General features: G+C 38.3%; 2 protein-coding genes across 5 annotated transcripts; one reads left to right on the top strand and one right to left on the bottom strand.

Moving 5' to 3' along the window:
• Positions 1-26,938: 26,938 nt before the first annotated feature.
• ATP23 (ATP23 metallopeptidase and ATP synthase assembly factor homolog) lies at positions 26,939-34,398 on the bottom strand. 2 transcript variants are annotated; one of them, XM_018919665.3, is made up of 7 exons: positions 34,146-34,398; positions 32,860-32,905; positions 32,671-32,752; positions 32,254-32,391; positions 29,821-29,904; positions 28,674-28,873; positions 26,939-28,036 (listed from the first exon to the last, which is right to left on the bottom strand). In XM_018919665.3, the coding sequence occupies exons 1-7, from the start codon at positions 34,327-34,329 to the stop codon at positions 28,003-28,005; spliced, it is 768 nt and encodes a 255-aa protein (XP_018775210.2). In that variant the 5' UTR covers positions 34,330-34,398; the 3' UTR covers positions 26,939-28,002. The 2 variants fall into 2 exon arrangements, with proteins under 2 accessions (XP_018775210.2, XP_030094348.1); XM_030238488.2 differs by lacking the exon at positions 26,939-28,036 and having other exon boundaries at positions 28,321-28,873.
• Positions 34,399-34,430: 32 nt separating this feature from the next.
• RPAP3 (RNA polymerase II associated protein 3) lies at positions 34,431-52,968 on the top strand. 3 transcript variants are annotated; one of them, XM_030238148.2, is made up of 17 exons: positions 34,431-34,527; positions 36,343-36,501; positions 37,090-37,230; positions 37,647-37,769; positions 38,956-39,083; positions 39,652-39,773; positions 40,107-40,177; positions 41,148-41,279; positions 42,759-42,886; positions 44,516-44,637; positions 46,050-46,120; positions 46,282-46,398; positions 48,126-48,334; positions 49,485-49,680; positions 49,777-49,874; positions 51,277-51,377; positions 52,483-52,968. In XM_030238148.2, the coding sequence occupies exons 2-17, from the start codon at positions 36,346-36,348 to the stop codon at positions 52,572-52,574; spliced, it is 2,007 nt and encodes a 668-aa protein (XP_030094008.1). In that variant the 5' UTR covers positions 34,431-34,527; positions 36,343-36,345; the 3' UTR covers positions 52,575-52,968. The 3 variants fall into 3 exon arrangements, with proteins under 3 accessions (XP_030094008.1, XP_030094009.1, XP_050841016.1); XM_030238149.2 differs by lacking the exon at positions 34,431-34,527 and adding an exon at positions 36,177-36,248; XM_050985059.1 differs by lacking the exons at positions 34,431-34,527; positions 37,090-37,230 and adding an exon at positions 36,177-36,248.
• Positions 52,969-72,089: the final 19,121 nt, after the last annotated feature.

Here is a 72,089-nt window from a genome sequence, read left to right as displayed (position 1 = left end):
TCAGGGAACACAGCAGTTAGGGATTTGAGAACAGAAGTCTGACTGAATAGTGCTTTCTGGGGTGAAAAAAAAAGTAAATTATTTATTTATTGCAATGGACAGAAAAAGAAATTTCCTACAAGTCAGTTTTGATCGTGATCTCTGTTCATTATTTATTTCAAAAGCTTGGTTTCAGCTCCTTCTTTGAGGATTTAGATGATGACAGTGCTCTCTTCCCAACAAGACACATTTCTCATTGGATAAACTAACCCTTATTCTGTCTTTTATACAGCTTATGGCAGCTTAAAAATATTTTTCTCACTGCAGTCAAGGTAGATAGGCCCTGATATGAAAATACATGTCTTAGAATTTCCAACCCAAACTTAAAATACATTGCCACCAGAATCTTTGCTGAGGTCTAACATAGCTTCAGAAATAAATGTGAATCTAGGTTCTAGTTTCTGAGTGCATTGGAACAGCATTTAGAGGATTTCAATATTACATTATGCTTTCAATTACCAAGAGATTAAGGAAATTTTGTGTTCCTTCATCACCTTGACATTCAGCAACTGCTGAATGTTGAATCCCTGTATCTTCCAATATATCTTTTTGTCATTGTAAACCCCAAACTGTCCACCTCCTAAAATTTACATAACCTCGTGTGATCTCTAGTGCAAACTCCTGCTCAGAGTCACATTTCACCTCTGACCAAGTTGCTCAGGGCTTTTCCAGCTGGGTCTTGAAAACCTACAGGGAAAGAGGTTGCCCAGCCTCTGCTCTGGCTCTCCCTTCACAGTGATTCTCTCTGCCCCCTGCCCCACCATGTCAAGTCAGAATGTCCTTATTCCATTTATGAACCCTGTTTCTCATCCCTCTTCCATATGAAGAGATTGCTTCTGTTTTCTCAAGAAGTACTCTAAGTTTTTGGAAAACTCTTTACATTGCTCCCAGATTTTTCTTCTCTGGTTTTCATGTGTCCTCATGTTCAGTAACTCTCCTGTGAGATGTTTGACATCAACTTGCCAATAGAAAAGATGGGTTTTTTTTAAACTCCATCAGCATGAAATTGAAATATCTGCTTTTCATATATCTTAAAGCTATTATATTTTTCTGTAAAATATCAGAAATAAAAGAACTCAAACAAGTACATCTCAAAGCTGTTTTCAGGCCTATACTTGTAATATATGATATGCAAAAGCATGATGAAGTAATATCTGTGTGTTCATTGACATAATAATTGTTTTTTCTTAGTAGAAAGCTAGATCAATTTTAGCATGAAAATCTCTTTGTTTATTTTTCACTTGTACTTCTTCCTTCCATAAGAACAGAGTCTAAGGATGAAATCCTGGTCCTTTATGTGCTAGTTGGAGCTCTGCTATTGAGAAAAAGGAGCAGAGGAAAGATCACCTCTTTTGACAAAGGGAAATAACACAATTGACTCCACACTTTTTTTTTTCCTCTTTTCTCCTTTTATATATCAGAGTGATTTTTTTCCTATCCCATTTGAAATTTCTGCAGGAAAGTCTACAATTTTAAACATTTTTAATTTAAAAACATACTGCATAGATAAAGTTTAGTTTATAGGTATGGTGTATTTGGCCAGGTAACTTTTCATCATTTGCTTGAATTGCCCTATTTTTTCCCAGATGGGGAGCTACCAGGAACTAAGTTTTGTATGTTGGAAATAACTGCAAAGGTTGATGTGCAAACATTTGTTTTACTGGCAGGAATTTTGGGGAATGGTTCTGCTGAATAAAAGAGGCACTGTTTTCAAAACAGGACAGGTGTTTATGCATGTTTTTTTCATTATTTTACTTTTCAGACATATTAAAACATGTATCTGTGGGAAAAGAAAGCTTAGATGTGCATTTTAAGTGAAATAGGACTGATATGAAAGCATGATTCTTATCTAATAAAAGATACAGTGTGTTGACATATCAAGGAATTCTTTCCTGATAATCAAAATGCTACTTAAAAAAAAAATAAATCATTATTTCTTTCTCCCAGATCCTTTTTTGAATGCCTTATTTCCTTAGTTCTATTCTTTTATTTTTTCCTCCTTCTTGTTATATTTTTCTTTTTATCAGAGCTGAATATTTATGTAGAATAATTTATATTTCCTAGGTATCAGCCATAATACAAAGACAGCACTGAAACTTTTGTGACACTTGAAGTGCAGTCATTCCTCTTCTCGTTATTGCTTTCCTAGCCAATCTGGCTTGTTTATAGTCCATTCAAGTAATTTGTAAAGATAACAAATTGCAAAAGTCAGTTGGAAGCCTACAGACATGCCACACCACAGAACTTCAAATAGATGTGGTCTTTCTCCTGTCAATTAAACTGCTATATATTCCCTCTTTCTTTTGCAATTCTTGATTTTATTTAGCCACACACTTACTGATGAGTCAGTCTGGAGATCTTTGTCAATCAGCCTGTTACTCCATCATTGCTGATGTTCTGCTCTTCAAATAAGCACTTTCAGGGGTAAAAAATAAATTGAAAAAAAAGGAAAAAAAGTCTGTAAATGCATCAAATGACAAAAAGGAGACAGTAAATGGGTAAATTTTAAAATGTGATTAAGAAAAGCCCAGTCTGTGACAGAAATATATTTTCTATGTGAAGGATAGTTTCAGAGGATGACCCAAAACCAAATGCGACAGATTTAATACAATGAACAATTAACATAAATCATTCCAGATCAAGGCTTGTAAATGCCTCTGGGAACTGTGTGTGATATGCTTCTGCTTCTCATTAAGGCACCCCTCGATAAACTGCCTGCTATCAATATTGCCTGTAAATTGACAACCAGCAAAGATGGGCTAAGTCTGAGCAGACTCCTCAAAGATGAGTTTTAATGCCTTGCAAGCCCTTGGCAAGCTGCAGTGGCTGGTAAGCCACAGATGGCTTTGCTGTCTCAGGACAAGCTGATAACAGGCCAGAGCAAAGCAAAAGTGAGTAACCACTGCTCTGCTAATTAGAAGCTGGAATTTAATGCTTTATTCAGACTGTAAATAAGTAAAGAGACATGCATAAAAGCTACCAGTAGCTCTTGTGGTGACACTTGTACAGATGGTTTGGGCACCGAGGATGGCATATTTATGCATATTTATGTGCATATTATCCTGATGTGAAGAATAAAATATTTTTTGCCTGTGAGATATTATCCTGCCAGAGGCAAAGAAGGAAATCAGAGGACACTGCTAGAGGAACAGCTGAACAGTGACCTCTCTGTGGAGTCTCCCAGTAAATGATTCAACACAGCAACCGTGTTAGAAGAAGTTACTGGCTTAACACACAATGTAGAGAGGTTCTTTAACATGTTGGTTTGGAAAATGTGAAAAAGGAGCATAAAACGTCAGCTTAACTGTTCAAGAAAAACCTCTGGCAGACAGAGAAGGAAAGGCTGCAGCTGCACCTGTTATATTTCCTTTCTTGGTCCATGCATGGAACTAATCTGGACCTACTGGCTGTGGACAGCCATTGAGAAGGAAATATTTTACTATATTAATTACCTAGATGCCATGTTCCACCTAGCTAAGACCAGCAAACAGTTTGGGATATTTTTAATTACTCATTCCAATTAATCTGGCACCTATTGGGTTAACAGAAGGGAATGATTCTAGGACAAAGGCTCCAGCAGCAACTAGGGCAGGAAGTGAGATACCTTCCTCATCCCACCAACATAGCACCAGTGGAGCAGGGGCACTTAAAGAGCAAGCTTTGGCCTAATGAGTAAATGTTATACAAAACTGGGAAGGACTATGACCTGACAAGTCACGTTGAGGACACACATGGAAATCAAATTGCTTCTGAAATGCTAAGAAAGCTGTCCCACACAATGGCCACAGCCTCAAAAAACTACTTCTATACCCCATTCCACTAAATTTCTGCACTTCTGGTTGATATGTGACAGAAGCATTCATCTTCAGACTGATAGGTTACTTCCTGAGGACATGGATGATACCAATGGAATTTCAGTCAAGAAATCAACATATTTTGGTCTTTCTCCTTCTCAAGCTTCAACATCACACAGCAGATGTATATTGTATTGTGTTGTTAAATATTCAGGGACTGTGTTTTTACAGCAGGGGCTAGAACCAGGAATGATGCTGTGCTGCTTTCCTTCAGAAGGAATCTGGAAAACACAAAGATTTATATAGGCAGGAGAAACTTAAGGTGAGATCAGTAAAGTGCAGCTTATCCACAGGTGGAATATACCTTCCCACAGAAAATGTCTTTTTTCTCTGGGTTACCACAACATTTGTGTAGTACTCCTGTTCCTAAAGACCATTCTCCTTACTAATTTCCTCCCATCTAATTACAGACCAACACAGGACACTGCTCACCAAACTGTTTCATTTCCAGGCTACAGCAGAGTTCCTCCACCCTCATTTTCTCTATCCAAAGCAAACATTTAAAAATTTCTTAATAATAACTGGAGCAGAAGGACGGGAATTTCCAATCAGAACTTGTTATAGTCCTGGCTTTTTTACCAACTACTCTAATTAATAATAAGGAAAAATACAGAAGAATAGAAGATGGAATTTCTGAAGACAGTGTTGAAAGGGGTTAACAAGTGTTTCTTATCCAATTATCACAGAGTTATCTTTACTGCCCAGACAACTGGGCAGTGGAAGAAAGTCACAAAGAAGGTCAGACAAAATCCTATTTAAAACAAAAAAAAGAAATTATAATAAATTGTCATGTTAGTGATCTGTCTTTCTCAGTAGATTCTTCAGACTGGTAAGTCTGAGCCAGGGATTTTCCAAATGTTATATTTTTGTACAGAAGCATTTAGTCATAATATGCCATGCTACCTTTGTCTACATGTATGTGTGCAGCCAAGTCCTTTGGAAATTAAGGTTCAGGTTCACAAATCACAGGTCTTTTATCATTTGTAGAAAACTAGTCATATAAACTCCTGCCTGCTGAAAGACATGCAGGTTTAGGTAAGGTCTCATAATGGTCTCTTTAAGTGGTCAGGATGGACTGCTATACTCTGTTTTTAGAAGAGTGAGTGCTGAGAAACATGTAATGTTGACAAAAATCTCCCCAAGTATGTGCACAATTTGTGTTTGTTTATACAAAATAGATACTAAACCAGTAGATAAGGACTTTATGCTTCATGTTGTAGCTTTTTCTGTCACACCTTAATGGGTAGTCTGCAGTATTTGGACCTTATTTACATCAATTTCAAATTCTTGTTTCAAAATTATTGCTGGCAACCATCCCCAGCCAGCAAGCTTACTGGCTTATAAATCTAGTTTTGGAGTTCTTTTCACAGCAACCAGCCAAAACCTCAGTTTTCAATTTATAATTCATTGTTTAATGCAACTAATAGAATTTAAGCTCATTTTACAGCACATTTTGTTATGGTTTTCAAAATATACATTTGCTGGTCATTAGATGATAACAACTGTTTAAGGGCATAATTAATTAGGCTTTGATTTGCAAGACATATGACTTGAAGTCATATGATTTCCAGGATTCCAGTAATTATTTTTAATTCAGGCTATAAAATTCCATGCTATATTAACCAGCAAGGCTGGGAAAGAATCCAAAGACACGGCTTAACTTCTTACGACTTAAAAAAAAATCTTATTTTCCAAACTCTGCCCAACTCCTGTTTTAGTAGACAATTTGCTCTGCAGATATTTCAGTATTAAAACTGTAAAGTCTAGTCAGAACAAGATTAAAGTGAAATGGAAATTAGTGTCTAGACCAGTTCATTCAAAGACCAGATGCTCTATGGACACAGTATGAGTAGGTGTAAAAGGCTCCATCTTCAATGCAATAACATGAGGGATTCAGCAGAGCAAGGCAACTTTGAGTTGGCAGGATTCAGCAGATATCAACAAACCCAGAATTTGTTGCATTTCATTCAGGCCTTGAAGGGTATGTCAGAGAGAACCTTTCTCAGAGAACCTTTCTCAGCTAGAGCTCCATTAGATTTATTGCTCACACCTATTTTATCAATGTGTATTGCTTTTATTCTTCCTATAGCACCTTAGCTTTGGTTTCCCCCAATTCAATTTAAAAAAACCCAAAATCCAAAAACCCCAACATTTTAAAAAATATTATTACTTACATGAAGGACACTTATTTTTAGGGAAATATTAAAAACCAAGGACTGAACTTCTATTTATAGTTGGCAGCCTCTCAAGTGTTCCTTCACAATGTACAGATAAACTTTTTCCCCAACCCATTCAAAGACAACATTCAGAGAGACTATTTCTCCTGTACAAGAGAAACTTGTTGCATTGAGAGGAGGAGTTTTATGTCAGCCAATAGTATTCATTTCAAATAACCCAAAGGATCCAACTTTTCTAGATCTGGAGCAGAACAAGTCAACTTACTCTGTGACGTTTAAATTTAAATTCCTTGTATACGAAAAAAAGCATATTTAATAACATAAACATATTTTATAACAAGATTGCTGGCTTGAATCATTTTGGGTGCACATGTGGGGGAAGGAGCAGGTCAGACTTTGCCCTGGTGAGGTGATGCCCTGCCCTGCACACCCCACCCCCTGCCCCTCTGTCCCTGCAGTGGCCACCAGCCCCTGGCACACTGGAGACAAAGCTCCACACCCTCCTCTGGAGCCCCAGCCCAGCCCCTGAGTGGCCAAATGACCACAAGTCCCACCTGGGGGAAGGGCCCAGGAAGGACAAGGAGTATTTAATGCAAGATCAAAGCAAGCATATGACTTGATCCTCCTCTTGGAAGTTCTATCAGCTGGTTCCTGCTGGAACCAGGAATGGTGGTTATGTTTTTTCTTCTGTATGCCTTTTTTGTTTCTCTTCTTTTAATTCCCTTGGAATTTTTGAGTAACTTCAAGTTGACCAGGCTTATAGTTCTCTAAGTTGAATGGAGTAAGCTAATGCTTTGGGAAGTGTTTTATTGTTGAGTGAATGCTGTTCTAAACCTTTTGCCAGAGCACTTTGATTTTCTAAAGTTGCTAGTAAAGATTTTTTTGTTATTTTGACCTCTTGAGAACATCTTGTCGGTGTTTCTCCAGTACATCTGATTCAGAGTACATGAACAACTGTAAGCCCTTTTAAAAGTCTCATTGAGGAAGCTTTTTGGAGCCTTACAAATGATGATGATAAGGCACACAAATGTCCTTGTAATTTTGCAAGTTAAAGAACAGAACTGATACAAGTTCTTCCTGCTGATCAAAAGCTCCTCTTCAGTGTCAGCAACCTGTTTTCTGCATCACATAAGCTGGCAGTTCAAGACATAAAGCACTCCAAAATCTTCTTTCTCTCTGTAACATAAATTGGAAAAATCTCTTACATAGACTTTGAACACAGTATTTTTCATTGTGTGACTTTGTCTTGCTTCTTTCTGCTCCAGGCAGCCCTGCTGTGTTTAGTTTATCCTATCTTCTTTAATTTCTGCAAATATGGCAAAAGTCTCCATGTTTATTAAAAAAAATTAAAATTCTCTCATTTTTTTCACAGTTTTAGATAACTGTATATAACTTTATTTCAGTATTTGCTGAGAAGAATTGAACAGAAGTGCTAGAATTTATGCATTAAAATTGTCAAAATACATTTTGTGCTAAAATACTTTATGTTAATAAGAACTGTAAAATTATTACTGCACATCAGTTTCATTATGTAGCTTATTTTAAATGGGGCAGAATATTTTAATAGCCAAGCAAAGACATGTTTTATAACTTACAACTGGAGATATATCTGTAATTTATTCCATAAAATATGCCTGAATGATTTTCAGCTCCATTTAACTAATGTGTTTTGAAAAGTCTTTGCAACAGTAAATGCAACAAATCTCAGGCAAGACAAGCAGTAATGTTTAAGCATGGTTAAGAGTAACTTTTCATTTTGCAGTTCAAATTTTGGAGCAGACATTTCCTTACATATAAGTTTCAGTATTATTCTGGAACGTGACAGAGTGACAACTTGGTATAAAATTGCAAGCTGTGTCAGGAAATAAAGATGCCCAAACATTATAAACTACTCCCACTGCATTTGTTAAAGGAAAAATAAGGGTGTTCATCATTATATTGAATGGGAGACCCTCTGGGAATTATGAGGTACTCCACAGATTGATAGAAAAGACAGCCTGGTCCTGAGACAAGAGCTACTAAACACAGAGTGAAAGATAAGTGAGAAGAAGCAGGGATTACTTGGTCCTGCCCAGTGCCGGTGAGTGTGGATCTTAGACCACACTGCTACACCTGTACTGAATTTGTAGATGATTTACCTAGAAATATGCCCTCTTTCACATATTTCAAGGCCTGTGATTTTTTTTCTCTTGTGTCTATTCAGAAGCTTAGTTTCAAGAGGAAGAATGAATGGGGTTTTTTTGGTTTGGATTCAGTAGGTTTTGTTATTAGGACATAATTCTAGGGCTTAATGAAGCATCTAATCCTGGAAACCATTTGTAGGTGCTTGATGGTCCTCAGGGAAACTATGGATAAATATTCTGCATGAGCAGATAGTGAGATGGGCTGAAAACTGGCTGAATGGCCTGGTCCAGAGAGTGGTGATCAGCAGAACAAGATCTAGTTGGAGGGCAGTCAGTAGTCATACATTCCAGGGGTCTATACTGGGTCCACTTCTGTTTGACATGGTGGGGCAGAGTGTACCCTCAGCAAATTTGAAGACAATATCAAACTAGTAGGAGAAGCTGATATGGCAGATCATCCTGACATCCAGAGGGACCTCAGCAGGCTGGAGAAGTGGGCTGACTGGAACCTACTGAAGTTCAACACAGTGAAGGGCAAAGTCCTTCACCAGGGAAAGAACTACACCAAGCACTAGAATATGCTGTGGGCCACCCAGCTGGAAAGCTGCCTCACAAAATTTGTACATCTACAAATATTGTCAATATATATGGGTTTTTTCATTGTGTGAAAAGCTGCCTTGATGTATTCTGTTTTCAGATGTTGTAGCAAAAAATGAAAAAAAAGTATGAGCAGTATAACGTTATAGTTTACATGATTGTTAGTTTTGAAATGAAAATATAGTTATACACTCATCTTTACTTTAAAGACTTGAACATTGCTATTCATGGAAAGGTGGGATTGAAAATGCAGCAAACAGAAGCCTAGATAGTAGTAGAAATATAACCCATGCAATGGCAAATGCATTATTTATTACATGCTAAATTGCCCCATTAACACATCTTTTTTGACCTTGAAATATCACACTGAAGACAAAAGAATAGTTCTGCCTCAATGCTCTTTTTTTTTTTTCTTTTTGCATTTTATGTAGAAAATGACAAGATGTCTGGGATATCTGGCCATTATAAGTGTATCTGTTGCTGCTCCTTGTCAAGAACATACATCAAGCATAATATTCAGATAAGTAAAGTGTGAAATAAAGGTCAACTAAACAACATTTGAGCAAATATAGACTAGACATTGATCTAACGTTCAATTTCCTAGAATGAGAAAAATATTTGAGGATTAAAGGATTATAAATTAGGTGTGCAAGTTATGTGTCACCTCTGCATATAATGGGGGTTTTAAGATCAAAAAGCAAAAGAAAAGTCACCACTACCTGGAATATAAACTTCCTTTGCTTTCTTGTGTCGGGGGCAGATCAGACTATTATGTAGCATAAGGCCTGCTTTTTTCCAAAAAAACCTCAACACACACACACACACACACACAAAAAAAAAAAAAAAAAAAAAAAAAAAAAATCAAAACCCAACAAACAAAACAAAAAAGCAAAAAGGAAACCCCTCAAAAACCCCCTAACACAACTATTCAGCTATCTATTCCAGTGTAAATAAATCAGGTGTCTAAGAATTAAGTCAACAATCTTAACTAATCTGATAATAAAGGAATAAATGGAATAAAAATATGGAAATATTTTGCAAGTAACAATTCAATTTACTATCGTGGATGGTAGGTGTGGATGGTTACCAATTTCTTTTTTCTCTCCATGAAGAAGCAGGTCAAACCCAAAAGTAGTTGCAGAGTTTTGAGGAGTGTTTGGCTGATTTCCATGTATTACTCCCCTCTAAAAGCAAAATTAAAATTAAGAAGTTAGATATAGTATATGACAACTACTGGAATGGAGCCAAGACAAATGCTCTAGGCATATTTCCTGCTCACATTCAGATTTCAAGGAGGTGGTGTCAGTTTCACAGAGTGTTCAGTCAGATGCCTATTTAACAATTTACTCAGCCCAGAGTCCTATGTAGCAGACACAGAAATAGCATCCTTTTTTCTATGCTATCAAAATCATCATCAAAAGCTTCTGTTTCAATAAAAAATTCAAAAGCACTTGCTCAAAATTTTACATCATTGGTATTGCAAGTTATAATTTCAACCCAACTCCCAATTCAATGTTTTAAAGATCTTCTGTGGACATGTATATTTATCTATCTGTGGATGGTAGGACGTGCATGCCCATATGCCTGCATATAAAATAACAAGTGCATATGATATAGTACAGGACCATTTAAAAACTGGTGACATTGTGCTACTTATCTGACAGCCTGAAATAAAGTCTGGTGTGTAAATATCTGTTTGATAGCAGAGGAGTGCCAATATTTTATTCTGGACCAAAAATACACACAGGACAATATCGATAGCAAGATATTTAATTTTAATATTAATTATATTCCCTCTCTCCTCCAAGGAAGTTTGGTTTTGGAGTGTTTTTTGTTGGTTTTTTTTAGTTGTTTTTTTTTTTTTGTAACAAAGTAAAATATTTGAAGGTAGTAGTAGAAACACAATTTCCAAATGCTGTTTTGGAAGAGTTTTGCACAGTGAGGGTGAAAGACATTAAAGACATTTATTATCCTCAGAATAAGATACGGATTTATAGAGAATATAAAAATCAGTAAGCATGGCTGTTGGATATGTGTTTTAAATTACTTCTTTTTTTTGCCATCTTATGTATTAATCTAATATATGAGAGCTGTGATTATTTTCTGATGTGAAATTGGTATACTGTTATTATTATTTAAATTTAATAATTGGATTTTGCTAAAGTCCTTGAGAATTTTTATTTCTAACTTGAATAAGGTCATCTCTTCATCTTTTACTTTTCTAAGATACATCTGATCTACAGAGCTATTGTGAGTAGTTTCCTCATATTCTGTTTAAATAAACTGGGATCTACAGGTTCTTTACCTGAATATTAGGAATATTTTGCCTTATTACTACAATTATATAAAACCTTAGTTCATTAACTTTTTTCCCAAATAAAGTAACATTGCCAAAGCCACTCTCCAAGAAATCATTAACAAAGGTAAAAATCATGTTTACTAATTTCAATAATTAAACTTCAGGTTTGGGAAAGAAGGCCCACTTTTAGAGGTATGACTTTTACTAACAATGAACACTTCCACAGCCTTTTTCATCTACAGTTTCATCCACAACCCATCCACAAGGCAGGACCGTGCAAGCAGTACAGCTCAAGCTCACATCCTTACCCCTTCACCACTAAAGCATTCTGCCTCCCAAGAACCAACATTTAGAGGATGAAATATATACTGGCATATAAGAAGATAGCTTTTATTGATTTTTTTTTACTACATAATTTTGCTTTAAAGAAAAAAAAAAAAGAAAAGAAGAAGAAACAGTTATAATGAGGGAATGACTGGGCACTCTAAGGTAAGGAAGAACTCAGAAACAGTTCTGAATTTATCCAGTAAACTCAATGAATACTTATAATGCACTTTTATTGAGAGTATAAAAATGGATGTAAATATTGTGTCAGAAATGGGCTAAGCACAGACTAAAAACAATACAAACTGTGTTTTTATGTGTGTTAAGCTATGGGGTTTGGGATCAAGTAACACAGCTCAAACGAAATTATTTATACTCCGCCTTTATGTGTCTAAACCCCTGTACAAGGCAGATAATAGTACATTATTAAAATGATTCATCATTTATGCTAGTTATCTCAATAGTAAATTACAGGCAAATCTTTCAGATAATCTTTAAAAGATATTCTTGAAAGAAGACATTTTAATATGTTTGAACAAATACACGTTTGGCCCTAAGAGTATTTTTTATTTATAACTTTCTTGATGCCGTGAAGAAATAAAAATTGGTGTAAGTATATAACCATTGGGGACAGGAAATTTACTCATCCAGTTACTAAATCTACAAAATATGCTCAGAAGATACTACTAACAGGGACTAAGTCCTTGTCAGTTTATTAAGCTTTTATATAATTAAAACTCTGTATGCATAAACAACAGAGCTTAAAGGTCTGTAAAGAAGGTGATTAATGTAAAGCAGACAGTGGATGAAAACTTGATTCCTAAGATTTTGTCATGTTGTTTAGAATATACAAAAATATATCTCTCCACATTTTCTGTGAATGTCTCCTCTCCCTTCATCACAATACTCAGCTTCTTCTTCTTCTTCTTCTTCCATCAGCACCACTACAGCACCCTCAGTGCAATACCTGTCACCCATCCAAACTTAGGCACTTCTGGTATTCTCAGTTCTATCCTCTTGCACATTTGGGGAGCATGGGAAATGGATAGGATGGATCCATGGACAGTCACACTGGCAGCATGGATCCGTAAGCCATATTCTAGAGTAAACCAGCTTAGATGGTGCTTCCCACTCAATATTTTACAGGTATCCCCTACCACAGAACAGATGTTAACAGCTGTAGCTCAGAGTTCTCTCAGATCCTGTTCCTCCACCAGCATCCTTAACATCCCCAGGCTCCCAGATTAGCCACTCCTGAAAACTCAGGACTCAAAGTTTGTTGTGTGCATCTTGCAAACCTGATGGTGCAACCCTTTTCTTGTCTATATAGACTCACAAATATCTTTCAAATAAACATGTCACAGGGTATGGCAGTTAACAGGGAGTTAACTGCCATACCCTCTTATTCAACATACTGACAAGGGAAAAGACTGGAGTAGAAAAAGGGATGAAATTGCATGATATCATTATGGCATTAATTTTTCCACTTTCTCACCAATTTGTTACACAACTTAAAGCTTGAATAAGCAGGGACATTCTGAGAGCTGTGTGGGTGCTCTGTGCAGCTATTCAGGGTATGTCTAAAAAATCTAGCTAAGGCCAGTTTTAGCAGATCCACAATGTGTGAGCAGACGGGCTCTGCAACACCTACACAGTGGTCAACATGTTCAGAAAGCAAATGCCTACCCAAGAGCAGTCAGTTGGACTAATCAAGCATGCAAAATATAGGTGACCTGGGCAGAGACAGCTGTCATTTGTCCTGTTTCTGTTTGAGGGAGCTCAGAAATCCCCAAGAAAAGGGCTAATGCTGATAGGAGACTAGGAGGTGAGACATAAAAGCAGTCAGCTGCTGCCAAAATCAGCAACATTAGCAGATGTGTATTCTCTCATCTGCTTCTGAGGCAACCTGGGTAGGATCATTGTAAAGTTACAGGCAGGACACTATAAAATTGCATTGCAGTAATTACTGTACAGGACAAAGTTCTGTGTCCAGTCATTGTCTCAAGCTACCAGGGCTCTTGCTGTAGAGGAAAAGTAGATACTAGAATCATTGCTATCAATTCTGTTCTGTGGCAAAATTACTGCATAGCATCCAGCTAAGATCTTCATGCCTGTCTAAGAGAGGAAATTATTACGTTTTCCTCAAGTATTTGTCTTACAATCTTCATCCTTATTATCCCTCCTTCTCAGATTGATTTTATCATTTGATTTAGTGTTCACTCCTAGACAGGCCTTAGTAGCAACCACCTGGCACAGTATGGCCATAAAATATTTCTCAGCATTTGCTCTTTTCAAGTTAGGCATTAAGATGATTATGATTATATTTTTTTTTCAGGAGCAAAAATGGTATAGCAAACTCCAGAACAATGGTATACATGGCATAGGTATTTATGTGCATGTTTGTATGTCCTCCAAACAAGTGACACATATTGAAATGTATTAGAGCTCACATAAAATAACATACTAAAATTATAATATCTATTTTTAAAAGCATGCAAATTGCATGCTTGTCTCAATAGTTTAGAAACAGATGGAGCGTTGTGTTTAGCACATTTCTTTAGAGTTTCTAAATCTGCCTGATGGGAATTCCATTACCTGCACCAGCTGCACAGGTGACCTCTTTGACTTCCACTTGCTAGGCTCTGAATATATAAGACAGTGCTGGCATGTTTTTAACATAAAGTATATGCAAATATGGACATATTTGACATGTTGCTGTAGTCCCTATTTAAAATGTATGCCATCTGGTTTAACCCTTGAACCCATAATCAAAATGTTTCAAATTCTTTGTGCAATAAAATGTTTTTATGTCTTTCTCTTGATTAATCTCCTTTACTTTTTTGCATAATCAGAATCAGTTAAGATTCCTTTTCACCTATGAGTCTTTTTTGTTTCTTTTCACTGGGAAATGATAGTACTGTACTCCTAAAGGTGAATTTTTCAGGCACTGAATATCTAATTCTCCCTCTAGTTGCAAAGGCTCAGGAAGATCTTGAAAGCCTACCACATTAGGAATCTTATTACACAAGAAATAAGATACATTTCTTGTTTTCATATAAATACAGCACACAAAACATTCCTTCTTCTGTTTCTGTCTCATTTATTTGAAAATGTTAAAGTGAATGTGTCCCCTTTACAGTAATATCCTAAGGCTCATATTGAAAAATTTCCTGCAGTTGTGTTAGTCTGTAGTCATTTTCTAGCTGAGAGCGACCACACACTTGAGATATTTACTCTGTTACACAAAAGACAAATGCTTCTTTCCTAGGAGTATGAATAACCTGAGATCATATAATAGGACTGATTTTAAGAAACATAAAGTCAGGCAATTTCCTTTGATTTCAGGTGTTGACATGAGTATGGTTTTGAAGGAAGATATATGGCCCCAGTGAAGTTATGGTTACTTGATAGAGTATAGGTTCATAACAAGGTAGTGTTCCACAGCAAATCATAGAATCATGGAATGGCTTGGGTTGGAAAAGACCTTAGAGATTACCTAGTTCCAGCCCTCTGGCATAAGCAAGGACACCTTGCATTAAACCAGGTTTCTCACAAAGTTCTATCCAATCTGTCATTCAACACTTCCAGGGATTGTACATGACATCTTCAGGCAATCTGTTCCAGTGACCAGTCCACAGTAAAAAACCCTGTCCTTCCTCTTGAAGCTGGTCTGTGGACTGGCGTCTGACAGTTTAGCAGGCTACAGCAATAAGGAGACAAACTTCTTTACTTCTTTGGATTCTGCCTGTGGTCTTTTTCCATTTCCAGCAATTCCTCTGTTCCAGATTTTGTCAACAAGTATCTTGTATGAAAGTCATGAATTTTCTCCAAACTACAACAGTGCAATCCAAGAAAAATTCCAGTCTAGATGTAATTATTACTTTTTTAATGGGGAAAAAATCTCTGTTGTAATAACAGTAACAAGATTAATAAATATTAGTAATCTTGTCATTTGCTTGATTTCTACCCCTGTTCCTAGTGTTACATATGCCCTCTCCTCACTCATGCAGATGGTGGCTTCTGCCTGGCAGCAGTGATGGGTAATATGATTACTGTCAGGATCTGGAGTATTTCACCAGTAGGAATATGATGTTCATATTGGTGGTATCTTCTTTCTCAGTAAGTGATGTACCTGAGAACATCTTTATATGTTTGCTAATGTGTTTTTACCTTCTTTTTTCTCCAATGATCTGAAGCTCCACATCAAAACCAAATTAACTATATACAGTGCCTTTTACCTGTATAATGTACTATTTTATCTGTTTTCTTTGTTATCCCTAAAAATGGGGATATTCCTAAAAGCAGTTCCAGATGTTGCTTCCTTTACTTGACCACTGGTGAGTTGCTCAAAGCCCTGTGTCATAAGCAGCCCCAGTGTCAGCCTGTGCCCATTTCTAATCACATCTGCCCTCCTCTGTTCTGCATTCTGTGTTTCCAATTCTTGATGCCTTTGCTATTTTACCAGGCTGGTATTTCTGTATACTACATATTCATGGTAGCCATAAATGTCTACCTGGAACAACTGCTTATTGTTACTATCTTAATAAAACTATGATTTAATACTTTACAATGTTAAAGGAAAGTAGAATGAATTAGTGGCAACCATCTAGTCCATAGAAAAATTCAAAAGTGTTAAAGTCAACCCAAGTAAAACAACAACAGTTCAGAGGGGGAGAGCCTGATGCACCTCTGTTCTGGGCCTTGCAAACTCATTTCAAAGTCTGTAGCCAGAGACAAAAACAATGTCCATACTGTATTGCAGGTCTACAACCTCACAAAGTGTATGTTTGTATCTCATGAGAACCCCCCAGAACTTATTTTCATTTTGTGAGGTGGTGGTTGCTTCTGAGCACTCTGCATTGTATCAAATTCCCCTACTGAATTGTTTTCTGGCAAATTTTGAGAGTCTGGATTTTTACAGAGCTCTTCTGATCAGTGTGCAGAACACATCCTGACCTAACACACCAGTTGCTGCCTGGAGTCCTCTTCTGCCTCAGATATGAGACTGCGAGAGACCTGCCTCCCTGCTGCTGCATCAACTGGGACTAGAAATTTGCACAGTAAAGGGAAGACACATAACACAGGCAACCTTGGGAAAGAATTAAAAAGAAACTGATGTGAGGCAGAAATAGGACAGAAAATGGAATTGAGCAGGTTTTAGGAATGGGATAGTGGGAAGAACAGGAGGTGTCAAAGAGTCTGAGCTCTCAGGAGAGAGAGAGACACGATCAGCAAGAAAGCTCAGTGTCTATTCCATGTGAGGCAGAGAACTCACAAGTGTAAAATTAGCAACATGCTCACCTTCAGCTTCACAAACTGCATCACTGTGAGAAGTATAGAGATAATTCAAATACCAGATGAGTAATAATCTTCATTAAATTGCTAGATGAAATGTAAGAAATGTCACCTAAACTAAGTGCAAAAAGCTCTACAGATCTACCCAACACCTGAAATGTGATAAATTTCTTCTGTCTAGCACTAAGCCACTCTCTATATTTCTCAGCACTGCTTAATTATAAAAATATATTTACTTTCAATCTTAAAACAGTGGGGCAATTAAAATTCTAATCTAAATTTACACAGATCAAGTAATTACTTATGAAAAGTATTCTACAGGAGTTGCAAAAAACATTTACGGTTTACAATGGTCCAACAAATGTAAAAAGTGGCTATGCTTGCAGACCATGAAAAAGAAGCCCAAAACCTAAGATTGTTACTCTGAATTTGAAATATTGAAATAAAGTCAATCTTTAACCTAAAATCATCTAGAAATGTGATTGCAACATTTTTGTTAAAAGTCTAGATATAGGAAAAGGTTTGTAGATTCTAACGTCTGATATCTAAAAATGAAACAATAATTCTTGATTTATTTTGAAAAATACTTTTTTATTTTCCATCAAAAAACGGGTGAAACGTGCAAGAATTTATCTGCCTTTAAAAGTCACTTTGAGCAACAGCAGTGATCCCTTCTTGGATGGAGAACAGTGAAGCTACCTGTAAACCAAATTGCATTTTCCACAGATGACAAGGCAGCTCAGTGTAATGGAACCCAGGTGTTGGACTAATTTCTAATTTAGCCATAAATGAAGAAAAGAAAAATATAATCCTCAATGCAAGTTGTTGTGATATTACAGAATCCATCATAATGAAGAAATGCCCCCACTTTGCACAAAGGTTAACTGTACAAATGGTATTGCATCAACAGAAATGTTAATGAGTTTGTGTGGCAGCGGGTAAGCAGGAGCTGGCAGAAGGAAGCTGTTGCGGTAGGCAGATAATTACAATGGAAGTCATGTCTTTGGTAATGACTGGGATTCACATCACATATCTTTTCAGTCACAAGACAATTTTGCTAGCTCTGTTTATGGTAATCTATGGGATTATTTGACAGCAAGGTGACACTTTGACTTTGGAACAAATTTCTTTCATAGACAGCACAATTACTAATATTGTGACATTCAATTAGACATATCACTGATGTATAATTTTGATTTTAGAAAATAGACAAACATAAGGTATATTTTTCATTAGTACATGGAGTTCTTTTAGTTCTCAATTTGTTTTTCATCATGCTATTGCTTTGATCCTACTAATGTGTAGATGTTGGGAGAAATTTAAAAGCTGTGAGTTAACCATTCAGATGCAGGATCAGTAAAGAAAAAGGAAAAATTATGGGAACATGCAAGTGTCTTAAAGAGAAGGAAAACAGATTTCCAGGCAATGTTTATCTGTTTAATATAAACTCTACTACATAACAACAAATCTGTAATGTGCTTTTCAGGAGGGAATTCTGACAGTAGCTACACATGCTTTATCATATTGTAGGCCAAATCCCCAGTTAAACTATTTACCACAATCTCACAAAACAGTTAAAATAGGAAAATATTTAGGTGAAGAATCAAATCTCTGTGGGCCATTCTTCCCTTTATGGAAAGAAGGTGAAATTACAGGGAAAGGACAACATTGACAACAAATGTGGTGAGTGCCTCCTGAAGTCTCACCCTGTCCTTGGTCTATGGCAGAAAGCGGGGTGTCACTCTGAGTATTTCATTGCAAGATCAGAGAATACAGTACCCAACCAATACTTGCACCTAAGTGTTCTATACTCACAAGTGATAAAATATTTACTTTGGTAAGCAGAAGGCAGTTCTCTGTTTTAAATTCTTCAATAAATGGTTTGTGCAAATGAAGTTTGGCTTCTGGGATGCAATGTGTCTAGTCACCTCAAGCACCTTTTATTGCTTCAGTTCTCTGAGTACCTCACCTAATTTAACACTGCCTCATCTAAAATCTCTCTTGCTTCATAAAATTCTACCTTCACAAATACAGCATTGTAAATATTAAATTTATGGGAAAAAGAAAACAAGAAAGGAGGATACAATGAGGAGTATGAATATAACAGAAGCAAAACTTTGGTTAGAAGACAAAAGCATTTCTGTAAAAACATTGCCTTACTATAAGCATGGCTCTTGCCCTACCAGCGATCTCCCTTCTGCCCTTGATGTAGGTTTTACATTTTAAAGTCATGTATCTGCCTTCTTTGTAGCTCTGAATCTGTGTGAAATATTTGTTATTATGAGTTAGGGGATCTAAGTATTAATCAGAGAACAGTTATAAGGAACAATAGTCACTGTACATCATTCTTCTATTGAACTTAGGTGCAAACTTTTATACAGAATTTGAATTAGAGGAGTTAGCTTAGGTAACATGACGTGGAAAAAACCAATTTGCCATCAGTATCCTATTATTTCCACTTCTGTTGAGAAATTTGTGACTTGAATGAACAAAACCTAGGACCTTAATAGGATGTTGCCAGAATTTTTTAGACTAGTCATGTTTTTCTCTCTCCACGGAGACAAGTCACAGTCATAATCATCTTACATTTGTAGTTTTCATGCCAAAGAATGTTCAAATGCTTCAAAACTTGACTAATTACACAGATGAATCTTACCATTCACCACTGAATACCAGTAGCCTCTGATGTGAAAGGTTTTTGACAATAAACTGTAAAGTTCACTTCAGTACAAGATATGGCTGCTATAAAGTAGGAAGAGTCTCAGCAGGCAGACAATAACACTTTAAATGGAAATGCAAAGACACCACTGAAGTTAACGTAACTACTTAGGAAGTGTGTCACATCAATTTAATGACCTTCCTTTTGTGTTTTGAGAGGACCATACATGCAATAGCTCACTGAGCAAGTTCAAGTGCACTTGATGCACTTAGAGTACTGTTCTCCAAAGTGCTGAGCACTGTGGTTCACAAGGCAACAAATGGTAAGTCTGTAAAAATGACAGGATTAAACGTAAGTAAGTTCTTAAGTGCTTAACTGATTAGAACTTCCAGAGCTGCATAAAAGAGTCTGTGTCCCTGAGAGTCTGACATTCACATCTTGAAAGGAAGATACCTGAAGGAGAGAAATAGAGGCAGTGAAAAGGTTTGGGTTTTTTCACTGGCACAGTTTACAAGGCCAGAAATAAATAATTTAGTCCCTTCTCTCACCCATTCTTTTGAAGTTTTCTTTATAAGGTTACAACTGAAGAGGACAAGGGTTTTGTTAAAAAAACAAACAAACCAAACAAAACCCCACAAAACAAACAAACAGCCACAAACAAACAAACAAAACCAAAACAGAACAAAGAAAAACAGCACCAAAACCCCCACTTAAAACATATCAGAAGAAATTGAGACAAAACCTAGATCTCTAAATGACTTCTACACAGCTGTTAACATAACCATAGAGATGCTGGTTTCCACAGACATCTCCAGTGTTTCTACAAAGATTGCACAAGAGGGAGGTTTATTCTAAGCACTACTTTAAGAATTTCTCAGGTGGAAGCAAATATGCCTAAAGATGGATAGCTGCCACAGCCACTGCTGCTGAAGGAAATGGAGACAGCAGTTTGATGAGACTCTCAGAAGAAAAGGAGCATGTCCAGGAGTCTTGAAGAAACAAGAAACAGGGTCATCACAGGGACAGGTAATTTTGAATAGGAAAATTTGTTATCTTAGTGTTTTCCTTAAGTTCATCCACAGGTTCTTCAGTCACCCTCAGACTACATGGGATCGCCTGCTCTGAGACACCCAACCTCTGGGACCAGATCTGTTTTCTTTTATGTCAGCATTTGGACTAGAGTTAAATTTCTTACCTTAACCATGTCATGAATGGTGACAGTTATGTGTCTCAAAAAAGTCTACAAAGGCCAATGTGCCAAGACAAAAAACTAACTAAACTAATACTTCCTAAACATAATACTTTCCAAGATGAAATCTAAAAGAAACGTTAAAGAAAGTGTTAAAATTGGCTTTTTTTCCCTCCATGTGAAGACTGAAGCACTGCACATCCAGTAGATACCTTACTTCATGGTGATATATGCAGTGTAGAAGTTACATGCTCAGTCTTCACAGAATGGGGTTAGCAGATTTCTAGAAAATATCTTCAGAAAAGTGTATTTTCTATGAGATAGGCATGTGAAAAGGCCTGTGAACAGTAATATTTCTAAACACCTAACTGAATCAAAGACTCAGCTATCCAAGGTTCATTGACTGAGCTCAGGAAGGCTTCCTGAGCCCATGTGTCTGAAACACAGAGCCTCTCTTTGTTTCTGAGCAGAAATCTTAAAGGTTTGAATCTAGATTTGTTACCTCTTGGGGAATGTTATGTCAGAGTATGGGTATTGCAAAGAGAAGGAAGATACCCTTGGTATCTTTTCTTTGCATGGAGTAAGTAGAAATATGCAGGAACAAGAAAGAGTTGACATAATATCCAGTCCCCTTCAGCTAGTGGCTGGCAGAAAAATTCACTCTACTGGAGGAATCCAAAGAGCAGGAAAGGATTGTTATATTAAAGTTGTCCTTTTAAGTCTGCTTTTACTCAGTAGTCAGAAAATACATCAAGATGGAAATATGTACCTGTGACCTTCTTTTCTTGTATTCCCAGTCCTACAGGTAATTAGTCTCCTACTCCTCACACCAGAAGGTCTAAGGCAGAAGGCGTGAAACCTGAGGGTAATATATATTCTGTGATACCAAGGAATGCTCCAGTTCCCATGAATGAATATTCAGCCCTGACAGAAATTCAATTCAGTATCAGCATGAGGTCTGACAGGTAATCCCTATCCCCTGCCATGGGTCCTATGGTAAATAAACATATTCCCCAATGGTTTCCCAAGTGCATTCCAGCAAAGTGTCAAATCAAGAGACTAAAATGTGGTGAGACACCAGCTGGCACCAACAGCAGTTTGGCATGGAGGCAGGAATTGTGAGGGCAGCTGAGGAGTAGAGGGGGACAGTAGCAGGAGCTGGGGCATAGGAGGAGTGGGAGAGACATGGTCAAGATGCCTACAGGTATCCAGGTTTATTCATGGGTATATGACCAGAGGTGAGAAGGAAGCTCTGTAAAACAGGACCTAGGGAAGGAGATTCAACTACTCACTCACAGTCTGATCCTGGGGGCTCCTTTGGAAGTTCCAGCTGGCTCCCACCAGACCAGATTGAAGCTATCAGAGTAAAATCCAGTGCTGTAGCATTAGGAGGTAGAAATTAAAAGAGGATGCTTGGAAAGAATACCTCTTGTTATCACACATGTAACAGCAGATTCGTTCCCCAGCTAAAATTTCATTTAACCTCTCCCTTGTATAGGTTGGAGATGCACAGCAGGACAAGGAGGAGGAAACTAGTAATGAAAGGAAAAGAAGAAAGTCTATCCTTTACTTGCACTTGCAAAGTGTGGTGGTGCATCTCCCCATCTCCGGCCTCAATATGTTCTGAGAAAAGCTTGCCAAGCCTCAGCCCTGACCAACAGCACCTGGGCTGGGCAACTGTTGAGCTTATTAAAAATACCATCTGCTCCCAGGAACTTGTGCTGCCTAATGAGCTCCTCCCCTCATTTTTTAACAACCTTGGAAGCTTTTTTTGCCTGAATAACAACTCAAGTGGAACAATATTTTTGTTCTCATACATTCAAAGAAAGTTTCCAATCTGAAGTGCAGCCAAGATAAAACATTGCTATGACTAAAGCAGATTGTCTTGCAGCCCTATAAACAGTGGTTTAAAATGAGACCCTTTGAGCTGTCCTGTCACAGCAGCCTGTGACCAGCAACCTCCCTCTGAGCAGAGCATGTCTCAGAGGCAACAAACTCTCAGGTTTGCTGTACTGGCATCTGAAAAGGCACCTGAAGCGAGTATTCCACTACCTTGAAGGGCAATTTTTCATAGTTACCTTGTACAGACTCTTTATGTCTGTGTGCATGCAAGCATGCATATCAAATGTGGGAGAAATGCTGCTCTCCTTGATTCTTAAGTACTTTAGATTTGTAAGGAAGTTAGGCCTGTATGTAAATTACTGTTGTGATATAGTAAATCCTATATGAATTCCTTGCCAAATTGTTTAAATTATGAAATAAATTAGGTGAAATGTTGTTAAGTTTAAGTACTATCAAATTTAAATGCTGTTAAGTGTTATTGGGCCCTTAGGGTTTGGATTGATTTGCTCTGGATTTTTTTTGTTGCTTTTCCTCAGTATGCCTTAACCATCTAGTAAGCAGTAGATTAAACCTTGCCAACAAATTTTGTCATGCTGCCACTTTTATATTAAACCTGTTCTTATTGATGCCTTTGTTGGCAATTCTTTAATCAATCTTAAAGCACTCTTTCATGATACAGATGCATAGGAAGAATTTAAGCAGGAAAGAGGAACAGGTGTAATGTGTTCATGGAGAAGTAATTCTCTCAAACAAGGAGAAAACAGCAGGGCAAAAAATGGAGATGAAAGAAAACCATTCTTACATTCTGGGAATGGAAAAGGTGCCCCTAAGGGCTCCACTTTGCACTTGGAAGGAGTGAGGGGAATTGACCAAAGTGCCTGGATACTGGAGGCATCCTGTTGGCCCTGCAGCCAGCCTGCTGCCCAGCTGCTGCACAGCCTGCCTTGTTTACAGCTGTTTCCCCAGCAGATCTCTGAGTGGAGAACATGGCTGTAAAACCAGCAAGCACTTCAGAACTTTTTGCTTAGAATGGGGGCTCAAACCAAGATATCTCTTCATTACTGGTTCCCTACTCAGCAGCAGAGCGTGCTTTGTGTGTGCCCTTCTTCTCCTTTTCCCTACTTCATCTTCTACTCCTTTTTCCTCCTTTCATCTTTTTCTTGAGAAAACTGAAAGTAATGGTTTAATTCTCTCTTAAATTCTGAATTATTTTCTCATGACCCTTTAATATGCTGCAACTACAAAGCATAACCAAAAAACCCTCAAAAAATAAACAAAATAACCTCACAAAAAACCAAAATCAAACAAAAAAAAGAAAAAAAAACCACACCCAAACTAACCAAACAACCAAACAAGAAAAATAAAAACAAGTAAATCTTTGTTTTCTAGGTTTTTTTTTTTTAATCAGGCATACAGACAGGCTAAAGGATGAATGCTTATTAGGTAATTTGGGTGGATTTCCATAGGACAATAACCTCTTGGTGCTGAATTCTTCAAATCTAGCAAGCAAGAAGACTCCCTGACCATGCCCTGAGAATTTCTGAACTTTTCCGTATTTCAGAGTTGGATTTTTCTGTTTACTGTTGATTTTTGTTATTTTCACTTATAATTAAAAAACTACAATCAATATGTGAAGGCTCTGTGGTAACGAAATCCATGCAACTAAGAGCTAGGTGCTACTTTAAAAGAATTTAAAAAAATTCTGCCGAGCAGCTATTCAGTGAGGTGTGTCACAGCTAGCACTTCCTCTCTAGCAGAAATAAAATAATTGAAGGCTCTTCATTAAACTACTCTTATATGTAAAATTATGTATCTTTACCATTTGGACAATGAAACTCTTCTCTTTTGGTCAAACTTGAAAATCTTTCAGATTTAAGAGAAAAAGTTATAATATTCTGAAAATTCAGGCATGAGAAATAAGGAATTAAGCTAATGTAATTTCATAATTGTGATTACCAAAGATGGGTCTTCACAGCTTAACATTTTGGTCTGCCACATGCATCCCAGCATTTATCTAAGTGTCCCTGTGAACACAATCACACTGCAAGACAGCACAGATGGCAAAAGTATTTCCATACGCTTTGAAGTGTTCTTCTAAAGGAAGCAAAAATTCTTCAGAAACAGAAAAAAAAAAGTAATTGAAATATGGTTTAATTTTGAACTTCTTTTAATATTAAAGTTCATCAAGTTTGATTAAAACAGAAATTTTAACCAAGAGTGAACTGCTCACTGAAGAACAGCTGTGTATAGTCTGCAGCTGATTTTCCACAGCAGCATGCTGTTCACAGTCCTTCAGCTCCCTCTGCTGCTTATTCGACTCACAAATTTTTCATATTTGCATGGAGTTTTTACTCATTTTTTTTAACCTCTGTTTCAATGAGAATAAAGGATGCAGGTTAAAATTGCACCTGAAGCAATGAGATGATTACCCAAATTGATAAACAGTGTGTGCAAAGTTCCATGTAATTATTGTCCCTCCTTTTTTTGGGAATGAGAAGAAGCCCATCAGACCGCCCTGATTGCTTTCTGGTGACTTGCTGTGCATATATTCTGCCATTATAATTTGACTTTGTAAAACTGAAAAGCATCCATTGCTTAAACTGACTTTTTATGGATATGCAATTTTATTAGATAGAATCAAAGAATCATTTGGGCTGGAAAGATCATTGAGTCTGACTGTTAATGTAACAATGCCAAGTCCACCACTAAACGTGTCTTCTAATTACTTTCAGGGATGGTGACTCAGCCATTGCCCTGGACAGCCTGTTCCAATGCTTGACAACCATTTCCATGAAGAAGTGTCTCCTAATATCCAATCCAAACCTCTTCTGGCACAACCTGAGGTTGTTTCCTCTTGTCCTGTCACTTGTTTGGGAAAAGAGACCTGGCTACAACCTGCTTTCAGGTAGTCATCGGGAGAGACAGTTTCCCCCGGACCCCTTTTCTTCATGATAAAGAACCCAAATTTCTTCAACTGCTTTCTATATGACTTGTGATCTAGATGCTTCATCAGCCCTATTTTCCTTTTCTGAACATGCTCCAGCACTTGAAGTGAGGGGCTCAAAACTGAGCACAGGATTCAAGATGTGGCCTCACCAGTGCTGAGTATAATGGGGTGATCATTGCCCAGGCCCTGCTGGCCTCTATTTCTGATACACATCAGGATGCCATTGACCCTCTTGGCCACCTGGTCACACGCTGGCCCACGCTCAGACAACTGTCAACCAACAGCCGCAGGCGCATCTTTCCAGGCACTCTCCCCCCAGCCCGTAGTGCTGCACAGAGTTGTTGTGACCCACAAGCAGGACCTGGCTCTTCACCTTGATAAACTTCATACCACTGATCTCGACCCATCAATCCAGCCTGACCAGAGCCCTCTACAGAGCCTTCCAACCCTGGAGTAAATCAACACTGCCGCCCAGCTTTGGTGCATCTGCAGATGGTGTCATCTGCAAACTTGCTGAGGGTGCACTTGATCCCCCCCATCCATATAATCAAAAAAGATATTACACAGGACTGGCCCCAATACTGAACCTTGGAATGACCCGCAGCCAACTGGATGATGGATCCCTTGGATTTGTTCTGCTCCCTGCCCCTGTCTCCCAGGCCAGGGGGGCTGGATTCTCAGAGAACAACTGGTCTTAACTACTAAAGACTGAGGCAAAAAAGGCATTGAGTACCTCAGCCTTTTCCTCATTGTTACTGTGTTTCCCTCCCATCCAATAAAGCATCAAGAATCTCCCTAGCCCTCCTTTTGTCACAAAGGTATTGATTGAAACACTTTTATTGGCTGTTTTACGCAATAGCCAGATTAAGTTCTAGCTGGGTTTTGGCCCTTCTAATTTGCTCACTGAAAAACCTCATGATATCCTTGTTCTCAGACCTCCTGAGAGGTCTGACCCTTCTTCCTTCCAATTCTTCTGTTTTCCCTGAGTTCCAGCCAAAGCTCTCTGTTCAGTCAGTCTGGCCTGCTCCAGCCCCTTCACAATTTCCTTCTTGAAGATGTCCAGCATTCTTGGACTCCTTTGCCCTTCAGGATTTCCTCCCAAGGTACCCTGCCAACCAAGCCCCTAAACAGGATGAAGTCTGCCCTCAAGAAGTCCAAGGTAGCAGCTCTGCCGAGTCCCTTCTTTACTTCGCCAAGAATTGCACAAAATCAAACATTTTGTGATTATAGTGCCCAACATGGCCTCTGTTTCACAGTGATATACTATGAAACATAGTACATGTTAAGATATACTATGAAACATATTATATAAATGTAAAGAATTGTGTCTTTCTATAGCTCAATGTCCTCTTTATTAGCAATATTTCCTGTATGTCTGAAATACTTCCTTTCCAAGATTTTCATAATGTTCACCTATCAAAAATGTTAAAGAAAAAAAAAAGCAGCTTGTATACTTGCATTTTCTAGTTTTTATTGCTATATTTCTTCATTTCTATGTAGACTTCATAAAGCTTATCCCAGATAGAAGACAAATGTATATACTCAAACTATGTATTGGTTAAAATACAATATAACTGCCAACACACACACACATTCATTAAAGCAGAACTTTAGTTAATAAGGTATAATGCAGGGAAGGCATTATCTGCCAGAATATATGTCAGAACTATAAAAAAACCAGCATCATACATCATACTGACTAAAACAGTGACTTGAAGAACAGTAAAGGTTAAGGGAGTATTAACGCATACTATTATGCTGATTTCAAGGCATCTCTGATCCTCAGAGGATTTTGGAAACTGCAGGTTTATAGAGACTACATGGACAATGGGAAGCCTAGAATTCAATGTGTAATTTTCTCCATAGGTATCTAGGTTATTAAACCCATTTTCTTCTGTTCAGATATTCGGCCATGAGGTTATGTCAGTCACTGATGAATTACCTCAGAAAAATAATATTATGAAATCTCCATTTGAAATTCTGTAAAACTACTGAAAGCATAGGTTTGAAGAATCTTAGTCAAGACCTAACTTCCTCCAGTACAACAGGCATGACTTTTTGAGGGATCTACATCAATGCTTAGCCCCAGAAGCAATGGTTCCTGTAGGTATGAATTATGCTACACCTGGAAATAAATGCAACCCACACACAGTCCAACACAAACAGAACTCAGGCAATTCAGGCTTGATCAACTCTCTCAGGCACTTTGTGTGTTCTGCTTTGTCCTTTGTGAGGACTGTGCTTAGGTTTCAATCTTCTCAAAGTGATGCTGATCAGGAAAAGGCAACACACTGTTGTCATCTTCAGGCACCTTATTCCTGAGTGACACCTTAGAAGCAGGACCAGTGGGCTGGAGACTTATCACATGACTGAATACTTCCCAGGAGGAAACTACAGAATGATCATCAGATACAAAATGTTGTAGGCATGTGAAATAAAGTGCAGGAGTCCAAGCCTACAGTCAAATAAGGTCCCTGTGAAAGGCTGCCAGATTCTGGAGGTTCTTGGGATTACCTGCCCCTTTCAGCTTCAGCATGTCAGGCTCTTGAAACTGGTGCATTTCCCTTCCTGAGCAGTTCAGCTGCCTCACTGCAGCTCAAGTCTCACCAGAGTCTGCTGCCTCACTACAGTCAAATTATGTATTGCCCAAAAAAGCTTCATACTTCGACAGTCCTGTTGTCACAAAACATTCTGGAACACAGAACAGGAGAACACAACACTGATCACCATACCTGGTCCTCTAATACCAAAGACAATGAGGACATGAGCAGCATGTTCAGGGCATAAAGGACTCAAGTCTTAAAAGCTGTCCCACCACTGGAAATGACAACCACCCAAGAATTTCAGGAGGTACTCAAAAGCAAACGTGGCAATTACTAAATTTTGGGTTTAGCTGTAGATCAGGTGCCCATCTTTTAAAATAAAGTGATGAAGATTATCAAGTTCATTACTGTGTATCGAAGACAGGGAAAATGTAAAGATTTTATGGAAAGATTTATTCAGTGACAACAAAATTTTCAGAAATCAATCCTAGTCAGTCAGAATGAAAAAATTAAAAGCACATTGAATTGTATTTGACAAGTCATTTGGCATACTAAATTATCTTTCTGGAATAACAGGTGAGTAAGCACCGTTTTTAGTCTTGTTCATTTACCCCCTTTACTTCCATGGAAGTTGGCTCACAAAAAATGCCTAAAAAATTAATTGATACATTTGATAGATTTGCCCTTTCCATAAGCACTGTGGGCATAGACTATAACTCCAGATCTTACTGAACAATCAGGCATTAATGTAATTTCCCGTGTGGCTTTTCCCCTGCCCCGCTTACAAATTAGCAGTATAGCGATCTCTGTTCTGAAAGTCTCTGTAAGCACGTTTTGCATCTGCCTTGCTGTGTGGGATTCTTCCAAAAGGTTCCAGATCATTGAAGCAGGCATCAAAAACTTCATCCACAGCTTTTTCTGCTGTTTCTTTGCTAACTTTTCTAACAGCTAGAATGGAACGAATTGCTCTGTCTCGTACACAAGTCTAAAGTGAAAAAAAAACCAAACCTGTCATTATTAAGAGTAATTTTTTTCCAGATTTTGTCAAGTATTAACTCCTATTATATAGGCAACAATTTTGTATGAAAGAAGAGTCAAACAGTGCCTGTAGTAAGCATTAAAGTACATTTTAATGTACGTAATTCCATCCTGTGCAAACTATGTGCTTAAGTTTTCCATGTACACATAAACCATTAAATAATTAAAAGACATTGCTTATAATAGGAATTAAAATTCAATTTGGCATTTTTTGTAGGTATTGTTTGTAAAACTTGACCTGGACACAAAAAAAAAGTCAGAAAAAAACAGACACAAATACCAGTTAGTTTCTTTACAAACTGAAATGCTGTAAAACAATGGAATGACTTCTCTACTGGCCTTAATTTTGATAGTTCTCTTCATGGCAACTTTTTCTTACAGTTTGTTTGCCAAAAGACCAAAAAAATATGTAAACATCATCTACAAGCTAGCTGCCATTCTAAAATGAGCAACTACTTGGGTTGCAATCTGCGGACGTCATTACTATTCACAAAAATAATTCCTACAAGACTTAATACACGTGATTATTTAGAAATATTCTCATTTTCCTTCCTTCAGTTTTCAGTAACTTTTGAAGAGTGTCAACCACTTAGAGCGGATAAGGTATTTCCACTACATTTCCTGCAAGCCCTGCTTTTTGTTTGGTTTTATTAGCCATCCATTGTCAGTGGTAATGCTTTAAAACATGACTAAATGTTCAGAGATTTCACTCCAATAAAAATAACAAGGTGGGAAAAAAAAACTAAAATGGATCATTAAGGGTTAGTTAAGAGAAAACAGCAACTCCATGGCATCTATTTCTTTTTCTGAAGTTTTCAGCTATGAAAGCTCAGAAGGCTAAGACCAAGTAGGTAACATATCACATTATTAGATTTTAATAGCCACAGTTTGTACCTGATGGTGCCCTTTCAATCCAAATTTAAACCTGGCTATTTCATTCATCAAAGTACAGTCTCCACTGAGATTAGCAGCTCGAATCTATTGAGAAAAATAAAAAAATCACAAGATCAGAGAAACACATGAAAATAAAAGTCAAAGAAATTGCAGCAAACATTTTTCTTCAGTATATTTCTGGTGACTGTTGGTAGGGGATATTCCCGAGGCCACTTTAACTTCTTAAGCACCTATTACTACCATACCCTTTACATCCGTCTCAGCCTCAATGAACTGCAACAACCTTCAGGTTTCTCCAGGAACTACCTCTCACACATCCCTAAAATTTAAATAAATGAGCAGTAGAGATTATTTGTATGTATTTAGATGAACTGCTAGAACAACATGGAAAGTAATATTCTCCTCAATCTATATCAGAATCTGTTACAGCAGTCAGGAAGAAAGGCAGATACCTTTCAAAGCCTACAGATGCAATACCAGAAGACCAGTAACTCATCTATTTTGCAAAAAGCTACATAAAACATGTATGCTTTAGCTTAACTGTCTTTTTCTGTACACTAGAATTTATTTTCTCTGCTAAATATTTTACACCCTACACAGTCTGTTAGGAAATGTAAATAAATCCTGATTTCCTATAATTAAGTACCAGAGTGAAAATAAATGCATGGAAAATATGAAAAAGTAAGAATTAAAGAAGCCGTGAACAAAAAAAAGTAAATACGATAAAATTAAGTAATCAAAAGACCTGAAGAGAACAAATAATCCTGACAAGAGCAAGAATATGCACAATCTTGAATAATTAGTATATAACAGTTAATAAAGTATATTTTACATATATATATATATATATATATATATATATATATATATATATATAATAATTAAGAGTTATTGCACTGAGTTTACAAGGCAAAATGCTGGCAGAGAGGGGCCTCCCAGGGTGGCTTCTGTGAGACTGGAGAAGTGGCTGAGCCTATGTCAGACAGAGACTGTTTTAACTGGTTTTAAAACAACTCTACCATTACTGGTGCTGGTTGTATCTCTGTGATCATGCATTCAAGAAAGGATTAAAAAACCTACAGGGCAGCTGTGAGACAGAGGAGTGATGAAATGTGAGGGAGACAGCCCCACAGTCACTGTGGAAGGATGGGGAGGAGGTGCTGCAAGCATCAGAGAAGACCATGGAGACAGAGGTTGTCTCCCTGCAGTCTGTGAAGGAACACAGTAATGCAGATATCCACACTGCAGTCCAAGGAAGACATCATGACATGAGAGACAAACATGCCCTGAAGAAAGCAGCAGCCCATAGAGAGCCAATGCAGGAGTACATTTCCTGTCAGGTACTGTGGGACTTGGGGGACCAATGCTGGAGCAGTCCATCCTTGAAAGACTGTATGCTGTGGAAAGAACTCAAGTTAGAGCAGGTCCTGAAGAAAAGCAGCCCAAGGGAAAGACTCATGTTGAAGCAGCTCATGAAGGACTGTATTTCGTGGGAAGGGCCTCAAGCTGGACTAGGGAAAGAGTCCAGCAGAGACAAAGTGTTATGAACTGACCATAGCTCACATTCCTTGGCTACCTGTGCCACTTGGCAGGGAAGGAGACAGAAGAATCAGAAATGAAAGAGTGAAGCTGAACCTGGGATAAACTTTTCTGTGACAAAATGATATGGATTACATCAGAAATCAAATAAAAGCATCTAGATTCATACACGTAACACCTGTGTCACATACACATGAGGAATCCCTCCCAGCCTGTGCTCCATTTAATTTCACCTCCAAAAGTGTCAAGTATTAAGGCCCTTAATACTCAAATGTCCTCTGAAACCACAGAATCATGGAATGGTTTGGGTTATAAGGGGCCTTAAAGATGATCAAGTTCTTATCTCCCTGCCATGGGCAGAGACACCTTCCACTAGACCAGGTTGCTCAGAACCTCATCCAAAGGTGATGGATTCACAACTACAGTGTACTAGCAGCAATACCACAATTACTCAAAATATGAATGTTACAGGAAAAGACAAGTCTGTTGTTAAACAAAAAAACCTCAACAAAACCAAGATAACCACCAAGATAACAAAACCTGTGATAACCACCCAACATACCATTACTTGCATGGAATAAAAAGAACTCTATAAGCAATTGATTAATGTGCAAACGTGTTTTCACTTCTAACAACTCTCTTCTTTGTCAATAACCACTTCCTACACTCACAGTGATCACATTCTACCTAGTATGACACTAACTTACTAGTATTTGTGAAAACTAAGTATTTGTTTTTTAAACAAAATTATTTAGGTTGACCTGACAGAAAGGAAAAAATGTATTAACAGGATTGAAACAAATTAATTGTGTGTAACAGACCATGTAACACAAAGTAACCCTAATAATCAGCAATAATTAATAAAATGACAACATTAGAAGCATTTTAACTTACCTCTGAACATGCTAAATGTTTGACATTTTTAAACCAGTCAACATGTGCACGGCAGTGATCAAATGCATGAATCAATTCATGTGTGACCACACGGTTCATATGGGATTGTTGGCGAATGTTGTTCTGACACAGAACAATCTGCAGAAGAAGAGATATAGGTAATCTTTTCACTAAGTTTCAACACTTCCCTTACTTCTCAGAGACACCACTGACAGCATTTAGGGTCCTTGGATTGGTGCTTTTCAACATTAAGAGCCTTATCATACTGAAGTGTACTAGCTCCAACGCCATGGAACATCTTGCATTTTCTTGTTTTCATGGTTAACTTAGGTATCAGTATTGGTAGATTTAATCCTATCAACAAAACACTAAAAAAAACCTGCAGTCATTTGAAAGGGTACCATGTCCAGCACCTACCTGAGATGTGGCAGCATCAAAACCTCCACTAACACAGCCATCACAGTTTTCACAAGAAAAGTGCCGGTCATTGAAGACAGTGCTGAAAGGTCCAAACAAACAAAGTCACAGAAAAGAATTTGAAAAACTTCAGTCACTACTTATCACAGTGACATTACTACATAGAACAAAACAAATTAGTTTACATACCAACCAGATTGCTTCAGAGCCTCAAGGAGAAGTCGAGCATGTGGATCTAGAAAAACATTGCTGCAATCAATTTTTCTAGACAAAAGTTTTGAAAATCATCTATAAACAAAATATAAAGACAGTCAAGGAAAAAAATCAAATAAGAAAAGCTCTATACATGCAAATTTATACTTTGCAGTATTTAATCTTATTGCAATACAACTGGCATCTATCACAAATCAGACTACGTGATACAGAATGATAGAACAGTTTGAGCTGGAATGGAGCCTAAACCTGTCCCAATCCCCCTGCCTTGGGCAAGGACATGCTCCACTCGACCAGGCTCCTCAGAGCCCCATCTAACTGAGCCTTGGAACACACCCAGATGATGCAACCACAGCTTCTCTGGGCAACTGTCCCAGTGCCTCACCACCCTCACAGTAAAAAATGTCTTCTGTATATGCAGCCTAAATTTGCCCTATTGCAGTTTGAACTCATTATTTCTTTTCCTATCACTATAATTCTGGATGAGGAGTCTCTGTCTGGTTTCCACATTTGCTCCTTCAGACACTGGAAGGTTGCTCTGAGGTCTCCATGCAGCCTTCTCTTCTGCAGGCTGAACAGCCCCAACTTTCTCAACCTGCCTTTGTAGGGGAGGTGCTCCAGCCCCTTTCCAACTTCATAGCCCTGTTCTAGACTCACTCCAACAGCTCCATCTTTTTCTTCTGTTGGGAGCACTAGACCTGGCTGCAGTACTCCAGGCGGGGTCCCAGGAGAGCAGAACAGAGGGGGAGAATGACCTCCCTTGACCCATTTGCCATGGTCTTTTTGATGTAGCCCAGAAAACAGAGTAAAAGCTGTTCAGGAATCAAGTCATTCTTGACATTATTTTATTACCAACAAACATAAATAGAGCTGCCTATAGTGACCATCGTTTGCTGTCAGCACTCACAGTCCACATCCAACAGCGCAAGGGCCACGAACGCACAGACATTGACAAATCATCTTATATTCTCAGGGAAAAAAAAAAGTACAGAACATTTTTATAAGAAAAAAGCCTCTCTCAGCAACATTCGAAATTGTATTTTGTCTTAACCAAAACCAGCGTGTTCCTAAATCAGCAGCCCCACCGCGTCACAGGCTCGGGCCCAGTCCGGCCACGGCCGGGGTGCCGCGGCAGGAGGGCAGGGCCCTGCCCGGGACCCGCGGCACAAGGTCACCGCCGCAAGAGGCCGCGGACGGCCCAGGCTCCGCCTGGCACCTCTCTGCGCCGCGACCGGCCCGCGGGAGGGCGGCGGAGCGCTTACTCGTTTCCAGGGTCAGCCTCAGCATCAGCTGGCACTTATTGTGGAAGGTGAAGAGGCTGCGGACCAGGAAGCTCTGCGGCTTCTTATTGCGGTCCGGGAACAGCCGGTAGCCGAAATCATCCTCCTCCTCCTCCGCCCCTTTCTTCTCTGCCGCCGGCGGCGAATCCGCGTCCCCGTGCCCCATGTCCGGCCGTGCCGTCCCGCGCCTGCCGGAGGCCGCGGGGCTCAGGGCCGCGCCAATCGCCGGCTGCGCTCCCGGCACGTGGGAGGGGGGCCGCGCGCGCAGGCGCAGTTGTCTCCTGGCGCCCGGGGCCGCGCTGCAGCCTGGGAGCGGGCCGGGCAGCGCGGGTGGCGGCGCGGGAGGAGCCGCGGCACGGCGCAGGTGAGGCCGCGGCGGGACGGGGCGAGAGCGGTGCGCGATGCTCGGGCGGCGCCGTCCCGCAGCCGCATCCCCCCCTGTGGTCCACAGGTGGCTTGGCTGCGTGGGGTGGCGAGGCGAGGGGGAGCACACCCTGATGGAGTCAAGGCCTCGCTTGCAGCTTGCGGGCGGTGCGGAGGCGGTGTTGGGGCTCGGAGGGGCTGCTCTGACTCGGGGCCTCCTGCGGCGCGGCCTCGGGACCCGCTCCAGGGCGGGCCCGTGCTGCCGGCGTGGTGCGACTGCTCCAGGGCAATCGCTGGGCGCAGCAGCCTTCGGGTGTTGGGAGCGCTCAGCGTTGGGAGGCGAATAAAAGTGCCCTGAAGGGTATAAGGGCTGCGCCGCAGAGGCTGCTGTCAGTACCTGCATTAAAGTCGTTGCTAAGTTGTGTGCGGCTAGTGGGTTACGGAGCAATGTCACTTTATACACTTCAGCAGGATGCTTTAGAGTGGCAGAGAACAAGCAGCCAGGTTTCATGTTAGATTTTCGCCTGCGTGAGAATACTGTTCTAGTCAGGTATAGGAAAAAGAAAAATTCAACAGATTATAAATTATTTTGCTCTACCTGCCTAGAAATGTTAGGCTGTGTGGAATATTTGATGTGTCCATGCCCAAGTTGCACGAAATTGACAGACTGAATATTAAACTGGTAGTTCGGCATGGGACAACAATTGAAGGTGGAAAAAACATAGTAAGCTCCTTAAGTGGAAACGTGATGAAAGCTATATATTGTTGGCTTCACTGAAAGTTTATTTCTGTTTTGTTTCAAATAGACCTAATACATTGCTCAGAATGTCACCACCTGTGCATGAGCTAGGGCGAAACAAACTGCTGCAGCAGGGCATCTACTGAGCTGCTTAGTCCTGAGCATGTAAAAGCATCTCTGCTTAGGTAGCATTAGTTCAATAGTAATCACACAGTGTGTTTTTCCATCTCTTTGCGACCCTTGTCTGTAATTATGGATGGCACATTGTACCACAGAAATCATTAGCTTTGTAAATAAATTTTTATATTGCTGTGCTACTAGATTATTGCACAGGTGTGAAAAATAACATTAAATAAAGCATGTCAAATAGCCTAGACCTTTTCCTTCCTTAAAAGCTTTATGTGTAGTATCTCTACAAAGATCTTATTTATATTCCATGAGGCTTGTAACAGATCCAAAAGCTTGCCCTCAAGAGGTTATAGTTAGCAACCATTCATAACTCTCTTTGTCTAAGTTTGTATTTAGCTTATCATCAGTTACTTAATCATGATTCTTTTCAAAACATATTTGCTTCATCCTTTCCAATTTTTGTGCTACAAACTGTACATGTGTGGGGTTTCTTTTTTTTCTGAATTGTAATCAAAATTTTTTAAGGTTGCTTTTTAATTGTGACTTGATAGTTTTGTGATAATAAAACTTCTATCACTTGAAACAACAAAATCTATGGAGAAAATCAAGCGTTAATAATTAATAAATAGTGTTATAGGGACTTGCTTGCAGTTTCAGGATTACCATTGACTAGTTAGATGCTTTACCTTATATTTAGCTAGGAAAACGTGAATTGCTGTTTGTTGTTATATACTTTGCTTTTTCTGAATAATATGGCTTCCCTTCATTTTTTTCAAAGACATTTAAACTGTATTTCTTCTTAGTCTCTTGGTGTTCACTGTTCCTACTACGCTATTGGGAAGTCTGACTGGCATGTAAGTCAGGCTTGTTAATTTTGAAGTAGCTAGCTTCCTTCACTACATACTTCCAACTTGTTTTTAGAAGGCTTTTTTCCTTGAATTTTGGCAGATTATGATGAGTGCATCAAGTAAAGCGATAGAATTGCAGCTGCAAGTGAAGCAAAATGCTGAAGAGCTGCAAGATTTTATGAGAGAATTGGAGAGCTGGGAAAAAGATATTAAAGAAGTGGATTCTGAACTCAGGAGACAGAGTGGGGTCCCAGAAGAGGTAAGAAAACACAAGACCAGTGTCAGCTCAGCTATTCATACTGTGATACTGTTTATGATAATTATGTTTTGCGTTAGCAAAATTACATTTTTTGACTTAAAATATCTTAATAGAAGGCATAAACTAATCCATGATGTGTTCTTTGCCTGAAGTAAATGAGAGATTCCTCTGTGAACTGCACCACCAGCAGAGCTGTGGGCCAGTAGCCCCTGAAGGTGATGAGGCCAATAAATTTTTATCGGTTCTGGGTAGAGCTATGAGAATATTTCTGTTTGCAGCATCAGTATTGGTAATTTGCTGCTGACATTTAGTATATTGAAGTGATTCTTCAGTGATTCTCTGAAGAGAGTTGTCTTCTAAAACTCAGTTTTATATCATACATGTAATATTTACTATTAAGTGTTTAAAGATTTATGCTTGTAGTTCTTAGTGGTTTTGTAGAGCTCATGAGAACAGCTTGCTGGATGGATTTCTAAAATAAAACTAGCCACTAGATAGATATTCTGTCTAGATACAGGTGCTCTAGATTCTTCAGAGCAAGTGATTTCCACACATCTGTTTTATAATAAGTTACTTAATTTTGTTTAGAATTTGCCACCAATTCGAAATAAGGCTTTTAAGAAAAAGAAGAAAAGCAAAAATAAAGTCCCCTCAAAGATAACCTCTGTGGAAAACAAGAAAAACAAGATCAAGTCTTACGATTATGAAGCATGGGGAAAGCTTGATGTGGTGAGTCTTAAGTTTTGCTTTGTTGACAGAGTCTTGTCCCCAGCTGATTCTGTGTTAAATAAAATTTTGTTACAGTGCTGAGAATTCAGTCCACTAGTCAGTATCTTACTGTGCTGGTTACTGTATGAACATAGGGTAGCGTTCTCCCAAAAAGATTACGAATTTAATATTTGGAATATTGATAAATACTTGGTTTTTAATTGACTATGCTTTCATCCAGCAGATTGAATTTTAGTTTAAGGGGAAAAAAACCTGTTTTAACAATAAGCCAATTAAAAGGTCATAATTATAGTAAAATACAAGAGTAAGCACAATTGTCAGTATTGGAGGACACATAAATAAAATTTTACTTGTATTATTTTGCACTGGTAAATTATAATGAAGACAACAGTTTGGCTTTTTGTTTCTGATTCCAGGATAAAATACTTGAAGAACTTGATAAAGAAGATAGTACTCATGATTCGGTATCTCCAGAATCAGACTCTGAAGAAGATGGAATTCATGTCGATGCTGAAAAGGCTCTTGCAGAGAAGGAAAAGGTTATAGAATTATAGATGTTTATTATTGATAAAGAAGAAATATAGGTATAGGAGTATTTGCAGTTTTCTTTTAAAAGATCATCTACTGAGACTACACATCTGGTAAAAGAATTGCCTATTTGAAAGTCTTTCTGTCTGTTTCCTTCCCATTACTTCAAAATAGAAAATTCTTACTGCAGTTCTATTCCTTCTCATTGTCAGTAGCAGCAAGCTTGGCAGATTCTAATTAATGTATGCCTGTGATGACAAATGATGGTGATGTCTTGCTTTGAGAAGTTGAATGGCTGTATAGAATTTCTATATAGAGCAAACTGGTTTTTACCTTGACACAGCATCTGAGTGCCCCAAATTAAATCTGCAAGACCTTAAAAATGCTCCCTTTGTGAGGCCAGTACATCTGGGAATGATGGATGAACTTTGTTGCTTTAATATTGGCAAGTTCATACCACTTCAGTTTTACCTAATAGGGTAGGCTATAGAAAGAGATCTATCTCAGGCTTCATTGCCATGAGAAGGAGGCTAAGTTGTGTAGCAGGTTTATTTTTGATAAACTTCTCTGTTTGTAAGCAATCGCCTAACCCGTCTGTCAGTCAATATTGACTTCAGTAGTTCTAGCTTTGGTTTGGGTTTTTGTGGGGTGAGTTGTTTGTTTGTTTTAAATTTTCTGCATGGGTGATATTTGTGTTGTATTCCTGGTGCTGTGGGAATTCCTTCACGTTTAATCTGGAGTCTGCACTGAGAAGCTTTGGCCATTATTATCTTGGCTGCAGTGAGGTCCTTGATAGTGTGTGAGGAAAAATTTGTGTCCCAGAGAAGGCAGAAATGAAAACGTTGACTTGGAAAGCAAAGATGCCAAACCTAGTTAACTGAAGACTTAAAAACCCCTAATTTTGCAATTTAAGTAGCAATGCATATGCTTGTTGCATGTTTCTAGAAATGATCTAGAGATACCGAAAATGAATATTTTGTAGATCTCTGTTATAGAATATATAATGAAAATTATTTAATATGGTGCACTTAGGATATATTATTTAGCATATATCATAGTAAAGCAGTATTTCATGAGAAATGTTGAACAAAAATATTTAAGCATTTCTAGAATACTTTGATTTTTTTAGGGTTTTTAATTAGCAATGTAGCTGCCAATGTACAGTAACTTGCTGAAAATGCTTTTTTCTATTCACAGGGTAATAACTACTTTAAACAAGGAAACTTTGATGAAGCTATAAAATGCTATACTAGAGGGATGCATTCTGATCCATACAATCCGGTATTGCCCACAAACAGAGCATCGGCTTTTTATAGAATGAAAAAGTAAGACTTGCATTGTTAAATCTGTAAATTTTTGTACTTGACACACTACCTTCAATACCTTCAGATTTTTGGTCTAGTTTTAATTCTTGATTTATGCATCATGCTGTGTTGTTGCAACCTGCCTTCTAATTTCAAAGTAAAGTAGGAGTTACCAGGAGGAGTAATCTGGTAGTTTCTCTCATCAATTTTTCCTTGGCTTGCACACTAGCAGTTCACCATCTTCTGTGTTAACAGTGTAAGACTTGAAGAAAAAAGAGGAAGTTAAATTGCCTTTCATATTCGGTGAGCTCTATTTCTAAGGCTTTCATTTGTTTTGGGTGAAGAAAGGATACAGGGCAGTTGGTTATTCTTTCTGTGGCAGTAGAGATTCTTTACTGCTGTTTTTCTTTCTTATTTTAAGACTATTTGGAATCAAGAAATGTGTAAGTACTTGGCTTGTGCCCCTTCTGAAGCACATAAGATGCTCATGTTATCAAGAACCTGGTGAGGCTCAGAGTAAGATGAACTGCTGAAATTTTGGGATTTGTAACCTAGATGTGTCCAAACTACTCATTCATTTTTTTGATAGGTTTTCTGTTGCGGAATCTGACTGCAATTTAGCACTTGCTTTAGATAAAAATTACATAAAGGCTTATGCGAGAAGAGGGGCTGCTCGCTTTGCTTTGAAAAATCTTCAAGGTGCTAAAGAAGGTGGGTATTTTTTAAATTCTTGTCTTAAAATACATACAAACTCGTGGGATCTGCTTCTTTGGTGTAGGAATTTATATTCGTTTCCTATAAACAAAGAAATTGCGTACCATGTTGCATATTCTTCTGGCAAGGTAAAATTCAAGTAGCAAATCCAGATTATAGTGGTAGATGTTAGTAGTTCTTGAATAATTCAGCTTTAACTGTTGTGGAATTATATATTCCTTGAAATATGTCAGGCGTCTTGGGTAGTTAAAAGAAAGGTTTATCTCAAAAATGCTCTGCTTACTGGTCTGTGCTTCCTACCTGAAACATACTTTTCTGGTCTTCTTATAGATTATGAAAAAGTTTTGGAGCTGGATGCAAACAATTTTGAAGCAAAAAATGAACTGAAGAAAATTGATCAGGTAAAAAGATTAATAGACCCAAACATAAATTAATACACCCTGTTCAGTTTATATCTGTGTCAATTTTTCTAACAAGAACTGATTCAGTCAATTCTCACATGCTCTTCTGGCATCTGAAGTTCACCAAGGTCAAAATCTTTAATGGAGTTTCTTTTGGAGAAACTCACACATATGCAAATATCAGTATAATATTGGATCCTGGACTAAGACTGCATGTGTGCACCATCTGGTGTCCTTTGGACTTTTTGTTGTTGGTTGGTTTTCGTTGGTTGGTTTGGTTTTTTAATTTTCCCCAATTTTCTACTTCCTATGTTAATGTTTTTTTTAATCATGCTTAGTAGTTTGGTCTAAGGAAGCACAGCGCACAAGAGAACTTCTGTGTTCTCTTGGCCATAAAATTGCATTGCTAACCTGCTTGTAGTCCCTGGTTGCTGTGGTCTACCAAACCAGAAAGTTGTTCTAAGAACAGAATGAAACACTCCTAGTGCAAGTTAGATCCTTTTCATGACACGGAGAATATTAATTATGGTGACCTTTGTAAATATAAGCTCGCCTGTCACTTCTGTATGAATTTCCTTACACCTCTTCAACTGTGTTTTTGACAGTGCTTGAAAGAATTTATTTTCAGAATGAAGATGCAAAGTCTCCAGTAATTGAAGAAATAAATGATATGTGAATTGGACTGTGTAGAAAGGTTCCATGAGTCATTTCACGCTGTGCTTCAGAAGTTGCATACTTTTTATTTACCAAGCATTATTCTGACCTGCAGTCCCTCAAAGAAATACATTTTCAAGAAACAAATTATATTTAAATTGTCTCTTCAATTTATATTAATGTACAATACAGGCACTTCTGTTAAAAAGCTTGGCAGATTTTCTTTTCTTAAATGTTTAGAAATTATTGTAATTTATGTTCTGAAAATGTTAAAGTGGGGAAATACTTACTGAAGGGAAAAATTATGTTTTTACAGGCTCTGTTATTAAAAGAAAAGTCAGAACAGAAAGAGTTTGAAGATGCAGTCAGAACAGGATTAACAGATGAAGAGAAGCAGCGCATTGAAGACCAGCAGCTCAAGCAGAAGGCAATTGCAGAAAAAGATCTGGTAGGTCACAGGTTCCAGAGGAACAGGAGAAACCTAGCAGATAAAAAGGTGGTGTTGTGTTGTTAGTTATGCTGCTTTTAGTTATGCAGATAAACCCCAGGTATACGTTAAACCCCATACTGCCTTGAGCTTCATACATGGAACGGCCTTGATGTTACCTTTAGTGTTTCCCATCTTGCCTCTAGGAAGGTGAGTGGGACAGTGAGTTCTGTTTGGATTTGTCTGGAGGAATACTTATAAAAGGTAGCTTTTACAGCCCAGATTGTATATGAAAAATTTCAAATACATGGCAAGACAAGCAGAACTTAAACTGCACTTTACAAAGATTCCCGTTCTCCATTATTATAAGTGTCTTGATGCTTGCTTGTCCAAGGGGAGTTGTGGTCTATTTTTGTTTTCAAACCTCTACTTGCATGATGAATAGTAGTTATAAGAAGGACTTTGGGGTTGCAGGCAAGACTTTGGGGTTGCAGGCAACAATGACAGTAAAAATGTATTTCTGGATGCATAATCTTGACTCTCAGTTGGCTTATTGATTTCTCCCTCTCACCACTCTTTCAATAAATAAATAGCATTACCAACTAAACCATGATTTTTCTGCTCATTTTCCTAGCTATGTAACTCCTAACTTGTTATCATTATTCAGGTTTGCTATACTGCTTGTAAGAAATAATTAGCAGCTAAGAATGAAAGTATGCATTAAGGAACAAGAGTTTGACTAGGTCTCAGAAGAGAAATTTCAATCCAGTGCAATAGCTCATTGGCAACAGAGCTGACTCGCTGCAGGCTTGTTCCTGGTGACATGGATCAAGTCTGAACTGTGGCCTTTCTGGTTTTTTGTCAGGCAGTAGAGTAGTAGCAGAGATGTGCAGCTTCAAAGCAGTATTGAGAAACAAAAGGTAATGTTAGTTCCCCAGAAACAAACAAAAAAGTAATGTAATTTTCTTGTATGGAGCATTAATTAGAAAACAACAACAGCATTTGGACCCAAGCAATATTAAAGGATAAGTTTTATGGAGCAGGATAAATATGAATTTGTCAAGAGCATAAAATTATCTTGAAAGGGGAATGTAAACATTCAGCTTGTGTTTAAATTCATGAGGTATAGGGTAGGTTATCCTGCACATCAAGCATAAAGTTAAATAACAAGCTGTAGCCTTCAAGTCTGCGTTTGAACTATTCATGTAGCAAAGTTTTTTTATCCTTGAAGTATTAAAAAGTATTAAGATAATTTTTGTGTTCTGGCTCCAAACTTAGATAGGAAGAAATACGCTGTAACTGTCTGGTCTGATGTGGGTGTTCTTTTCAGTTCATCTTCATAATGTTGTCACCCTCTCTGCAAAAAAGGATGAGAAAAAGTTAATTGCAGTGGATTTTCTCAATGCTGATGGTTTTTTGTGTTTTGTTGGTTTTTTTTTTTTTTTTTTTTTTTTTTTTTTTTTTTTTTTTTTTTTTTTTGTTTGTACCTAAATATTCCAGGGTAACGGTTATTTCAAAGAAGGAAAGTATGAGGCTGCAATAGAATGTTACACCCGTGGTATCGCAGCAGATGGCACCAATGCACTACTGCCAGCTAACAGAGCCATGGCCTACCTAAAGATTGAGAAGTAAGTGGAATTGCACATGCTCTATTGTTTGTTGTAAATCAGGAGGAATAATGATCCAGCAGATTTTCACTCAAGCTGAGTTATTGTCTTTCCTTCTCGTTTTTGTTAGAATTCAGTATAGAATAAATCACATTGAAAGCGGTGAAGGAGAGGGAACAAATCTGTATGTGGGATCTCAAAATGCAATTTGTAGGGAGCAAGTTTTGAGAGAATAAAAAGCACCAGTATGAAATAAAGGTTTTTCAAGTTGGATTTTCATTCTTTTATGTGTGCAAAATCCAGATATTCACCTTTCTGAAAGGAACTGCCCAAAGCTTTGTCTTTGACTATGAAACCCAGTCCACTATTAAACATTGCTCTGTAAAAAAGTGAATTACAACTTCTGACTTTGGAGGGAATGAATAAAAGCTTTTTCTGGAAAATTTTACATTTTTAAATGTTTTTTAATTTCACTGATAGAGGCATGTATGTATTGTGTGTTTATTTTTAATTGGGTTTTATCCAAATAACGCAGAAACTTTCCAGCAAATTAGATAAGTTCCATATGGCCAGTTTTTAGGTGTGAACTTCGTTTGACTCTGTGATGGTGTGGTAATTTAAAACTTGTAAGCCAGCAGCACAAGGAGCAGAAGGTTATGTTGATCATCTGTTTTAACATGACATGACTGAGTATCTCTAGAGACAGTAGATTGATCTCAAATTAGGATAAGATGGGTTGCATGGATAGTATTTCTGACACAACACTTGTAATTTAAAGGACATCAGAATGCAAATAATCTTCTGTGAGATTCAGAGGAAGCAATTCTTTAATTGAATGACCAAGCAAGAAAATCAATTTCCTATGATGAGTCTTGTATCATGAGTCTTTACATTTGAAAGAGGACCAAACATAAAATGCAACAAAAGCCCATTGGTATTCTTACAAACTGCTAGTGCTGATGAGAACAGTAAATAAAAATTAATTTGCGTAAATTTAATGATAGTTTGAACATGGAGAAGAGGAATGAATGAAAATATTTTATTAAGCACATAGTGGAATCGTGATCTAATGTAACAGTATAAAGAGGATGAGGAAATTTAATCTTAAAATTAAGCAAATGACACTAATGCAAGGATATTCTGAGTCCTCATTCTGAAATAGTTAAGGACAAGTCACAGAATTCAAAATGTAGAAAAATTTATTCTCGTGCATACTTGCTTCTCCTCTCTGGTACCTTTTCTTTGTTTGTAATGGTATTTCTGGTTTTCAAAAGTACAGAGCCATGGTACTGACTTTGATTTTTAGGCTGTTGTTGAATTTTTAAAGTGGACAAGTGGACTCTGCTCTTTTATGTCTCTGCAAGCTTTAATGTATTTTTTTTTTCTTTACAGAGGCTGTGAATTTTTGTAATGCTAAAAAGAGGCAGCATTCTGTTATGATATACCAAAAGATACAGTTTAAATTTCAGGGTGCTGAGAAACCATATTTTATGGGAGTTTTCTAATTCACATTTTAGCTCAGTGATATGTTTATGTATGTAGGTAATAAAGATCTGCCTTTATATTTTAATTTGTTTGGGCAGCTCTATCATTTCACTTGAAGCTGCCTCTTGAAACTGATAATTAATTTTGTACTACACTTTTGCTGAGGTACAAAGAGGCAGAAGATGACTGCACACAAGCTCTGCTCCTAGATGCTTCCTATTCCAAAGCTTTTGCCAGAAGAGGAGCTGCCAGGGTTGCTCTTGGGAAGCTAAAGGAAGCTATTCAAGGTATGATTTTGAATTAGCCTAAATGTGGTAGGTAAGAGATCAATATAAGGACATTGTGATCTTTTTTTGTTCTGACTTACTGAGATTATCAATGCAGAAGTTAAGAATTAAGCAGTTTCTCTTGAATTTCACTGAATTTGTATAAAAACTCTTGTGTTGGTGCCCACATAATGGGAAGACAGTTTTGTGTGAAAGTACAGCTGTTGCTGTTTATGATAAGTGATAAGAAATAGTTTGGAAAGTTCATTTAAAAGTAGGTCATGATATAGGCATTAGGATGACTTATAAGGGGACACTGAGGTAGATTGAGAACTGACTGAACCACAGATCCTGGAGGGTCTTAATCAGTGACACAGGGTCTAGTTGGAGGCCTGTTGCTAGTGGTGTCTCTCAAGGTTCAGTACTGGGCCCATTGTGGTTTAACTTGTTCATCAGTGACTTGATGAAAGGGCAGATGGCTCCTCAGCAAGTTAAGTGATGATACATAGCTTGGAGGAGTGGCTGATAGCCCAGGGTGCTGAGAGCCTTCCAGAAGGACCTTGAGAGATTGGAGAGATGGGCAGAGAGTGTCTTCAGATATCCAAAAGGCAAATTTAGGGTCCTGCACCTGGGTAAGAACAGCCCCTGCATCAGCACAGACTGAGGCTGACCTGCTGGGAGAAGGACCTGGTGGACAAAAAGCTGTCTTCTGAGCCAGCAGTGCCCTTGTGGCCAGAAGGCCAATGGAATCCTGGGCTGCATTAGGAAGAGCACTGCCAGCAGGTCCAGGGAGGTGATCCTGCCCTTCCACTCAGCCCTGCTGAGGCACATCTGGAGTGCTATGCCCAGTTCTGGGCTCCTCAGTGCAAGAGAGACATGGAGCTCCTGGAGTGGGTCCCACAGAGGGTGACAAAGATGATCAGGGGAGTGGAACATCTCTCTTATGAGGAAAGGCTGAGGGAGCTGTTCAGTCTTGAGAAGAGATGGGATGATCTCACCAGTCTGTCAGTATCTGAAGGGAAGGTGACAAAAGGATGGAGCCCGGCTCTGCTCGGTGGTACCAAGCAGTAGGACAAGAGGCAGCAGGTGGAAGCTGATGCATGGGGAGCTCTACCTGAATATGAGGAAGAACTTACTGTGAAGGTGATCAAGCACTGGAACAGATTGCCCAGAGAGGTTGTGGAGGCTCCCTCAGTGGGGATACTCTTATCTGGATGCCATCCTGTTCATTGCACTCCAGGATGTCTTTGCTTGAGTAGGGAGGTTGGACCATGTGACCCACTGGTGGTGGTTGCTTCCAGCCTCGGCTGTTCTGTCACTTACCTGCCTTTGATTATTTTTTGAGCTATGAAAGGAAAATAGAAGGTTAAAAATCTCCCACGTGTACATTGTAACTTGAAATATCTACAGTTTCTGTGTTGTTTTTCACTCAGATTTTGAAGCTGTTCTGAAGCTGGAACCTGGAAATAAACAAGCAATAAACGAACTCACGAAAATAAGGAATGTATGTATGCTTATTTGGGTATAGTGGGGTTTTGTTTGTTTAGGGGCTTTTTATATGGCTATATAGTACTGGAATGGTTTTGTTCTTTACATTATTTTTAACATGCCTTGTATTTATTCATTAAACACCTGATCTTTTGGAACACTTGGCATTTTTTTCAGGAATTAGCTGAGAAGGAGCAACAGACTCACCAAGAATATCCTGCAGTATTGATAAAAGAAGCAGAAATCAAAAATATAGTGAAAATGATTGATAATCCATTACAGATTAAAACAACAGTAAGTTGTTACATGAATTGCTTTCTATAATGGTGGGAGAAGTAGAGTTTGGAGTTAAAATCTGATTTCTATATTGTAGACTAACCCTTGATAGATAGCCTTGCCTGTGGAAAGCCAAAAATATATAAATTTACTCTTGTGGTATTTTTCAAGAGCATATACATGCATGGAAATGCTAACGTTCCCAGCAGTGGTGGGGTAAGCATTCAGCCTGCAGTACCACCCTCAGCAAACATGGTGTATGCATACATTTATAATGTGGAATAGGCAGGCAGCCCCAAAACCCTGGCTTGTGCCCATAGGTAACAGTTGAGAGTGAATAGAGCGAGTTGAGATCCTCTGGGTAAACTTTCCTTCATTTCTACTGCTGTTTACAGTTTTTACAGCAGCCATAGTGGTTAAAAGACAAGCTGCCTACTTGTGCCATATGCTGCTGTCACATAGAGCTGCTTTCCAGAGAGCTTTGAGCATGCATTTTCATCCATGTAAACTGCAGGACAGCTGCATGTTGGTTTTCAATAAGCAATGTATTTGGACTATGAATTATCAGTGGTTGTAGTCAGATGAATGAGTTATAGATGAAAAATGTAATACCAGGTTTCTGTATGTATTAGGCTCCTTTTAGTACATTTAATCTTTATATATTCATCAGTGAGTTGTGTAAATACAGAGAGTGCTCATACTTTCTGTGCATATGCACTCATGCTATTTGAAAACCTTTGTTTATCTTCATAAGTAATGTAATTCAAATGGATAGTTTTAATAGAAAATGTGATTATTTTGATCCTTTGGGAGAGAGGAGTATTATGTCCTCTCTATAACTAGAAACCCTTTTTCTTTAAACCTAAATGAATATATTGTGAAGTAGCTGAAATACTGTAGACAGTTACATTTATTAAGTGTTCACTTTGGCCGCTAAATTAAGTGAAGATGCTAGGTTGGTTGTATTCCTCTTGTTATTTTGTTAAAGTAGAATTAGTTTAGATTAAACATCTGTGCTTTTAGTATTGCCATTTCCAAGAAGTCTAAATTGTTGAGTGTCTTCAAGCATGTGCATTTGCATCAGTATTTCTAGAGCAGTATATACTATGTTCATGTTCAGGAAATGAAGTTCTAAAGTAAGAAGTGATGAGAGCTTTTGTTCTAAGACCTGTGATGGTGGTACTAGGTGATGGTCAAAAATAATAGGGATCATACAGAGATTAAAGAAGCTGAAGCATTTTAGCATATGGTGGAATTAATTACCTTAGGATGTATGTAATTTGATCAGTCAGCAGGGTTGAGTTACAGATATTTATTATATCAAAATTTTAAGTTGTAAGCCAAGGCCTGGGTTATTGGATATTTTTTTGTTTTGCTAAATTACAAAGCTTTACCACATAATAGGACAAAGTATATGATAGATCTTGCCTATTCAACCTTAGTGTGCAAAAAGTATACATTTTTAATTATTACTGGGAAAACAGACTGCATATGGAGATCCTCTAGGGTAAGGATACACTGGTTTCTGAGGCTAAAGCAATAAAATTATCATATCAGGCTTCATGTAGATTTTTATGCTTTCCTAGTTTTGCCATTTACCTTTATGCAAAGTGTGTTCTCAGTGCACCACTGCAGAGGTAACTGGTTATCATACAACTATTTGAAGTTACACACAGCTGTGTCTGGAGTCTGTTTAAACCCTTATGTCGAGTCCATTTGTGACCTGAGGTCTGTGCTCTGTTTAGAAGCCATTGCGAAGAATAGATATTGAGGAAGTTGATGATGATACATCAGATGGTGACTTGCCCAGCACTACTTTAGTCAATAACTGGAGGAATTCAGTGAGTGTTAAAGCAACAGAAGCTCTAGATCAGGATGATCAGTTAACTACAGTTGATATTCCAAAAGCAAAGCACTTGAAAATAGAAGAAATCAGTGATACATCACTGTTACAGTAAGTATAATAATTCTGATCCTCTTTTTAAAAGGTAAATGTAATTGAAATATAATCTTAATTTCCAGATGTCTGCATGTGATGAGGTATTGAAGATACTTTGGAGAATCTGAATTGAAAAAGAAGTGTTGAAAGAAATGTGCAGTTCTTGCACATCTGCCTTTTTGACCACTCAGTGGTTCAAATATGGTCTGTTTAGTGTCAGGTGGAAAACTCAGAATTACATTGCAAATATAAAGGCATTCATATTTTCCTGCATGCTGTACTCTTTCTTGCTTGGGCACTCCATCTTCCCTAGCTGTTTTTACAACTTTAATTTGTTGTTTTAAGAAGATATTTTAAACAGAGTTCAGGCATTCTTTGTTCCTCACTTGTGTGAGAGAAGAGGAGGAGATGAGTGTCGCCACCCTTTCCTCTGCTGAGGCAGGTGGTAGCTTCAGATGTGCTCAGTTTCTAAGTCACACTGTTAGTTAGTCAAACTGAAGTCTGTCATGCTGAAACTAGGCTGAAGTACAGAAGGTTTTTCCTTGCTCAGTCTTAGGACTCGCTGTCTGCTGCATCAGCACTGCCTCGTTCTGTTGATGTAAACAATCCTTATCAAAGAACTTCTGTGAGAAACACTGGCCCCACACACCTTTTCTAGCTCAGTTAGATGGATTTACTGTGAAGTGTTGAAGAAAAAAGTATATTCTTAGCCATTTCTTAATTTCTAAAAAATCAGTGTATTTAAATGACAAATTATAGGACAAAAAAAAGATATGCTGCTGTCAGTGTTGAAACTAGTTTATCCATTTGATGTTGTTAATGCTTTGCATTACGAAATTGCAGAAAATACGATTTTTTTTGTGTTTTGGCAGGTACGTATGGGACAAACCTCCTAAAACATGCAGTTATTTCCAGGAACAAAGTAGAAAGAGGCTGAGTAAATATAAGTATTTGCAGATGTGGGTTTTTTTAGAAAAGGTGAATCAAATATAAAGCTTGTATAATTTGAAGGAGTTTTAAAATATCTGCTTAAACTAAAGCACAGTCTTTTCTAAAAAGTTTTCAGTATTTTAGCTTTTAATGAATAGAGGCATCTCCAATTAGATCTCACTGTAGAATTTCCTTAAAAATTGATTTGATTATGTGTTTCAAAATACCTTTGCAGGCTGCCTGTAAATGCAAAAGGAGTCTCATCAACATTGCATCCATCTTTTCCTGCAAGCAAAGAGAGAGAAAAAGAAATCAGAAGGTCATTTATGTCTGCTTCTCCAGTTCCTCCCATTCCTGCAAATTCTTTTCAGCTTGAATCTGACTTCAGGAAGTTGAAAGACTGCCCTGAAAACATGTACTTGTACCTGAAGGTATGAAACATAAGAGTATCAACAGTGTTTGAACAGTTTCTCCAACATCAGTTGTATTTTTTTGTCTAAAATTAACTTTTAAAAATTTTTCTATAGCAAATAGAGCCCTCTCTTTATGCAAAGCTGTTTCAGAAGTCCTTAGATCCAGACTTGTTTAACCAGATCCTGAAAATTCTGCATGACTTCTATATTGAGTAAGTTTAACTCCTTCTTTGTTTTACATTGCTTATTTCTGTTTGGAAAGGTTTGGGGTTTTTGTAGTGGGGGGAGGTTGTTTTTTTTGGTTTGTGTTTGGGGGTTTTTTATGTTCTCTCTAGTTCCAGCCTCGGGCTTACAAAATTGTTTCCAGCACACAGCATTACATGAGCATAATGAAATCATTGGAATTACTCAATAGTTGCTTCTTAAGAAGTGAAACTCATCATGAAAAAACGGGTAGCAAAGTGAAAACAAAAACTTTACTGAGTGTTGTTGAACTGTGCTTTGCTAAAGAGCACCAGAAACTTGCATTCATTTGTATGAAATAACTTTTGTTCCTATTATTGTGTGTGTATTCTGAGAGCACATAGAATTTCACAATTATCCTCTGTTTTAACTTTCTAAAGCTGAGAAATGCAGAGGGTTTCGGTTTTATTCCACACTTACTGTGATGCATTCAGACTTAATTATCTGCTAGCATTTTACAGTTGCCTGTAACAAATGTGTACTGGAGACTGAGGATCTGATAAGACAGGACCTGACAAGTTGTTTTTGAAATTTCTATCCGTGCTACCATTTGAGTCCTAAAGTTCATCTTGTCTGTCAGAGGCACTGTACTGCTTTTCTGAATTACACTGTCTGAGAAGCACACACTCCATGTTTTTTGGTGTTGTTTTGTGGAGATAAGCAAGCATAAATCAATGTTTGCCTTTCCCTTTTATTTCTTTTAAAAGTAAAATATCCATTAAATGGGTGAAAAATGCTGTCTTAGTGATACAGTCCTACATTTGGTGATACAACATAAAAAGGCTAGGAAGCTGAAATTGTTTGCTGTAAGATTGTTTGCTGTCTCCCTCCAAAAGAAATGTGAAATTATGAAAGAAAAATATTATTTGTTAGTATTTGTAAGGAAGGCAGTGCCTGTTTACTGTTGAACAAAAAAATGCAAAATTAACACAATCTAGGAATTTTCTGTATGGATGAAAATTAAGGCAGCTGTAATTGGCTCAGCTTTTCAGTGACCTTCCTATGGCCACAGGTCCTGCTTCCTTTCACACTACCTGGTACATACAAAAATAGTGATGTTATGGCCAGGTGTAAGCTTTAAATCTTGCAGTAGGTTCTGTACATGACCAGCAGTCAGTTTACATCAGTCTGGGTTTTTGTATTTCTTCACTCTTGCTCAGTAGAACAATAATACCTACATAAAGGTTTCTGAATATTGGCTTCTTACTTTGTGAATGGACAAATGAAAAGACAAAGATAGAAAATATGAAAGAGTTGGGAATTTTATTTGTCCTTTAATTTCTTGTTCCCAAATTCTTCAATATTGCTTGCAGCTACTGAGTATTTCTGATCAACAGTGGTTATTTTTATATTTGTAATAATCTTCTTCAGGAAAGAGGAGCCATCACTCATCCTTGAAATCCTCCAGAGGCTCTCTGAATTAAAAAGATTTGATATGGCAGTAATGTTTATGTCAGGTTCAGAAAAAAAAAGTAAGTAATTTGGTAATGTCCTTGTAAGCATACTTTGTGATACTACAGAATCTGGCAAAAAATATGTAAAACTTAGCATTATTCTTGTTTATTCTATGTAATAATCACTTTAGTTGTCTAGCTTTTTATTCTTTTAGAAGTTAATATGAATGTCATGTAATTTTTCTTAATCCTTTGACTCTTTACTTATTGTTTAGACTAGAAAACTACAGCTAAATCCTCTTATTTTTTTTAATCAGTAATACCAGTGCATTTTATTCTGATAAAATAAGCTTTGACAGCTTGGCAGTTTGTAGCTGGTAATGTTATAAATTTATGAATTTGTATGAAATCCTACATCTGAGATCCAAGGTATCGAGATTATACAGTTTCCACAATTTACAACTATTTCTTGACAAATCCTGACTTTTCTATTGGCAAAAGAATGAAAACAGAATCTCTAAAGCACTCAGCCTAGTTGTCTGTCCTGTTCTGGAGGCATGAGTCATTTTAGTTTGCAATTTGTGTTGACATTGGCTTGAATTCATGGTTTATAAAAGTGGGGTTTGTCTCAGATTTTTTTCTTTATTTAGTACACTAGACAGTAATAGTGAGACTCTTAAAAATACATCTCTGTCTCAATGTAAATTTAAATTCACTATCTACAGCTGAATTTCACTAATTACCATTATACTTTAAGGAGATTCACATTTCAAAATTTTTTAAATAACTTGACTTACTGAAGTGCAGTGCCTCTTGTGAATGGCATTCATGCCTTTTCCTGATGTAAGCTTTATCTGCTGTTGGCATTAATGTTTGTCTTCTGCATGTAGTGGCACAGTGTCAAGTTAGTAAAGAAACTAAAAGCTCTATGTTGCCTGAATTATACATCTGCTTAAGTTTATATATATTAGTTATAATATTAGACAGCTCCTGGGCGTTGAAACAAAGTGAGAGTTTTGCTTTGCTACTGGTTTTCATCCTCCCAGTAGTTCAGAAATGTTTTTGTATTTCAACTGTATAATCTGTATGCCCCTTACTCTCACCAAGGAAAGAATTGGACTAATTTACTTAAAGAGTGTGTGTTACAAAAAATAAGAATTCATGTTGGGATTTTTGTTTTCAGTTACACAGGTATTATTCAATCACGTGAACCACATGGGATTAAAAGATGCTTCTGTGGAAGAATTGGAGAAGAAATACGGCATTTTCTCTTAGCAAGATGGCTGATGTAAATGTCCAGATTTGCACTTTTTTCATGTGGAAATTAGCTAAGAAGTCTGTAAAGACTGTAATTTTGTTGCTTTTTATAAGTAATGAAACTCTTAAGCTTGGGTTAGCCAAACGGCAAGTGCCTGAAGAGGTCATTATTTAGTTTTGGAGTACACTTGTTTTCCAGTACCTGAAACAATATGGATCTACAGTTTCTTCAGTGGAATCTGTTTGCCTGAAAAACAGTTGGGCAGATTGGCATTCAGGATGTGGACTGTAGATAGAGATCTCTATTAAAAGGAAAAAATATTTATAAACATGTCCTTGTTTATCAAATGCTGTATATTAGAATTATGCATGGGGTTTTTATTTTAGAAAATAAACTGAATGTTGAATTGAAGATATTATATTTTTAAGGATTTTTTTTGTTAAGATGCCTAAATCACTCTTTTGTAAAGAGCCATCACATCAGAACTTCTGTTGTGCAAAGTGAATCTGAAGTATGATGGCAAGAAAATTCCAGAATTTTTACTAGAGTTTATCTAATAGTGAAGTTTTAGCATTGGTAGCTGAGAACCTCTGATGCTGTTCCTGTGGACCTCAACTGTAATTGCAGAATAGAAGGAAGACAAATACTGTAGAATTAAACAAAAAGATTAAAGAAAAACATACTCCGTCTTCTTTCAAGAGTACTTTTAAAACAATCTTGTAAAAATTAATCCTTGTGGGTCAGTTGTTCCTGACTGGGTAAGCCCCTTAAGATGACACAGGAGGCTCAGCAAAATACTTCAACAGTAGAAGGCAAAAGCATGAAATTAACTGAAATTCTTAAATACGATTGAGCATGAGGCATGATAAATTACTTGTACTGCTCACATGACCAGGATGAAATAGCAGCACTTGTCAAGTGTACTGTAACTGTAGTATCCAAATGGTGGTGTAAGCTTATCTGCTGCCTCTTCCATCCTGCCAGTTTGCTTTCATCCTGATTCAGCCCTTGTGCTGTGCTGGTGCTTTTCTGAAAGTTTTGGTTTGGTAGTTGTGCTTTTTTCAGAGAAATTATTAAAAAGCTGTAACATTCAAAAAGACTTCAAAGTCCCAACATGGATTAGTAGGAAAATGTGTAAATGTTGTCTTCTATGCAGTCAGTATTAGAAAAAATAATTTTAAAACATTTGCAGCTATGTTATGTCCTAGTTCAGATTTAATCCAGTTAAAGAAAAAAAAAAAAAAACCAACAACAAACTGATCTGCATCCTCAGGCCTGGTAGCAATTGACAGAATTTACATTAATGCTGGACACCTAAGGTAGCTTCAAATTTGCCATGGACCTGAGCACTAGAGCAGGCAGTGCTACTGGGGGAATGGAAGAGCCTTTATGTAGCTCTGCTTGTACCTACAGTAAGAATTGTTACTGCTGGGTGTGTCCCAAGTTACTGATAACAGACTATTTATTCCCCTTATTGTAAAGCAGTTTGGTTAAGGTTTTGGTGGTACTGCTGTAACTAGTAAATGGTAGGGGATGGAGTAGTTACCTGATAATTTTACAGGTACAGATTTTGTAGATACAGTGTACCTTCCTATGGACTGTTGCAAGTTGTTCAGTGTACAGCAGAGGTGTTTGCTTGACTACATTATACTAATAAACGATTTGGTGCATTCTCAATGGGTGGGTTTTGAAAACTGTTGTGTGAAAACAGGTGATTGAAATAGGGACCTTCAAAAGTAAAAGCAAGATCGTGGCAGAAGGTTTTGAAACTGAAAGCCAAAAGTCACCTATAACCCCACTGTGCTGTGCTCTTAAAGAAAATCAGCTGTCATTGTTGGGTTTTGTCCAAACTGTTACTTTTACTGATTTCTGTCCATGATTTGTGCATGTTGAGGAGGGCTGATGAAGTTTTCCAATCATGTAGGACTTGGTGAGGTGGATGAGTAGAGCTGATTTTATGTTGCTATTGAACTTATGCTGCCAAGATTAATCTTGCAGATGATATACTACTGTAGATTTTGCTTTCATTTTTAAATGCAATGCCTGAAGTTACTTTTCAGGGCATAGAAAACAGTGCAAGAAGGAGAGCAGAATGCAGTTGTTCAGGGAACTGTCAGCTCCACCTTCTCCAGGAGATGGCAGTGTTTTTCCCTGTTAAATTGTTAAAGACTTACAAATTTCTGAATGGTAGGATTTGATAAAACATGGAGAAGATTCACAGATGCAAAACAAGTAAAAAATCCTTTTTGGGGAGAGAAGTGTTTTTTTTTTTTTTTTTAATCCAACACACTCTACAGTGGTTATAACCCTATTGTGTTGGAGAAAAAAAAGGTTACATAGATTGTGTGAAGCAGTTAAACTGTGAAATCCTTCAGAGGCCTTGGCTGTGTTACAGCATTCAAGGTGTCAAAAATATGAGATTGTGTTTGCTGCAGTGATGAATTCAGGCTTGAGTTTTGAATTATTCTTTTACTTACCAGTATTAAATTATGTTTTTCTAGATAACTTTTCAGTTCATCAAGGTAAGTTTTAAATTTGGATATTGTCCCTCAGTAGATCTCCAAGACAGTCAAACTCCATATTGTCTTTTGATTCCATAACTCAAGTTGTTAGAATATTGAGGGAACTTATCCTAGGACTTTCTTCTGTAGAACATCCTTACAGCTTTCCCTTTTGACAGTAGACTGTGATTTTATTTTCTTTTTTTGCTTTCCAGCAACTCTGGGTAGCTGCATTCATAAAGTAATTTTTTAATCTGAGCTGTGTTTTTTTTGCTTATAAGGATGTCTGGTGACAATCACACATCAAGATAAAGACACTTGATTTACTGCTTTTTCATTACACTGCTCTCAAAAAAAAAGGTTTTAACATAACTTGTACTTGGCAATACTTGTCAGTTACTGTGGAAAGCAGAAGTGAATGTAGTTTGAGTACTTGTTCCCAAAGATTTTTTAGGATTTTTTTCTAAAATTAATGATTGTGACACTGCTCAAGAAGTTCTTGCTGCTTTTCTTCTTTCTTTTCGTTTTATTTTAAAATAGTCATTTCAGCTTGCCAATTCTCATATCAATAACTACTGTTGCTTTTAAAGCTACTTTTAAAATAATTTTATTTATATAAATTTTTATATCATTTTAATAACTTTAATATTAGTATAAGGTTAACATACCAGTTTTTGATATTTAGAGTATAAGTCTTGGGTGTCCAGACAACCTGTGAACATCACTTTTAGGAAACACAGGTTCTAGCTCATTATTCTCCCTTACTAGGCAGATTTCTTTCTTTGTCAGTGATATGAATGCAATTGCTTGTAGGTGCCATCCCTAGGGAATACTGGAATGGAAACAGACACTTGAGGAGCTCATTACCAGTGTCATCACCTGTCACTTGTTTTCTTCCATCTTCCATGACTAACATTTCTATTGTTCAGGGTGTTTTTTTGTTTTATTGCTGGTACACTTGACAGTGCAGTCTCTTCTTACTCCTGTCAGCTACTGCTTATTTTGTTTTTCACTCATGGTTCTATGTTTTCTTGTTACTGCTTCTTAATAATTATTAAGCAATCTGTCCTCATTTCTATTACTTACATGCTTTTCTCTTTTGAGGTCATTGAAGAGCTCTTTGTTGTTCAGGATGATCCCTTTTCACACTTGCTGTCCTTTCTTTCCATTGCCATAATTTGAGCTTGTTATCTTGATATTATTTGGTAGCTGCCAACTCTGGTGTACCCTTTTCAGCCCTTTTATTTTTCTCCCATTAAACCTTAATGAGCGATGTGACAGCAGAGGAAGTAGAGAGAAGAAGAAGGAAATGAAGTTTTTTAAGTTGTGTTCAGGTGCTGTGGTATCTAGGCAGCTTGGGGTTGCTCTACTGTCAGTGTTAGAATCCAAGAGTGTGGAGTGTTAAATATACATCTTCTTTTCTCTGTGTCCCATGTAGGGGCAGCTGTGAGGCACAAATCTGTGCCACTCTCTTCTGCCACTAGGTTTTGTTTGTTTGTTTTCAGTAAATCCATGCTTTTCTAGGAATAGCATAAAGGACCTTAATGATAGCATAGGGCTGCACATTTATTGTCTCTTACTTCTCCCTAGGTAAGATTCACCCTGTAGCTTTTCTTTTGGAGCAGCTGTCAAGCCACTCTTTCTCATGTCTTAGAGAGCAGTTAGTGTTTTGAATTGCATTTCATCTTTGCTGTTTTTGCCATGATGCTTTTTTGACTTCCTTAAGGTATATTTCTAAGGGTTGTGTTATTCAGAGGACACTATTGCCCTGCAAAATCCTTTGTTAGTGATTATCCTTCAGAGAGCAGAAAACTAGCCTGACCTCTGAGGAATGCACTCTAAACTGGAATATGGTCTTCATGCAAGTCTGTCAAATGACCAGGAATTGCATTAGTGATTGATCTGACTTTATTTTCTTTGCTGGTTAGACTGAGGGAAGGTACAGCTTTTATGGTAAAAGGTGGAAGTGTATTTTTCACCGTTGTGTCTTCTCTTATGCATGCAGTTCAGACTGATTGAAATAGTGAAGTTTATGGGTTTCATGCATCTGTCACTTTTTCTTTGTACTATTTCACATAAACCATTTGTATCAGATCTTTCTTATTACATCTGTCACTATGTGCTGATTCCCTCTCTGAATGTCTTCATTTTCACTGTGCCTTTTCTGTTCAAAACATATTCTTCACTGCCTCCCCTTTCCTGTCATTAGTTGCAAGCAACTCAGCTTCTGAAAGTGTCATTAGAAGGCCCCTTCTAATTTTTAAATATGTCTGCTCAAAGCTCTTTTTTTCTGAAGGCTCCTGCTAATAACCTTTTTCTTCAGGCTCCATTTTGTAGAAGTATTCCACTCTAAAGTCTGACTTTATAAACTGAAGCAAATACAGCATAAAACCCAAACAAATTCCTTTTTTCTTTTGCTTTCTATTCAAGTGATTGTTGAGTTCAGTCATGGTTGAATACTTCAAAGTCTCTTGCTTTCTTAATAATAGCAGGAAGTAGTGCTTTCTTCAAGCACTACCTGTGAAGTTTAAGATGACAGCATAAAAGATAGACTTGCTTCCTTGTCCCAAGTAAGTCTACTTGGTTTTTAAAGCAAGAAATGTACCACGAAGCATGAATAGCATTACATTAACCAACAATTGAATATACAAAAGTCTTCCTTGTCCTGATGCCTGATAAGATAGATTAATGCTCTGTTTAAACTATTTAAGTCCTGCTTTGTGGCCCCCTATTTAGACAGGTCCACAATGAACTGAGCATCAGATCAGTCTAAGTGAGGAGACCCACAGAAACCCCTGTGAGAGACTGCAATGTTACTGGTTCATGGCTCAAACAATTGGCCAGTTGCAAGGGTGCTTAGCTGAGGCCAGGTTTGCATCCCCCAACCAAAGGGGAGGAGGAGAGGGTTTTTTGTATGGTGGGGAAACCTGACCTACAACAGACCAAGAGGGTGCTACTCACCAGAGAATGGTGACCAGACAAACCAACTTCTGTTGAGCAGCAAGCTGGATTTTGAGCCAGATAAGGGAAAAAACTGATGGGAAAAAGTGATGTGAGAGGCAGCTGTCACATGTTATCAAGTGTCATAAAACCATCAAAGACCCTTGAAGTGCCCCCAGACACGTTTCTGGGACCTTCTACCAGACAATGATCTACAGTGTTGAAACAGAAAGTGGTTTATAATGAATTGCTATCACTTCTGGAAGAATCAGTAAACACCTTGCTGACTTGAGAAAAATGAACTCCAGAGCCTTCACTAGAAACTGAAAAAGCTATTAACTCTTTCTAAAATAGCCCGAAGTTCAGATGTTTAGACTAAAAAATAATGAGCTACTGCTGTACACTGGAGCCTGTGTGTAACACCATGTAGCATGTGAGGCTTGAGGAGTATTCAGTTCTGTCCTTAATGTTCAGATTTCTTTGCATTTTCTGATTGGATTTTGGTGGCTGTGGAAATTTGCCAGGCTATTACAGGTTACATCTTACTAAATGCAGTATTTGAGTGAAAGTGTGTGTTTTTTTCAAAAGATGGGTAAAGACATTATACAGGACACCCCCTGAGCTGAGAGGGGCAAGATGATGGACATCTCTCTGAGCTCTGAGACAGGTCCATCATCTGACATACCACATCATCTGGGATACAGATGTAGACTCCCCCATGTAATCCAAGAACTCAGTGACTGGCAGCTAAAGGAGAAGTGAATTTCCCTTTCACAAGACTCAAGATCAGCATATTTTTTCAAGCTTTCAGAATTTCAGTCTCTACTTCAGTAAAATCTAAAAACTGATTAATGTTTTTAACATAGGATTTGCAGAAGCTATGATGAACAGGAGCAAAAACTCCACTAACCCTTTTTTAGTAACTTCCATTACCTTTCCTCTCAGAATTACATTTTGTCCTAGTCTTTGTCCTTTTGTGCTTGTGCCTTTCACATACTGGGTTTATGTGAAGCCAGCTGTACTGAGGACAGATTCCTGCAGTCAGTGCTCCCGTTACTGGACTTTATCAGGACAGCTCTGCTGCTTCTGACACAAAGAAATTTGGCTCAATAAGAATGCCCACATGCTGCATATAAAACAGCCAGGCTCTGACTGTACTCCTACCTGGTTTGTGCTCGTAGAGACAAGAAGCCATGGTACCACACATCCAGAGCTCCAGTCCCAACTCCATTCATAAGGCTCCTTCCTCCAACTGCAGTAATGCCAATGCAAAATATCAAGGGGATCAGCTGCTGTGATCAGAGGCTGATGAGGGGGATTGTTTGTTCCTGTTCAGCTACCTGGGGTTACAATATATGGCACTTCATCTTCAGACCTCAGGCTTGGAAAGGTTGATAAAGGATGTTTGTTTATCATTCCCAGTTGCCTACAGAGTTTGTTCTGGTCTTCATTACTTTCCCCTGCTAATTCCCTGTGCTGATAATTTGCCATCCTTCAGCCTGCCTGTGCTCTCTTGTCACTGCCAGTTCCTGACTGAATACAATATGTGTTCGTCAGAGCAAGGAGGATGTTTTGAATGGGTGAAATTAAATCAGAATAATAAACCAAAGAGTATTTTCCGGCACCTCAATGCATTCAATATCCTTGTGTACAAGATTCACCCACGAACAGTAACACACACTGACAAATCTCAGAACTTAACAAGACAGATATTTCCAAACTGATGAGCATCTGTTGGGACATTGCCAAAGACATGTGACAATTAACTGTCCATGTGCCTCTAAAACTCAGGAAAAAGCAGCTGCATTATGGACCCTATAGGAGCAATGCTGTGTCCAGTTTTATGGTTTTATTACAGGCCACAGGCTCACTTGGACTAATCAGTCCTTGGGAAAAGAAGGGAAAGTGAGCAATGAAGTGTGTGATGAGACCAAGCCACCCATCATTATATTCCATGATTTTAGGGAATTGCCTCATTTTAAGAATTGTCCCACTTTTGTGCATAGCCTCATGTCTTAGGCAAGTTCCTCCCTGGAAATCATTTGTCCTCTGAGTTCAAGACCTGGATTTTTTTTGTCACCATAGCTGTACTTGTGTGCTATCAGTGCTACATTAGAAACAGATTTTCACCTGTAAAATTTATCATAGAATAACAGTCTGATTTGGAAGGGACTCAGAAGGATTATGAACTCAGCTCAAGCAAATGGCCAATAAGGGGATTGAGCCCAAGACTCTGGTGTTGTTAGCATCAAGCTCTGACCAGCTCAGGTGGAACATCTGAGGCTTTCAGAGATAATTAGGGGACTGTTGCCCAAGTGTAGATATTAAATTCTCCTCACTGGTAGGAGAAGGTAAAAATGTTTTCTTCTGATGTGACAGGCAGCTCTGGGTCTGCAGGAGACTCAGGGCAAAGGGAGGTACACTGAACTTCTCAGTGGGGGAGAGTTCTGGCCTCTAAGAATAAGAAGGAAAAACCTTAGAGCAACTTTGGGCTCATGTTACAGCTAAGAGGACTACTCATTGAAGATTGTATTTAAACAAAATTTGCATAATACACCCTTTTTCCTTCCAATTATACAGCTGGCATAATGATTCAAGAAAATCTGTGGACTATTTGTGAAGTGAATTTTGTGAAGGGAAAGCTATATTTGATTTGTTTAATTTATTTGACAAGCTCTGAATCTGACCCATCTTGGGAGAAAGGAAATACTATGAGGGAAAGAGAGCACAAGCCTTTATCTTCACTGAATTATTTCTGGCAGTGAAGAAAACCTTTGGCTCTTCAATTATTTCAGTCCCATCCTGGCATTTCTTTCCTATCACCCAGTCCTGGATCATCTGACTTGTCATATAGGATCATGGTTCCTTTTTCCTCTTCTATCTAACGCTAAAAATTAGAATCTTGAGTCCCCGCCCTACTTAACAGCCTACCAGCAAGACATATTGTGATAGTAAATTTTGAAACTTCACAGAATTACCTAAAATCCAGACAAGGTACAAACCTTGGCTAGGGTACAAACTGGAAATTGTTTTTCCAGGGGTAACCTGTCTTGGGACATGGCTGTTGGTATTAAAGAGCAGCACAAGAGGGTTAGGCATGTAAGGAGGGTATGAATGTCAGGATAAACAAATAGAAAGAGACAGGAGTGTCCAACTGTTGGCTCAAGGGAAGATTTTCTTCTCTGAAATGACTCACTGGCTCTATTCAAATTGAGGGAGCCAGAGCTTTCTGCTCTGACAGAAAGAGCAAAGTTTGCCACAGCTGCTTGTTCTTTCTGCCCTGATTTATCCCAGAATCCTTAAGAAGCCACATTCGCTGATGCAGATTTCTTCTGGTCACTGATTCATTCTCTCATTGTAAAGTGTGTTGATTTATGGATAAATGAAATGTGTTGGCTGTACTGAGCCTACTGATCACGTTTGAGCACAGTCATGGAAACAATGTTTCTTCTTAAAAGAATAGAAGTAGAATGGCAAAGTCAAGCACTTGGCTCAAATTCCCAGTAATGCCCAAAGTGATATTTGGCTCTATAACAGTCCATATGTATGTTTTTCATATGAAAGTATAATCTTTAATTACATGCTTCACCAAATTTCTTACCTTCTAGCAGCCACCTTTAGAATGTATTTACCTTACAAACATGGATGGTTTGTTTGAAACACTAGCTTTTTTCTAGGGAGATTTTTTGGTGCCTGAATTTAACCATCAAGAGGTCAGCATCTCTGCAACACAGTTGTTCAAAAACATCTAGCTGAGTTGCAGCCACAGGGAGCAAAGTAAAATGAAACTAGTGGTCCTTCCTCAGCTGGGTTTTTTAAGTTTCTTGATAGCATCGGTGACATCCTATCAAGAAACTTCTAAAACCCAGCCATGCACAGTTGCCCTGTTCTCCCCATTTAAGTACTCCTCTGTTTCCTGGCACCAGAGAATCACCATTCTGACAGACAGACAGACAGACATGTACACAGTTATGTGTGTGTGCGCCAGTTCAGCTGAACCACATGCAAATGTGTATTTGCTTTATGTTAGACTGGAAATGAAAAATAATTTTAAAATCTACAAATCAATATATTTTTTTATTAATTTTTGAGTGCCTTGCTCCAATAGACCTTCATTGTTTTTTTGGTTTTTTAAATTTAATTTTTGTTGTTTTTACTGGTCTAATCTTCCTTCCTACTTTTCTTTTATTCATAAGTACTAATTAACTGTGCCTATGAGCCGTAACGCTTTTCTAATGAACAAGCCATGAGCTTTGTGAAAGCACCTTAAAAGACATGGGAAAAAAACACTTCCAGCTGGGCCAAATGCAGCACATCTCCTTGTGTCAGCCAGGCTGAGAGCAGCTCCACTGAGTAGCCCTTTGGAGAGTTGCCGGAGCCGTGCAATTAAAATCAAGCCTGGAAGCAGCCAGAGCAGCGGTGCTCAGACACGGCAGCCACGAGTGAGCCCCTGCTAGGAGAAACACAGGAGAGACTGTGCCAGGAGGAGAGGGGCTTCCTGAGGGCCTCCTGAGGCTGTGCCTACTCTGACTTGTGACATCGCCCTCCAAACTCCCCTAAAAATTCACCACATTTAAGAAAAAAGAAAAATGTCTGATGGCAGAGTATAGGGAAAATGTTTCATGGAAGAGGCAGCTCAGCAGGAAGATGTGGAGCTAGTGTAATTGGAGGGGCCTGAGAGGTTCATGCAGCTTCACAGGAAAGGCACTGTAAATGGAGAGAAAGGATCAGTCCTTTCTGGAAAAAAAAGCAAAATGGGAGAAACGGGTTGATTTGATGCCTCTGCAAAAACAGAAAGTGAGATGCATCTGTATCTCCATCCCTTCTTTTTCAGGCAGATACAAAAACAAAATAGCTCTTCAGTGCTTTTATGTTCTGCAACGTAGTGGGCAAAAGAGAGCACTGTAAAAAAATAATCTAATTCACACTATTTCCTTATTTTTTATGCATTTTCAGTGAAAGATCCCACGCTGAACTCTTTACAGCGTTAACATAAAAGGAACAGGAAAGAAAGAATAGAAATGGACCTCCATTTGGAGAAATTAAAATCTTTGAATATAATACCAAATGAAATTGTTGTTGTGAGTCATTGTGTAGCAGAGACAAAAAAAAAAAAAGGATGTTTGATTTGCAGAAGTCCCTACTTAATTTGCAGAAGTCCCTGCTTTTCATTCAAGGCAAATGAAGCACATGCATGTGTAGTGCAAGGAGTTTTCTTCAACTGGCTTTGGCTATTATGCACTTCCTTTAGACCAGACATGCCACAAGAATGAATGTTATGGAAAATAGGCAAAGGCTGATGGAAAGATGCAAGAATAAAGCTGCACAGGGCTGAAAAATGGCTTCCCAAATTTCTGCAATTCTTGCACATTGTCCATGGAACAGAGCCTGGAAGAAAGCCATAAACAGCATTTCTCAGGCTGTGCTTGCTCTTCTGTATGGAGAACATCTCATGCAGCAGTGAGAACAGAAGACAAGGGATGGTGGGGGTTAAAGGAAGGATCAGGACGCTCACTTTGGCAGTCAGACAACGTCCAACCTTTTCTACACCCCACAACTTGCTGAAATAATAGCAATTCTTCCTGTGCAGAGGTGAGTTTGTGAAACACTGAATGAAAACCCTGCTTTCAGGCACAGCCCTGTGTCACCCATTCCCCTCACCAGCTGAGAGTTTCCAGTAGCATATGCAACACACATATTTTCCTTCTGGCTTTAACATCACTTTTCCTCAGTTAAAGACACCATGTGAAAACATGACAAATATGAATATTTCATGATTCTTTGGTGCTTCTTTGGACTTCACACTACAGTTTTATTCATGACACAAAGAAAAACAAGGTTAGAGCAACACTGATTTTTTCTCATAATGCTCTTTTATGTGTGAACATTAATGGAAGAAAAGCAAAGCAATGAATAGCTTTACAGAAAAGCTTCCACCAAAGAGAAATTAAAAGAGGAAGATGAGATTAAGTGTGTGTAATCATACCAAGTGCTCTGTGACTTTCTATTTGGTTGTTATGCTGTGCTGGAAAAGCCAACATTAAACCTGGTGTAGAAAATGAACACAATGAGGAATTTCCAGCCAGAACAACCTGACTGCCAGCCTCATAATTATATTTTTAGCTTGTAACTTTTCTAAATCTTCTCCAAGAAATAGATAAAAAGATAAATAGAATAAATTAAAATTTCAAATTAAAGCTGATCTTGAGAAAAAAGAAAAAATCACCAGCAGAAAAACTGGCATAATGAAAACAGCAATAAAACCAATTAAACAGGCTGAGCACAGTACAGTGTGCCCAAAAGCCCAGACTTTGAATGCAAATTAAGGTAAAAATAAAGTCTGGCGTTGTCCTTTTCAAACTGTTCTACACTCTTGACTTGTACAACTTGCATTCATGAGAATAACCCTTGCTATTTCACATTCTTATTTAAGAGGGCTTTTTATCCTGAGGCACTGAAATTCCTGCTGGAGTATCTCAAGTTGTTTAATAATTCTGTGGTTTAATTATTGAAGTGATTGCAGTTTACATCCAGCAAGTCCAGCAGCATGTTGGAGATTTGAAGGGTACGATCTATGTATGTTCTCAGCAGTAGAAGAAATACAAACAGTTTTCAGTCTTGTTGGGTTTTCCACACAAAATAATGATAGGAAGAGAGGCTTTTTGGAGGTTCAACCACACAAAGAGGACTTAGAACCCAAATTACTGTAGCAGACCTTCTCTTCTAACCTATCAGGTAAAATGTCTTCAGCACATCAATTTCACTGCTGAATGTTTACAGTCAGCTGAAGTTCCTGGCAGTGGGTACATCTGACCACCAAAACCCAGAGAGGACAGAGCTGGACAACCCCTAGCAGACACTGAAACCAGTATGGGATATATCTTCCCTACCAACAGGGCTTAATCCTCTAGTTTAACCATACCTCAAGAGAAAACTTGGTGCCCCGACACATTCCCTAAGATCACAGTGGGTGAACATCAGAGGGAAAAATCCTGGTTCAAATAACTTTCTCATCCTTACAGCACAAGCCAGTGCCCTAGAATATCCTGGGCAGGATATTCTGAAAATTCAGCTTTGAATGACCTGGATAAATGTCTGCTTTGAAAAAAATATGGAAGAATATGGTAGAATACAAACATACAAAACTTGACCTCTCTTCAACTACTGGGAAGTTTTATAACTGATTTATAACTGCATAAATACTGGATTTATTGCTACAGGAGCAATATTCAGCAGGTGGGCCACATATCTTGGGTAAAATTCCATGGTAAAACTGAGGAAAACAAAACATGGTATTATTTGCAGAACATTTCCTTAATATTAGTTGTACTTTTAGCAGTCAGTCTTGGTGTGCATATTGGCCTTTAGACTTAAGTGTATAGCACCATCTTTCCCTTTCATCTCACTCCTTTCTACTGTGAAAATAAAACCCAGATTCAGGAGAAAATGAACATGCAACTGGTTCCAGGCAGACCTCCTGTCTGGATGGTCAAATCCCAGATTACTAGGTGTGGTGGTCCTCTGCTGGAAAACCTGTCAAATAATTTTCCTACAGAAATCACTGAGATCTCCATTTGCATTGTAGCATGAAGTCCACATTCTGGGGGGTAGATTCTGCCAGGAATGAAGGGAGGGAGGAAGGGAGGAAGGGAGGAAGGGAGGAAGGGAGGAAGGGAGGAAGGGAGGAAGGGAGGAAGGAAGGAAGGAAGGAAGGAAGGAAGGAAGGAAGGAAGGAAGGAAGGAAGGAAGGAAGGAAGGAAGGAAGGAAGGAAGGAAGGAAGGAAGGAAGGAAGGAAGGAAGGAAGCAAGGAAGGAAGGAAGGAAGCAAGGAAGCAAGGAAGCAAGGAAGCAAGGAAGGAAGGAAGGAGATTGATGAAAAACTGAAAGATGCTGGAGAGAAAGAGTATGAGTTGTCCAATGTGTTTGTAGGCGCAGAAGGAATTCATGCATAGACATAAACTATCAGAGAGAGAAAATACCTCAGCATCAAAGCCGTGTTCAAGGTGTGGGAGAGCCTCAATATAGCTCAAATATAGCACAGTGAGCAGATGTCTTTACTACCAAAAGTGTACTTAGACCTCCCTGCATTTACAACAACAGCAGAGAATCACAGTCTCTTTCATTCAAAAATTATAGCAAAAATCTATGCTGCCAGTCACCTTTTATATCAGCCTACAGGGCTACAACACTCACCTTCAGGAAGAGATCTGCACTGAAGGCAAAAAAAAACAGGAGAAATTAATGGAGGGAAGATAAAATTTCAATTTTTCCTCTTGAAGCCAGATTTCCTTATGTGGAGAATGCAAAATTCCTTGTAGCCAAACTCAGGAGGTGTAGTCTGAATGGTAAAGCCACAATAAGTGGATGTGCCTCAAAAGCAGATATAACTCACTTGAACTCATCAGGACAAATTTTTTCACTGAAAGGGTGATTAAGCATTGGAAAAGGATGCCCATTGGAAAAGAAGTAGTGAAGTGACTGTCCTGGAGGTACTCAAGGAATGACTGGATGTGGCACTTAGTGCTATCGTTTAGTTTCATGGTGGTGTTCTGTCTAAGGTTGGACTTGATTGTCTTGGAGTTCTTTTCCAGACATAATAATTCTATGACTATGTCAAATTTTTGGAAAATATTGCTTCACATCTACCCCTCTGGCTTTGAAAAACTCTCCAGAGTCAGAGATGATAAATACATAGCAGCAACAAAACAAGGTAGCAAGAGAAGCAACTATCCCTCCAAGCAGCTTTCCTCTCAAACATCATAGGAGAAGTTGTTTACAGTGAATGGTTTACTTCAACTTTTGTTGAAAATATCTAAAATCTCACTCACTATGGCTACTGTGGACAGTATTGGGCTTTTTCACTTTGCCTTTAATGCATTGGACCCCTGGATAGACAAACTTAATGGAAGAAGTTTCAAACAAAACCCACGGGTGATTTAGTATACAAAACTATTATCAATGAATTCTTAAGAACAGGACTAACATGAATTCTTTATGATGATGTCTCTTAAAACTATTTTATTTCCTATTTTAAAGCTGAATTTCTGGAAAACAATATTGAGGTATGAAATGTTCCCATTTATGATGATTATAGAGTAATACAATAAGAATTTTCTGGCAGATTTACTGTTTTTAATTAGAATCAAAAGTGCAGACAAAAGTCATAGTTATAAGAAAATGTTATATTTTCATTAATATTTTAATAGAGACATCTGAGGCAGTCATTCTAATATTTGATTTCAAATGTAAGTGGAACAGAAATATTGATTTAAATACAAAGTATTAAGTATATGAACCAGGTACTGTCTTGAGGAAATAAACTGGTGAGGAACAGCAGCAAAAAAAAGAACCAATTTTGATCTTTTTATTAGATTGTTGGCAACAAATATATGAAATTCTGGCTGCTTGAAGTCAGGTCTCAGACAAATTTTTTTGTAATGTAAATAAAAATATGTGATCAATATAACATTTCCTGAATGGATGCTAAAATTGCTTCATCTTTGTAATTAATCTCATAGTCATACAATGCAGTCTGCATTGAAAAAAAATCACATACAAATGTATCGAGGCAAGAATGCATCCCTCCTAGTTAAAATGCACACTCTGTTCTGTGTTTATCCATTGTGAAGAGAGGAGAAGGGTTCTAAACAGCACTGGTAGCAAAAACACCCAGCCTCTTTCTCCCCTTGCCCACTATTACTTGTCACACCTCGAAAAATGCACGGAGGTTTGTGGGTGAAATTTAGTCTTCAACTGAGTATGAAAAGGAATCAGAGGACTTTCCCTTACTGCGACATAATTTGGATTTCTAATCTCTATTTACATGTGACAAACAATATATAAATTCAGGATTAGTTTTATCTATTTTTTTGCACTATAAGGGGAATTTTAAGACCTTTTTAAAGAAGCCAGTCCCCAGGCACATGAGTACTTTCCAAAAGTGCTACCTTGACTCCTGAAGCTGTGTAAGTACAGCACTCTGACCGAGGGAGTTGGAGGCAGCTGCCAAATTTCTCTCAGCAAGTCTGACAGTAGGCTTGAGTGTCTATCTCAGTGTTCTGCACCATCACATAACCATGCCCATGATCACACCTGGCTGGAGTTGCTTCTCAGTTTCCTCCCACGGCTGCACCTCATTCCAGTAAATCTCAGCCACTGAGGCTGCAGCTGTGTGCCTCAGAACTGCTCTTGTTTTTCCTATCACCCTGTGAGACATCCCATATACAGGAAACTTGATTTATCTTTCCTGTCTCTGTATCAAGACCAATAATTACATTCAGACAGAGCAGATGACAGCATCTGGATGTGCTCTGGAGATGGCAGGAGAGGGAGAACTGCCTGCTCTTTGGTTGTGGTTTCTAAATTCCAGTTGATTACTAAAATGACTTCCTAAGTTCTAGCAGTACTTAAGCTCTTGCTGGAGTACAGCTTAACTTACAGATATTAGTTTTTATTAGGGTAGGTTCATGAACTCTTAAGTGCCTGTTATTTTCATCTCCCCAAAGTGTATATTGGTGATTTTTAAACTCTCTTGGAAAGTTTGGAGGGCTTCACAGCACTCTACAGTGTTTCCATGCAAGGTTTTTTTCACCACAATATTTTGATATTTAACATATGGATTTACTTGTCAGGGAGCATGGAATCACAGAATCATTTAGGTTGAAAAAGACCATTGAGATAACTAAGTTTATTGTCTGAGAATATAAGGTGAGAAATTAAGTAAGGCATAAAGTTTAAAGCATATTTGATTGCATTCAATCTTAAAAGCCCCAGGACTAGTGTGAGACCCATCTTTTAAACAGCTCTCTTAGTTCACAACATGCACAGCTGACATGTATCATGGGACAGTATGCCTTTAATCTAAATTGTGCTGAGCTTGTCCCCACACCAAGAGCCATCTCTGTGTCTCTTCAGGTGGGGTTGGCTCCCAGCACCACCTCTTGGTGTCCTTGCCCACTCACAGCTGCAGGGCAGGGCAGCAGAATGGGTGTTAGCAGAGACCAGGCAAACACCAAAAATGTGTAGCACTGGCTCTGCATCCCAGACCATCATCCTCACTGGCAAGAACAGCCAGATGGCTTGGGCACAGTCTACTGACTCAAATCTGACTGCTCAGTGCCACACTGGTGTGGGTGTGGGTGTGGGTGTGGATGTGGATGTGGATGTGTTGAGCTGGGCTGGGGCTGGCTGGAGTGTTTCTGAGTAGCTGCTCCTGGATTCAGGAGATGGTCCATAGCAGCAGCTCTGCTCAGGCCAGAGCTCAGTTTGGAGTGCTCTTGGCAAGTGGAAATAGAAGTTGTTACAAGCAATCCGTTATCACCCATGACTTGTTTGGCTCCTTTCTGTATCTTTCTTGGGGGCACTGCAAAAGCCAAAGTTGTGTTTGCATAGCTGTGTTCCTCCTTGGCAGTCTCCTTAATCTTTTGGAAACAAAGTGTGGCACAAAAATGACACACTGCAGGCAAAGGTCTAGTAACCCTAACTCTGCCTATCCATAAAAAAGCAGTGTAACAAAAAGTTTAGTTTTCAGTCTCTCCTTTTGAAAAATAGTACTGGAAAGACATGCTGGAAAAACATTTTGTTTCAATGAAATGACATGCCATGAATCAACTCAGAAAAAGACAGTCCTTCACTGGGGTTTTCTTCTAGCATCAGAAAAACTACAGGGTTTTTTCCACTCAGGATTTGTTGTTCAGTGCCTTGCAAAGGGTTGGTAGGGATCCTGAGGAACCACAGAAAAGACCAAGAAAGCCTTTTTGTCCTCACTCCTTCTCCTCCCATTTGAAGGTTTGGTTTCCTCACCATGAGCCTCATTCAGACTTGGATGCCTACAGCAGTTTTCCCACAGGCATGCCAAAGACAAGCACACAATCTTCTATGGATGGAATGCAGAGAAGCAGCTAGAATCTATCCTCTGGCCTGGAAGGTAGGGATTGAAAATAATTTCTCATAATTTCTAGGTCAATATCCTACTTGTTGTCTAACTGTTATCTCCTCCTCCCTTTTAATACAGCTTCAATTACTCTGAAATGAGATGCAGTTAACAGAAGAATTGAGGAACCTCCTTCTCTGCCCTGTTTGCCAGGGTGGTTCGTAGTTCAGTGGTCAGATGAGATATGGAAACTGGATTTCCTCAGAAGAAAAAGGGAGTAGTCTAGGGATTTCATATGATGTGGCATTCCTCTCACTTCAGAAAAATTGAGTAAAAGAAAAAAGGAAAAAAAAAAAAAAAAAGGTCATCTTTGCATGCTTCCCACCCTGGCTGGAGCTTTTTTCAGTCAGATGATTCATTACCCCCCAACCAGACCTGAAATTGAATATATTTGTTCAAGTCTTCTTCACAAGAGCAAATTTCTCACTGAGACATCTCCATATGCTTAGTGCTGTAATATAGTAATTATTGAAAAATCTCACTGAAGAAAAGTCATTCATAAGAGTATTTTTAGAAGAGCATCCTGCTGTCCTCATGGTATCCTCAATTATTTTGGGTCTGAGGACTTTGAGACAGGCTAAGAACCCTCTGATTTCTGACAGAAGAGTTCTGCTTAATTGAAGTAACATAATTTGGAAGCACAGACACAGATAAAATTATATAAAAATAAACCAGACCACAAAACAAGAGAGTCAGCTCATATTTGTCACCAGATCTGATTTTTACCTCTTACCCTTCACCAATACATAGCTTATCCATTTGAAGTGTTTTTGCATTTCTGTTATATGTGATGCTATCAGATCACTTCATGAGCAATTTTCACATAGCAGAGTAAAATAAACAGCTCCCAAAACACATCAGAGACACTGATATTATTATTATTATTCCCTGTATATTATTTTCATGTCAAAATCTTGTAAAAATAAATTTTGAAGGGGGCCTTACAGAAATTATTCTGAAATATTATCCTGTTAAAACTGAAACCTTATTTCTTTAAACTATCTGCAAGATTAGTATTTTTTTCTAAATGGAGAATCTGCAACATTGACCAAAAAACCCTAAGCAACTCCACAGACATTTCTTTGACTTTTTGAAAGTTATTTTCAGTCCTCATATTGCAACTTCTTTAGCATACTATTGAAGGAGTAAATGTCATTCCTGAGTTATTCCCCACAACTCGCAATTTTTAATGGTCTCAGTGGGAGCAGGTTTGCTCTCAAGTAATGTATTGCTGTGCCAACACAAAATATATTTGGATGTCAGTCTTGTAAAATGTGAGAAATGAAGCCAGAAAACTTGTATGTGCTACCAAACTTCTTCCAGTGAGATCGCCAGACGTGACAAACTGTTGAACACAAATCACCAACATTTGTGGTACCCCTGTGAGTATCAATAGGATGGAGACCTTATTTCTAAAGGACTTCAGATGATGCTGGGAGCCTTCAAGGTGTGCAGGAGCTATTAGACTTAGTTACCTTTCAGCAGAAGCATCTCATCCTATGCAGAGCAGGTCCTGAAGCTGTTCAGCCTACGGGAGGGCATGTTCACACAGCCCATGAGGAGCTCTGCTGTGGCTGGGTGGGCTGACACGCCTCACTTGTTGCCATAGAGGTGGCATGGCCACCAGAGGGGCTGGTGAGCAAAGAGGCACAGTACACAGGCACATCGTTTTAACCTGCTTCAGTCGGTGCAAATCGCCGCCCACACTCACAGAGGGAGGGGAAAAGAAGAAAAATAGCAGTGGGAGCCCTAATTTTTCCCATCTGGTAGGAAATGCCTGGCATGGAGGAAACCCTCCCTCACTCCAGTGCAACTTGCTGGTAGCTCTTACAGTGAGTTAAATCAGCGCGCAGGTTGGACTGAATTTATTCTGGTATATCATGACATAAACTACTGAAAAAAGGCAATCAAGAGCCATTACATAATAGAGGGATTGATCTAATGGAAGTTTTTTTGTCTGAAATTGTGGTTATTAATTCTTGTACTCCCACGATATGTATCAGATATGCAAGATAGGCTCATTCAAAATCCCAGTCCTATGCAGCCAAAGATATGCTCATCTCCTGTGATTTATTTTAGCTGCTTTGTCTCAGTATTAAACAAGCTTCTTGTTTAAAACTGTTGGAGCAAGTGAAGATAAAGAGAATGCCAGTTTTTCC

This window comes from Serinus canaria, chromosome 1A (genome assembly GCF_022539315.1).
Source record: "Serinus canaria isolate serCan28SL12 chromosome 1A, serCan2020, whole genome shotgun sequence".
Taxonomy (NCBI): Eukaryota; Metazoa; Chordata; class Aves; order Passeriformes; family Fringillidae; genus Serinus; species Serinus canaria.
This window is presented reverse-complemented; position numbering and strand designations above follow the sequence as displayed.

Bases quoted from the DNA above. Each gene is read 5' to 3' on its own strand.
- ATP23 (XM_018919665.3), bottom strand. From the start codon at position 34,329: ATGGGGCACGGGGACGCGGATTCGCCGCCGGCGGCAGAGAAGAAAGGG. The intron at 29,905-32,253 runs GTAAGTTAAAAT...TTTTCTCAATAG, and splicing joins AACATTTAGCATGTTCAGAG to ATTCGAGCTGCTAATCTCAG. The intron at 28,874-29,820 runs GTACAAACTGTG...TTTTCACTTTAG, and splicing joins GATTGAAAGGGCACCATCAG to ACTTGTGTACGAGACAGAGC.
- RPAP3 (XM_030238148.2), top strand. From the start codon at position 36,346: ATGATGAGTGCATCAAGTAAAGCGATAGAATTGCAGCTGCAAGTGAAG. The intron at 39,774-40,106 runs GTGGGTATTTTT...GTCTTCTTATAG, and splicing joins TCTTCAAGGTGCTAAAGAAG to ATTATGAAAAAGTTTTGGAG. The intron at 48,335-49,484 runs GTAAGTATAATA...ATACCTTTGCAG, and splicing joins AGTGATACATCACTGTTACA to GCTGCCTGTAAATGCAAAAG.